A 52,013-nucleotide genomic window follows, 5' to 3' on the forward strand; every position below is an offset into this window, starting at 1 on the left:
GTGATAAAAGCTTGCAAATCTATAAAGCACTGATCGAGGCGCTGCTGCGCCCCCTGGTGGGTTAACTCATCGGAGGACTCGGTTGAGGTTCAGTCGACTTCCTGTCCTCGCGCCATTTAAGACCCGAGTCGCCTTGCAGACGTGGCGTTTAGTCCGCGGGCGTCCATCGCATGCTGCTCCCTGCCACATGAACAGGATGGCGCCGGATCTCTGCCCCGCGAAGGCCACAACCTGCCGCAATCCTTCACGGGGGAGAAGGAGGGGTGGGGGGTGGTGGTGGTGGGGGGGGGGTGACGCTGATCACAAAGGTTGCTGATCCCCAGCCCCCCCCACCCGCCGGGTGCCCTTTATACCAGCCCCATTTTCAATCACAGCCAGACAAGCTAAATCTACCGCGGCCAGAAAGTCCCGCGGATTTCACAGCGTGCTCCGTCTACCCCACTTCCTGTTTGCTTCTTGGCAGCGGGGGAGGGGTGGGGTGGGGGGGGGGGGGGGGGGCAGCGGTTGGTGGAGCGACTGCCGATACGGCGACGGGCGTGTGAACGGCGGAGCGAGCGACCCCGACCCGTCGCACCGAACACAACGGAAGAGTTACGCCGTCGCGCTGCAAAGGCCGCGGCGGAATGAAAAGGGGAGCATTGAAAACAAAAAATCGGCGTTGATTTAGAGCGGCGGGTTTTCAAAGTGTCTGTGTGTCTAGAATTGTTCAATGAAAGGGGGGGTCATCCTTTTCAGAGCGTTAATTTCTATTGAACGTTTTGTTGTCTAAAAAGCAAAAGAAAAATCTACGCTACAGACGTCGGACCGAACACGACAAAGGCTTGGAAGACGACTCGCCGTCGAAAAAACCCGGGACACGTTGAAATTATTGTTCAAGGACGCGGAGTTTAGACTCATTTCAAAGCATAAATTAGAACTTTATTTTATTATTACAATATTACAAAAAGAGTAGCACAACTCTCACGCTCTCGCCTCGTATCTGTCGTACAGAATGACACAAAAGAAAGGCTTGTGGACCTTCTTCCTTTTCACAGCAATAGTACAAGAAACGAAGAGGGGGAAAAAAAAATAAAATAAAAATAAATTTAAATAACAAGCAAATCAAGTATTATAAATAGTCACAACCGCAAACTTAAGCTTTGAAACTTGGGGAGGAAAATAAAATTAAAATAAAATAATAATGTTACAGCTCAGTAACTACACATTGCTAAAAATATATAATTACAAAATATTACTCCTTTTCTTGCTTTCCATAAAGAATCTCTAAGGAATTGCTCTGTCTATTCAACAAAACGTCATTAAAATAAACGAGATCGAACAGAAAGAGAAACCAAAAATTGCTGTTTCTGTGTATCCTTACCGACTTCTTTCTCCTCATTATTTGGGGTTTTTATTAAAACCATGCTCATTTTCAAAGGAAAGTCCAAGGACCAAACACTTAAGGCTTTTTAAGGGCTGTTAGGGAGTTAGGTGAACAAAACATGGGCATTATTGTGTTATTACACACACACGCACAGTCGCACACACATACACACACACACACACTCATCCAAAACTGTACCTACATTTAGCAGGCAACATTCACACACAATCATTAAACTTTAAAGTTACAGTAGTCTAGTAGGTAAGCCAGTGTACAATAAAATAAACAATGCATTTGCTGTTTCACTTTAAACTTCAAAAAAAAGAGAAAAAAACCAAAACATGGGTTTGCCTCTGAGCGATCTTGCAAGTGATCAATTTGGTCTTTTCAAGCAGACTTGAGAATCAGTAGCAACGACACATGAACTGGATTCACTTCAGTTCCCGTTGTGAGGAAGGAAAACCTCTGGCTGTTCAGATTCTACACGACAATATTAACACTTACGTACTTCTAACTCCAGGGCGCCGTCCTCGTGACTAAACCTATCCCTTTTTTCTTTTTTTTTTTTCCTGTCGCCGCAACGCAGACGGTCTCAACATTCAAGTAATACATTTGAAATGGATACAAAAAAAAAAAACAAAACAAAAAGATCTGAAAAAGGACACGAAACAGAAAATGGCACAACTTTGTAACAGTGTGTCCTTGTTAACCTGACTTTGGCCATTTTAAGGTAGGAGAGTTAATCTTTCATGACTTTTTCTGCACTAAACATTTCACAATCTAGTCGCCACACGGGGCACCGACAAACTTTTTTTTCTTTTTTTTAGTTTTTCCTTTTTTTTTTTTTTTTTAAATGTTCGTTAAAACACCTGAATTCATTGCAGCATTTGAAGCAGGACAGAGCGTCACCCATTCAGCAGACCTGCCCCCTGCTGAGACTTCACTATGTACAAACCTGATTACCTGCTTCTGACTGACCGAGAGGAGTACATCTTGATTAGTCCTATAATACAAATAAATAATTACATTAAAAAAAAACAAAAACGAATAATAATAATAATAATAATAATAATAATAAAACCTCTGTGTACATGTGCATACTGCAAGCTTTACCAGCTGTGTTTCTTTCCAGTGCCGCGTGGCTTTTGTACTAAAACAAGATGGTTGCTCTCTCTCCTGTCCTGAAGTGATTGTAGTTTATCTTGAAGCGTAGAAAGTCGTCAGTCCAATGAAACGAGTCAGAGCCCAAAAATTTCCTGACGCGATTCCGTTAAAAAATAAACGATGTTGCTGCTTTTCAGCAAGTTTTTTTTTCTTTCTTTCCTTCTTTCTTTTTTTTTTTTAAATCTCTTTTTTTTTCTTACATGCATAAGAAAAGTTTACCAACAGGTCTGAAGTAGAAATAACACAGGATCGGTTGAGATCCAGGCACGCAGACGAGTTTGATCGATGAAGATGAAGCAGGGGAATGACAGTACGGATCTGCACACACGTGCGCACACACACACACACACACACACACACACACACACACACACGTTACTTCAAAGTGCTGAACAAAAGCACCCGTTAATAAAACTTACAGTGGCAATTGATCACTTGCAAGATTACAAACAAACAAGGGGAAAACAAAACAAAACAAAAACAAACAAAAACAAACTACTGATCTTCATTAAATATATGAATTTTACCCTCTTTAACATTAGCAGTCACTTGTTTAAGTTATCAATTGACTTGTATTCTGTGTGTTTCCTTTCTTAAGACTAAACAAAGGGGGTTGATAACAGTTGTGGAGACAAGGCCATAGCTTATCTGTACCCTGGGTGCTGGATGAGAGCGGTTCGGCCGTCCCCGACCTCCGGACCTACCCTGTTCAGAGGAGGCCTGTGCATCTTGCCCATCAACCCTAGATTCTGATCGCGGAAGTAGGGCGTCTGGAAGTCCCCACCCATGTAATCTGCCGTTTGCATCAGATTAGTCTGGGCCGAGGAGGAGGAGGTGGAGGAGCTCGTTGCAAGCCTATAATGGGGGGCCCCGGGGGGCCCGCAGTCTAGCGTGGTGCACCCTCCCGGGCCCGCACCGAGGAATGGCATGGCTACGTCCTGAGAGCCGGAGCTGTCACTGTTGGGTGTGGGGAGGATGCTGCTGTTCCAAATGTGGGACTGGAAGTAGTGACCGTTGGTGTAGTGGGTCATGGGCCCCGGCATGCCGTTGTTGGCGTTGACCGGGGGGGAGGGGGTGGGCCTCTCGACAGGGGGCTTCAGTGAGTAAGGCTGACCCACGCACACCTCTGAGGGGTAGCCCATGCTCTTAAAGTGGAAGGCGGGGTCCCGGGAGGGCTGCTTGCAGAGGTGCGGCCCACCGTTCTGGATGTGTGGCACGTGGGCCAACTGATGCTGATTCCAAGCGCGCATCTTCTGCTGCTGCTGCGTGTCGTGCTGCAGCTGCAGCTGCTGCTGCGTCTGCTGTGCATGCAGATGCTGCTGCAGGTGGTGGTGGTGGTGCTGCTGCTGCTGCTTCAGATCAGTGTGGTTGGAAGGCAAGTGGTTCAGAGCAGCCACGCTGGGCGGAGGCTGGACTCCCATGAGGGCAGTGGCTTTCTCTTGGGCGCCCATGATGCAGTTGGGCGGGGGGAAGCCGGGGGTGGCGGGGTTACTGTGCATGGACACCCTGGAGCAGGCGCTGATGAGCAGGTTGCGGCTGATGGGGCTGGGGTTGGCGATTTGGCCCTCGCACATGGAGGTGGCCCCCGCGCCTTGGGCCCGAGCTTGGCAGAATTGGTTTATCTGGTGCACGATGGTGCTCAGGTCGGCCTGGTGGCCCTGGTGCAGCCCGGCGGCCATCGAGAGCGGAATGGTTGAGGTAGAGACAGTAACGTTGGGCGGCACCTCGCCGTCCGGCAGCTTTCTGCTCCCCTGCAGGCCGGATGGCGGCTGCTGCTGGAGGTGCTGCTGCTGCTGCTGGAGCATAACAGTGGGGGGGCCCTGTGGGTGGCCGAGAGCGGGGTGCTGAGACAGCGTCTGCAGTGCGGGGTGGCCCTGAGAGTGCTGGGCCATGGGGGGCGGGTGTCTGAGGCTCTGGGTGTGAGCCTGCTGCTGGGGGAGGGGCATCTGGAGAGTCTGGTCCTGCGACTGGAGGGTCAAGTTCTGCTGTGGTCGGGGGAGGTTGGGCAGAGGTGGGTGGTGGTTTAAAGTGCTGGTCGAAGCCACTTGGTAGGATCCGGCGGGCGGGTTCATAATGACTTCTGGATGCAAGCGGGCCCGGCTGCCGTCAAAATCCTTCAGGATGCCCTTGACCGTGGGCACCTTGACGATGGCGAGCAGGCCTGTCTTGGCACTGGCCTGAGACGAGGGGTAGGGGCTGTAGCGCTGGCCTGACGTATCCAGCCCGTTCACCGTGCGCCGCACGTGGTTTCGCTGGGGAACCTTGACGCTGTTGGGGAAGATCTTGATGGTGAGGGGGTTGTTGGCGACCTTCTTAGCATATGCGTCCAATTCTGCAGGGGTTGGAAACGGAGCGGATCTCATCCTTTGTGTGGTGTCCCCTGGGACGGCGAGTGAGGGGGGGGGGGGACAGATAAGAGGTGACGGAGGAGGCCAGGAGAGACGGAGTGGAGGAAGGGGAGCGGAGAGGGAGAGACAAAAGAGAAAGACAACTTAAGCCAGGCTGAAGTGTACATGGCAACAAAAGAGCACATCAATTGTAATCAGAGTAGCTGATGGGAACCTGATTTGGATGGCACTCTCATATTCCACAGAGTGGAAAACGCTGCGTTCAGGCTGCTGATGGAAGGGTGAGCGGGTGAGAGCGGTGAGCCCGTGCAACAGGTTGTAGATGTGGCTCAACATCGAGGCTTCATTTTCACCGGGATTCACCCCAAACTGTCTTTTTATTGACTAAAACACACAACTACATAATTACACCTGCTAACAGTTACTTGCTGGCAAAGTGATGCTGATAAAAAAAAAAGCGGTGCGTGTCAACTCGTAACACATGATGAACTATTTTATTTTGGGAAAATGCGACTGTGAAAAGGCCAGTCCCTATTAACAAGATCCTAAATTACCTTTCCCAAAAAGACAAAGGTGCAAGAGGTAAACCAAGATGGAGCTGAAAACAAGTATGAAGTATGAGAATTAAACTTTTTTACCCCTGCAATAATAATAATTTAAAAAAAAGAACTCCTATAAATTTTGCATTGAGGACAGCAGAGGAATACCAATTCCCACGGTGGTTTTCCAAAACCTGCCATCACCCGAGTCTGTCCTATATAACAAATCCAGCTTATACCTGACCTTCTTGTTTTTTTTTTCACAGCGTACTTTGCTACTTTTCGGCTGCGAAGAAAAAAAAAAAAAAAAAAAAAAAAAAAAACTCATCGCTCCAATCTCACGGGGACAAAAGGAAAAGATTTCCGATCTCATTCTCAGCAGAATTATTGCGGCCGACACATTCCCGGCTCGAAATCCAATTTAGTGGTATCGCCGGTGACTCCCGAGGTCAGGGGCTTTTAGAGGCCTTAATTGATGTAGCATCCGGGCAAAAGAATAAGTATGCATCCGAGGGTGGGCTGCGCCGCTTCGCCAGTGAATCACAAACCAAACAAAGAACAAGCGAGGCAGTGATGGTCCCCCGTGGCTGCTGTGGGGAGAAGGAGAAGAAGCAGAAGAAAAAAAGAAAAGAGAGAGAGCGAGAGAGATAGACGCGGAGAGCAGAGCTCCATGACGGCAGACAAGTAATCAGACACAGAAGCGGCGTCTGTGATCTGCGGGAACACCTCCCGGGCCTCGGCTCGCTCGCAGTCGTTACACCTGCTAAGCGCCGCGGCTAAATTTAACAATGTCGGGAGTGACAATCTCGACGTGATTACGCGTTTGTGCCGATGCGCGAGGGGCGGCTTTTCGGTCGCCCCGGCTTGTCTGCGACGCGCGACGGGATCACGCAGGTGCCGGGTGCAACGTGTCGCCATCCCGCAACGTTGAAATATTTCAAGCGGCGGCGACTTCCGGGCGGCGGCTTTTTGAAGAATGCGAGTCACTGTGAGAGGACGACGGCTCGACCTCCGTCACACCGTCCCGATCACCTGCCGGTCTGACCTACTTACCGCCGAATGACGTGAATGCAGGTGGTGGTGGAGGGGGGGGGGGGGGGGGGGGTTGGGAGTAGCCACTGGGTCAGACTGAACCCTTCTGCTCTGATCGGCTGTGAGGAACAGACGATAACGTTTCTGGGTCAAACAGACTGAGGGCTTGTTTAGGCAACTAGAAGTAGTTTAAAGCTCACGTATTTTAAAATCCATTTAATGACTATAGTTTGCCAGGTTTGATGGCAGCATCTGCCATATCTCTGCTCGGGTCTCAGTGTTTTGTTGTTTCCACTACTCAGAAATCTACGTTTTCTAATAAATTCTTACAATTTGTTTGGTGGATTGGAGCCTCTTGCTGGCCGGTTTTGGCCCTCGGGTCTTATGTTGAACAACCGTGGCCTATGCACTCTGAGTTATGTTTCCTTCAAATATTATTCTCAATTCAGTAATTCAGCCGTTGGAAACTTCAACTCTCACCAGCGGGTCAAACCGACCTGAACAACATCAGATGAAAATGACACGAGCGAGTTTGCAAAACGCATTCAAGTGATGATTTTTCTTTGACATGCTCATTATTTTTAAATCAAACCCCACAGAAAACTATGTTAGACTTTTAAATAACACATGCCAAGGTAAACAGAACCGCCAGTTATTTTTTGTTTTTCTGTCTGATGAGGCCAAAACCCCAAATGTATATTCGTCTAAATTCTCGTCTCAACACCCGAACAGACACAGATTACAGGATTGCACAGAGATGCAGGAATCTGCATCTTGCATTGCTTTAGTTTTTCAGATTGTCATTTGTGTTTAGATCTTGTTTTCATAAGTTAATGCTATTAAATAGCTTCCACTTCACATAATCGCAACATGAAAAAGACGTTAATGTTCGTCTGCGTGCGTCAAATATCAAACTATGTCCAAAATCCAGCAGAACTGCATCTGAAATCTTCCACTCTCACATATCGATGTAATGAAGACTGTTTAACGAGAGTAATAAAAAGCGATTAGGTTGTAGATATTGCATTTCCAATAAAAAAAAAAAAAAAGCAACATGAAGTCATGGAGACCCCGCGCTTCGCCTTTTACCACCCAAATGTTATCAGTTCATCTTCGAGTGTTGAGTGAACATGTTGGCCAAACTCAGAGTCCCTTCAGGCTTTTCTGGAGACGAGAATAGGACAGATGGATGAACAACCCGAAAACATAATGTTGCCAGGCGGAGGCAGGAAAAGATGTCTTCCTGCCTCTCTTCAATAGGACACATCAAATTCATTTCAACGTCAGTAAATCAAATGATTAAACTTGTCCGATTCGAGCAACGACACATGAACTGGGTGCAGCTCAGGTGGTTCCGACTGTTCCTGCACGCTGGCAGCTGCCCCCTGCTTTTCGAGCGAGCGGCAAGTTGAAACGTCCGGATCTCTGTGCTGAGGTCTGCGGTTTCCACGCCGCCTGCCGCCGTCTCGCGGCAGGCAGACGGGGACTCGTGGGACGAGGCGCGGAGCTGAACCGAGGCCGCTGACACGGCTGCACCGCGAGCCGTGCCAACTGGCTAATTAATTCCCGCTTTATTTGTGAACGGGGAGACAATGGGCAGCGATGTGCGGGGCCGGTGTGGGGCGGCACACGGGGGGGGGGGCTGTAACTAAGTGCTCAGGCTGCTGATGGCAGCCTCATTAATGCAGGGGTCCGGGCCAAGGAGCTGGAGCTTGACACCCACCATCACTGAGGCCTAATGTCTGTCGCTGAATAAATGCCAGGGTAAGCAAACACAGATAAATGAACACTTGCACACAAGTGCACAGACATGCCGGGGATAGGTTTCACCTGTCAAACACGGCAAATGATTAATGATTTTGGGGCGAAATGATGTTCCGCCGCGATGCAGAGAGAGCGGCTCGGTAAACATAAAGTTAACGCGGCCGTCGGTGGAGGACTTTTTGACACGGAGGATTCGACGTAATTAAACTACCCTTTAATAAACGCAGCTTATGAGATCGGCCTGGGAGATTCTGGCACGGTGTCTGTGGTCTGCAACTGTTGTCAAAGCCCTCATGTCAGTGGAGCTGCAGAAAAAAAGGGCTGTAAGTGGGTGGGAAGCGAGTACCATCATCTGTTGCAATGAATAAAACATCTTTTATCATTTCATGGGAGTGAAACCTTCTGGCTGGAAAAAAAAAAAAAAAAACTAGGATTGTGGATGGCCAGTGTGAATATCAGACAGAGATGTTCAACTTAGAATCCCATTTCCGTGTTTACAGCAGCTTCGCATACCGAGCTTACTGGGGGGGGGGTATAGAGAAAATAATGAATGATCCATTTATTGTACGTTCCTGCTTCAGTACGTTTGTGACAGTGGGCGTTTCCGCCAGCGTTTGGCTTCGCTGTAAGTCGGCGATCAAAAGGGGGCTCCACCGCATTTTTCATGACGATCGAGGGCAGGGGGGGGGGTCACAGATAAGGCCCGTGGGCCAAAAAAACAGCCCACAAGAGGCTCCGATCCGCCCAAACCACCGAGCGAATTGTCAACATGTCAAGAGTAGCAGACACGACACAATACTGCCACCCGAGCTGAGCTGAGACATCGGCGGCGCTGCCATGAACGCTCGCAAAATAGCACTAGCCTCAAAGTCACGCTGTCAGGGCGAGTTTGTAAAAACACCCACAATGCAACAGCAGTAGAAGTTTCACTGTATTTTGCACCAAAAATTGGCTTCATGTTGAGATTGTAATTATTTTCTATAGCAATATTTTAGTGTATAACCCTAACCCCACCACAAAAAAACAAAAAAAACTAGAAAATTTAAAGGCTACGATGGCACAATATTACCAGCCTGGTCCACTCAAGATGAAATTAGGCCGCATGTGAGAAGTGTGACAAGTGATAAATTAGCCGCCAAACACCAAAGCAGCACCTCAACTGGATTACACTGAATCCTCTTTGAGCCCTTTAATAGAAAAAAATAGTCCTTTTAACGATCAACTTTTTGGAGAAAAGGCCTGCGAGGACAGGAAGGACTGGAAACCAAACAAAAACACATAGAGGTCAACATCATAAGTGTTTGTGTATTCATCACCGGTTATACTCCGACGGCGGCATCATCATACATCAGAGGTTTAACAAATATTGTGCGGCGGTACATCAGGCAGATGGACGAGTGAAGGTAAGATGATTAAGATATATTAAAAATGGAATTCATGCAGTAATTCCCTTTGACTTAGTTTTTATTTTTTATTGTTTTTTTTTCATGTACCTTGCTTTAAAAACATTTTAGTATTATTTTGACACTTTAAAAGTATTTTATGTACTGCTGCAAGGACACACTTGGAAAAGACACTATTAATTCCAATGTGGTTCTCCTGACTAAATAAAGGCTAATAAATAAATACAAATTCACCAGGCTCACTTCAGCACTTCTTTTGGATGTTACCATTGTCTCAATAGCCAACTAATTCAAGATGATAACAATCTAAAAAAATAAATAAAGCGAATTTAGATTTTAAATTGAGCCGAGACAAAAAGGAGAGAGCAGATTTTCAGAAGCACGGAAAAAAAAAATTGTACACCGATGCCCGGGGACGCAATGAAAAGGCCTGATTTCTGAAGTGATGCTGAGTAATACAGCATAAAAAAAATAACACAACGTGCCTGTAACTGTGTATAAAGTTACTTCTCTGCCACTGGCACTCGTGTAATAAGTTTGATGCTTCAGTTATGAGGCTGGAGCAAAAAGTAAAAAAAGAAAAGTGACCGATTCATTAAATGGGAGCGAGGGATTATGCATTGTTACCAAAGCTGAGCCGGGCATTCTGGAGGGGGGGGGGGGGGGACAAAAAAAAAAGATGAAAGAAAAAGAAACCAATCAGAATAAAGTGTTTAACAGAACTGCGGTAAAATGTGTACTGAAATCTGTAAATTACAGTTCAGAGTACTTTTACCCCTTAACGGTGGATAAAATCGACCTCTCGCTGTTTACATCTGTTTAAGGCCCCTGGCAGCTGTTGATTATGTGTTCTAGTAAGCAAGTGTAGCTTATTAGCATTTCAACCTTAACCTGAAACCTGGATTAGTTGAGGAGCTTAAAGCATCAAGGGAGGGTTAATGAGGAATGTGAGTGAAGTTTGTAGGCGGCTGCTGGTGGCTTCGAGCATATCATCTCTCAGATCTCCAGCTAAGCACGTTCCCGTCGAGGGAGCGGGGGGGTGGGGGGGGGGGGGTGGAAGGGGCCAGTCTGGCCGCGCGCTAATTATCCCACCGCTCGCTAGCTGGTTGGAACACAAGTGCACAGTCAGCAGGCACTAATTAGGGTTTCTTTTATTCAAACTACTGTTTTTATTGAACAAGGTTTAAGCAGCGGGGCGCAGGGGCTCGCGCTGCTGGAAATTGCAATTTTCACACAGGAGCAGGAAATTAGGTCTGAAGCGTCGGCATCAAATTAGACATGTGAATCTGGCTTCCCACATGAAGCCGCCTCCTTACAATTTTGCAGACTTTTGAAGAGGGGCACCGCCATGCTGATAGAGGAAGGATAGCATAACCTTCAGAAAAAAATGGGAACTATTATAAGGGGTGGTGGGGGGGGGGCATGCTTTTGATCTCAGTGGGGACTGAATTGTGAAAACCAGCCAAGTGGCTCAGCCGCATTCACAGTTTGTTCTGCCTGTAAAGAAGTGAAGACCTCGGGCCACTTCCCGGTACTTGACTCATCCTTGCCTGGAGGATGAGCAGTTTCTCACAGTGACCCACTGTCTCTTAGCGTACCTGATCTATTCCTCCGACAGCCTTTACATTTCACCGCCGTCATCTGTTAGCAGTCACTCCCCGGTGATAAATGGAGCAGCTGCTCTGGCCTTGCCTCTGACAGCAACCTGCAAGCTCGTAACTTTAAACGACTCGCCTATGCACAAATTCACCCACAAGAGAAAGAGGCTGCGCGCAGCCTGCTTGATGATCCGGAGCTCTTGGTGAATACAGAGTGGAGGGGAAAAAGTGTCAAAGACGAGATTCTGTTACACAAGAGTCGGCATTAAAAGTGCCACCGAGTAGCTGAAAGGCTCGAGCTCAAGGATAGACGAATAGGAAAACAAATAGAAGCTAATTATGTAAACTCCCTATCTGGGCTTTTTTTTTTCTTTCTTTCTTTTTTTTTTGAGAGAGACTGTCAGTCGACTGAATAAAGATTTCAAGTGACATCTAGTCTATGAATTTCACCTAAAAGCAGTCGAGCCCATCTCTCACGGAGTCAGAGCTGTCAAATTATCTTCCGTGCCGGGTAAGTGATGGGGCTCTGGAGAGGCAGCGGGTCCGGTGGACGGAGCGGGGGGGGTGGAGGGTGGAGGGTGGAGGAGGCGGCGTAATGTTACCGGAGGGTTCGCTGGCCTGCTTTTGGCTGTGTGTGTGTGTGTGTGTGTGTGTGTGTGTGTGTGTGTGTGTGTGTGTGTGGCATCGCTGTGGGAAGCAATACTTCAAAACGTGACAACCACACAAACTGCGGAGGTGATCTACAGGTGCCGAATTCTGGACAGGGAGGGCGGCAACCTCAGAACCAACCCAATTCTCTCTCGCTCTTTTTTTTTTTTTTATATATTAATTTTTTTTATTCAGCTCACTTGATGAAATGATTTGGTTGAAATGAAATACAGCCCTGTGGCTTTTGATGTATCGCCGTGTCTGTTTGAAGAACAGATGAAAAGGAAAGGCGTTATGAGGGAACGATAAGGAGAGGGAGAATAAGAAAAAAAAAATGGATTGAAATTACACTTCTAGGAATGGCCGTGTGGTGGGAAGCACGCTCCATCACCTAAAATGGATTACAGTGCTGGACAGAAAAACAAATTGAACTCGGGCTGTGCCTCCTGCTCTGATGTGTCACATAAAGGACGAGCGGAGGAACAGACTAGCTGATGGCGGTACCATGTCACAAGCCTGCCTCGAGCGAGGCAACAGACGCTGGCACTTAGCAGACTCCCTCACGCTCGCTGATCTCCTGGGGGTTGGCTGATTACTGTGATTCTGAAATTACAGTCTTGATGAGCTGGAGCATTTTACAACACAAAAAAAAAGAAAGAAACTGCAGTAGAAATGGGTCAGGGCTGGGGCTGAGCTTCCACTCAGGGAGAAGGAGGCAGGAGGAGAAAGAAAAGCAGACATTTTATGACTGAATACGTAAAGCCGAGTCGCCTGAATGGGACGTAATCGACGTCTGGAAGGAGACTGATCTCTTTTTTTGGGGGGGGGCGTAGTAGAGAAAATGTATGACAAGTGGGAAGATGTGTGTGAGAGTATAAAGGGTCATCGTTAAGAATTGTTGATTTTACATTTGTGCAAAAATCCCCACTACACTCTACATAAGCAGACCCGAGCTCCCATTGGCTTTCCTCCAAACAGACTCTGGTACAAATTGATTAAGATACGCAGAATAAAGACGTCTTAACTGACCAAACACAGCATGCGACAGTCGTCTGAACGCCGGCCTCCTTTATCTGCGTGAGTCACGTAATCCCAGCTCCGACTCGTTTACACACTTTATAAGCTATTGTGAGCTTTCAGCTTGTAAGATACCATCCAAATAATCCCCGAGTGCATTAAGCTCAGCAAACACTGCCGCCGTGCAAGTTAGCGAAGTTCAGTTTTTTTGGTTGAATTAGGCAAATGCTTGGATTTATCATGCTTTGCAAAACCCCAAAATATCAGGTTTGAACCGGATTGTAAACCAGAACCTTGTTGGAGGGTAAAAGGTCGAATTGCTCTCATTTATCATGCAAAGACCATGAAAACACTTTGAAACCTCCAGAAGGGAAGTTGTGGCTCTTTTAGAGGTTGACAAGGCACTCATAAAATAATACCGATTATCTCTGAGTGCTGTAAACTTGCTGTAAACAAGCAACTGCACTGTTGTCCAGGACCACACACACTTAAAATGAGCATTAAAAATGAGAAATAGTTGTGATTCAAGCTGAAAGTGGCTCTTAAGATACGTCATATAGTTCAGAGGAAACGCTTAAAATACATGCCTATAAGCTGTGCCTATTTAATCTTTTTAGTTTTACCACGAGGTGTAATTAACATTTTTGCTTACTTGATAGAGAAATTAGCCCACAAGAGCATCTCTTATTTCCACATTTTGGTTATTTAGCCTACATGGAAAATGTGATTATAGATCATCTTAAGAGTCTTTTGCTGGATGGTGTCATAATAATTAATAGGAATCATTTCAGTCCTTCAAATGTTTGTTCTTTTTTAATCCACATGAATGCGAGCCATAGAAACGGCCATATCTGTTGGTCCAACGTCACAAAGCCAGAATTCAATTAAAATGTAAACCTTTTTCTTGTGCCTTATTTGGTCTCGGCTAAATAATCGACGCACACGTGAGAGCGGAGCGTCAGACAGCCACATGCCACTTCGGGGTTTAGAAGACAAAGTTCACTTGAATGACGACAACCCTGACTTATCATTCATTCATTCATTATGTACAAGTCCGCTCCGCTCTTACTCGCCGGCAGTCGCTTCGTCTCGAGCGCCGGCTCCCATTTGCGCTGCTGCCCTTCACACCCTAGAGTGTCCAAGTTTGTCAGCAGTCGAGTTGTAAAAGTTCAAACGCGTTGAATTCGCCGGCCCGGCAAATGACTAGACTGCTGATTAACCGGGGCAGCAGATTGCGTCTTAAATTCAGTCACATTACGAGATCATGAGGGCAAAGCCACTCAGTCGCAATCTGTCTGCGAGTCTGACAGTTACTGGCTCTCCCCGACGGTGAAACGTGTCGCACGGAGTCATACTGAATACACAAACGTGGCAGTGGTTGTGTTGTAGTGAGCACACACGGGACAACGCTCCTACGGCGGAAAAAAACAAGGTCCTGAGGGGTGACGGCGAGGGGGGGGGTGTTCATCAGCAGATTTATGGCACAGCTCATCTTAATTTCCCTTGAAGACAAGATCTGTGGTCCAGAAGCACAAAAAAAAATACTCCCTCTCGCTTTCTGGTTTTGACACGGAGTTGCAAAAGAGAGCCCGGCCAGGGTTGGCATGCGGATCTGACGCGGGGCGGCCAGCAGGAGCGTAACAGCTTGGTTTGTTGTGTGGGATGGTGGCGGCGGAATTATGGCGCGTGCGTGTGTGTGTGCGCGCGTGTGTGTCCCGAGATCGGTACTTACATTTCTGAAGTCCAGTGTTCATCTGCGTGTGGGGGAGAAGCTGCAGGGGGAGGTCACCTGGCCCTGGCAGACAGGCCAGCATTTCACACAGACACTAATGCAACATGGGACACACACTTCTCCTCACACTGCGGAGAGAAAGAAGGGAGAGAGAGAGAGAGAGAGAAGGGGAGAGGTCAGACATGACCGCGAGGCAGCACATGGTGCGTGGCGATACAGGGGCTGGGTCCCGGACTAATAGAACTTCGTGGAACGCTCCCCCCAGGGGCCACCGGGCCGAGGGAGACACAGTTACCTTTCAATTAGAAACCGATTCACACCTGAAGCATCAGGTAAGGTGACATTTGCTGCCAATAACAACTTCAATTAAACATCAAACAGCTGAAGTAAAACGGGGTAGACTGGGCCCCGAGGGACTGGCAGCTTTAAAATCAACCCCGGTCCCACCTCCTCCTCCTTCACCCTGCATGCTCGCCACCTAGTAGGACCCTTGCTTCCCCGTGCTTTACCTCGCCACCTCCACCGGACCATGGCAGAGGAAATTAATGACTCCTGTATACCCGAGAAGAACACTCCGGAGAGGCCGCCGTGCTGACAAGTTAGTGAGTCTCAGATCGATACTGCAGTCTCTCCAGACCTCAAAGAGGCCTTTATTTTGTGGACATTAAACAACGGGGCCGGCTCAAAACATGGCGAAAAAAAAAATAATGAATAAATGCCGCCACGGCTCCCATAAATGCCTGCCACTTTGTGCGGTAACGTGATGTAACGGAGAGGGAGAAAGCGTTAGCCACGCTCCACTTGGCTTACTGCTGTATTCAAAAACGCCACAGATGCTTGCTTAATCAGCACTGAAGAACAGTCAGGGAGCAAATTAAGTCTACAGAGTCCGTGCCCTCCCCGTTTTGCCGTGTGGCATCAGAGATCTGCAAGTGTGCGCAGACAAACAGCGTCTATGAGAGAGGCAATTACCCACAAAACAACCTTGGCATGCCTGTCTGCCGCAGGGTGATGGCTTAAAAGTGTCTTTCCCCCCCTGCGGGGAGCAGAGACAAGTGGAGGAAAGAGTGACAAAGCGGGAGAGAGAGAGAAAGGTGGAGAGAGAGAGAGACGGGTGGTGGAGTTTGGGGTGGCGGTGGTGGGGGGGCTGAACCTGATTTAAAAAGCAGGAGCTCAAAAAGGTCAGGATGACAGCTCATTTAAATCCTCCCAGAGAGAGAGAAGAAAAAACAAGCCTTAATGAAGCTGCCAGTTCGACACAGATACCTGAGGGCGTTGCACCTTGGGGTGTTGCAGGGGCATAGTGGCGTTGGGGGGGGTTGAGAATGTGTTACGGTGGGTGATGGCAGCTGCAGTCTTGAGACAGGTTAGGGGAATTTTTGGGGGGCATTTTCGTGCAGCGTCACCTTTTCTGCTCCCCAACCTCCCAACTCCTTGGCATCCTCCTCTCCTTTCCCCCCCCGTGCTTTCTGATTTACAGCCTGGACTGCCATATGGCAGCAATCCCTGCCCTCGATTCAGCATGTCACCATGCATTAACTTTAATTGGCCTGATATGTTATTCTTTTCCCTCTGGCCTTGGAAGGATTTTAGGTACACACTGCCTTGATGTCAGCAGGCAAGATTTCCAGCGCTCTCTCATTTATCAGAGGTGCCAAGATTTCACACAAAGATAACGGCAATCTCTTTAACAACAGGCAAGGTTTGGGGTGGAGGAAAATCAAATATCAGATGCAACAAGGGGCTTTGTGAGCGCTTTCAAAAGCAAAATGGTTGCAGGAGAGTGAAATGACGTGCGTGTGTGTGCGTGTGTGTTTGGCGTGGAGAAAAAAAAAAAGATATATTAAAACAAAAACGCCAGCATAAACTGTCAGTTCATTTGTTATAAGAACACGTACATCAACACACCACAGGCAAAAAGCAGCCAACAGGCCGCCCCCTTCCTGCCTCCCCCACAGCGCCCCTGAATGTCAGAAAACTGTGCAGTGGGGAGTGCAGCGGCAAAGGTCAGCCTATGGTAATGCCCGAGCTGACACTCTGCTTTACAGTGCAGAGCGGGGAAGGAGATGAAACCCGACAGACAGAAGCCTGACGTCTACCGACTTGCCCATCAGCGCCACTGCCACAGCGACTTCAAATATACATCACAAGCCAAATGCTGGCACTTTCAACAAAAGGCGCTCACACACCCCCACAGAGGCTTTTTCTCAAAAACAGACACTATTTGTATCAGAGGCCGGACGGCTGCACCTGACGGTCCACGCCAGACGAGGGGCTGAGCTGGGAAGAGTTGGAGGTGCCGCTGAGCAGGTCGTTATCGGCAGCTGATTATCTGGATCCAACGCAGGCCTCTTCAGAGTCTCACTTCCTTCTGACCACCAGGCGAGGCAGGAAGGGGGGGTGGGGGCTGAGGGTTCACCCTGATCTGGACCCGCTCGAGGAAAATAGGTATCAACCCCAAATGGCTTCAGTGGCCTTTGCGATACAGACACAAACCCCTCCTGTCAGGGGTGGAAACAGAGTTGCGTCTGTGGAGCCCCGGTGGAGCCAGCTGGGCCGGCCTGCGGAGCAGGGATCGGCTTGGTGGAGTTCAGCCAGGCGTCTCACACTATCACCCCCATGCAGACAGACACCACGGGGCTCCCAGCGTATTAGGGATGGGAGGAGGGAGGGGGGGGCGGATGGTATGTGTGTGACTCGGCAAGTCTCCATTAGCTACTTATAGAACCGTAATAAAAGTGTGTGAATAACTGTGTGGCTTTCATTATAGACAAATAAAGGCAAGCAGACAAAGCAGGACTTGAGCGTGTGATGCGCATGGCTTGTGTCATGTGTCAAACTGCTCCCATAAAAGCTGACCTATATTTTCCTTTTCATTCCTCTGTGGGGACGTAGAAAAAGAAATGCATCTGAAAGTAAAAAAAAAAAAAAAGAAAACTGCAAAGAAGAGGGAGAACAAGACAGACGGAAGCCATTTAGGAAATTGGACCAGTTGACTACATTTATGTGCCGAATGTTTTGATCAATATCCTCTCCATCAACTCTGATCTGCATTTTCAAGGAATTTAGGAAAGGCATCAGGCTAATTGCATCGGAAATCATCTAATAAAATATCCAGCAGCTGTAATGCAGGAGGAGAACAGCAAGAAATGCGCACCAAAAATAAGCTCATTAGGAGCAGACATGAACAATATTAGAGGAGAAAAACAATGAAGAGGCAAAAAAAAAAAAAAAAAAAAAAGAAGTGAGAAAGTACGTTTGGTTGCCGGATGAATATTAGTAGGTTTTCTATACCAATTATGAGCAAAAGCAATTAGGAGAACCAAGTCACCGTGTTGTACATGGTTTGTGCTAAGGGCTGAAGGAGAGGAGAGTAGAGGAAAAAGCAGGCTGCTGTTATTTTAATTGCATGTTTACCCCCAGGTTATGGGTCTGAAATAGAGCCAAGAAAGAAAGAAAAAAAAAATGTTGCAGTATAAATTCAATGCAACTTTGCTGTGTTGATTCTCTCAGGGACAGAGAGTGAAATTACTTTTCTTTGCAAGCCCGGCCTCTGAATAGGAGGTAAAGAAAGAAAAGGAGCAGGAAGATGAGAACGGCTCTTTACCCTTGAATACCAAGCCAGAGCATTCTGTCAAAAGAAAGGGGAAAAAAGCCTTGGCTCTTTAGTACGTTAGGAAGAAATAACACTTGGGTATGGCCTTCATTAGCTCATCAGGCTTCACAAACAACAGAGAGAGAGAAAAAGGATTTCTGTTGCTAGCACAGGGCCATGGGCATGTTGGTCTATGACAGGCTGGTTCGCGATTTCACACAAAGGATCTTGATGACTCCAGCACATCCCGAGGCGTTTGGTACGGACCGTTTGCTTTTTCAGTCAGCAGAGACCCCCTCGTCAACCCGGAGTGTTATCTCACACCAGAAGAGAAAAGGGTGAGAGAGTGGGAGATGGCCATGACGTTGAGCAGAGAGCAGAAAGAAAGAGAGGGAGACGGCGACAACTAAACCCAACCTGATTGCACACACAATTCCAGACTGTAAAATAGCGGTTTCCAAGTTGCAAGGAGCAGTGTGTCAGGCAAAAAAACTGTCAAGCAAGGAAACTGCTGCGGTAGTGTGGGAGCGAGGCAGACAGCGACTTGAAACCACTGCTCTTCGGATGGAGGGAGGGGTTTGCGAAACAACTGGGAGGAAGTATGAACGCTCAGTAACTAACTGATGAAAAAGTGACAGCTCCCCCCTCCCCCGAGGTGAGACGGTGGATAAGGAGCGCAGAGAAAACAGCATGCCCACGGAATGCCGTGGAGTCCACAATTGGATCGGTTAAATCTTTGCAAAGGTGCGGGACGTTGGGTTTCGCAATGAGAACACACGCGCTCAGAGCGGCCGTGTAGCACGGAACAAAGCAGAGTGCCCTTTCTGAAAAGTATGAGGAATCTTCTCATTGGACTGACCTCATTCCTCCTCCTCTTATCTTCTTGGCATTCGGGAGCTCGGAGCCGCTCGGGCGATGACCGCAGCTCCCTCACAGTCGAGGAGATGACAGTAATAGTGGTGAGATGAGGGTGTATGCAATGGTATCGGGCAGCCAGTGTCCCTGTCTGGCCGGGCTATCTCCGCCACAGCTATGTCATGGTCATTACCCGTCCGCTGCTTCAGCGCTGGGAGGAGAGGACAGCCAGCCAAGGTCCATTCTTCAACTTGGGGTCAGTTTCACTAACAGCCACTTAAGCCCGCTCGGCTTCCCCGAAGAGCCCTACAAACGTAGAAGGTAGAGCGAAGTGTGCTCAGTCATGTCAAGGCTGGCCAAGGTCAGGCGGGCAGACAGAGAGTGCTGGCAGCGCCGCAAGCGCGGCGTCAGGAATGCCAAAATGCCCGAGCCCCTGACTGTGCCGTTTGACAGACATGTTTACACCTGATAGAAAACGCAGTGTGGATGGCCTGCCAAAACAGAGGGGATCCAAAGTGAGGGGTGCCAGACTAGTTATTTATTTATCTGCTGCAAATCCATCGAGAGCGCAGCCAGAAGTTGGGCATGCCTCAGTGAGGAAAAATCCAGCCTACTCTCAGACATGACAGTCTTTAAACCACTTGAGGGTTAAGGGGGAGGGGGGGAATAAAGAAAAAAAGATCCGACATGCAGTAAAAGTAAAATAGAGTGAGAATCTCATGAAGCAGCTCCAGAGATTGGATTCGATTTACTCGCGCTCCTTATACGGCTTGCACGGGCTCTGATTAGCACATTAAATTATTCAAATTAATGTGAAGCTGTTCTAAAATCACTGGTGATAAGGTTCAGATAGTGGGCCAGTCCTTGCTCAGCAGTGCAATTAAAACCGTCTGATTTGAAAGTTGGTCTTGGAAGCAAATGGAAAACGGAGCCAGACTCTAAAGCTACAACAGAGAGCCTGTAGTTCAGCTAAATGTCAACATCATCAGGGCTTGGCACGTTTGCCATGTTCTCCATTTTAGTTTACAGTTTCAGCAGGCTGATAATTACCAATTTATACACATCTAAGTCACCAAAGTATGTACAAATCCCAGTTTGACGAAAACGCAGCGGCCAGGCTCGTCGAGAAGATCAAAAAGAGAACCAGAGGGCATTTCAGGTCTTCTGAGTCTTTGCACAAATTATTTTCTATTTTCAAGGAATTGTTAGTGTCCAAAATGACTGAGATATATATATATATATATAATTATTTTTATTTTTTTTTGCATTAATCCACAATCTATAATATTAATGTTGCTTCGTCGAATAAGTATTTCACAGTTTTTGACGATCAGCCTGCGACAACAGTTTAAAATATTCCTCCACATCAAAAGACAGTGAGCTGTCACTGGCCGGCTGCTGCTGTATGCAGCTATTCTGGACTGGTTACCGTCAGAGCTCTCAACCAGAGATGGCCCTCGCAAAGAACAACACTGCTCCTTTCATCTCGCCGGTGGTGCCCCCACGTCGGCGTTATCTTCGCATCACACCAGATAACAATGTGCCGAGTCACACGCTGCTGTGCCGCACACCAGGCTTTGGGGTTCGGTACCGGACGAGGATATCGTGGTTGGACAGAGATGCAGAGATTCAAGGTTATTTGAATCTTCTGGCTGTGTGTGTGTGCTAGTGTACATACAGTGATAGACATCAATCTGAGGGCGGACGGTTTTTCAGGTTTTCACGCTCTCGAAATGACATCGGAAGAACAATACTGACAAGAGAAAGCTAATTTGTTGTTGAACATTACCAAAATTGTACACTGAGCTCCTCCGAAAGCACGCTGCCGAGTAGATTAAGCATTTAGGCTTTAAGCATGAAGTGTTTTTAGCATCTAAAACTTTTAGCCCATCAGAGTTTAACAGCCGCATTTCAAAGCCCATTCAAACTACTCGACTGTGAGCGAGCCGGGCCTTTCTCCCTGGTTAGTGGGAAATAACTCTGGTTAGTGGGAAATAACTCAATGTGCGGGGAGCTAAAAGCGAGGCAGCATTGTTCCAGCTGGCGGAAAAAGAGGAAATGAAGATGGAGTGGTTTGATTTCATTTGTTAGCAGGTGCATCCATTTTGTGTTCTTCCCCCACACCCACCTCGCCTCGCTCAGTCAAAGCGCTTATCAGAAATTGGACACCCCGGTGACAAATTGAGCCTGCGATTAAAGGGAGAAAGAGGAAAGCTTTGTTAAGTGCTGCTGATTGGGATCCCAGGCTGCCCTCGCACATGTGAAGTGTGCGTTTGTGTGCGCTTGCGTGTACGCCTGGTACGGCGCCAGGAGCAGAGCTGACACCACCACCTCTTCTCCCATTTTCCCCACTCTCCAGGTGTTCCCACGGCGTACATTTCTGCTCCGAGTACTCGGCAAACAAAACCGAATCAATGCAGCTGTTCGCCCATCTCCCACTCTTGCACACGCACACGTACACATCTATATACAGTATGTGCATAGGAAACTATACACACAGACACACACACACACTGATATATGGTAGTGATTTTCCCCTGCAGGAATAATGACCTCCTCTGGTATTTCCAGTGCCTTCTTATTGACACATGCGCTGTGTTTAACAGAGAAAAAAGTTAAGTCTCTGTGTGTTTGTCCCACTCAGACCTATATTATTGACCCAGCATTAACCAGCCCTGGCCTGTTTGCAAGCGTTGGGCTGATTTAAGAGGGTGGGGGGCAGGAGGGAAGGGGGGGGTCACAGCGGATCTACTCGGCAGCACTGTGCGAGCGCTGACTCTCACAAATCATCCTAAAAGGGCTTAACGCACAAAAAAACAGCTTCCAGTGTTACACAGGCCTGCTGTGAGAGATTTATCCACTGTGCCATTATACTAACTGGCCTCTTTCCCATACGAGCTGTATATATACCAATGCACACACACAAAAGAAAGACTGTAATTAGACTTATGCCTGATCCAGCGCCGCCGGAGAATTACCTCAAACAATTCCGCGTCTTGCGGTTCCACATTAAAACCCCACGTTTCGTTTGCCGGACGTCTTCTTATTCAGCGCCGACACATTGCTGACACGCCACGGTTCTGACACCTTCGCTTTCTAAGTGCGACTTGTGACACAAACGTGTGAACTGCGCGAGAAATGCAGCAATTTACGGACTTCGAACGCTTTAATAACTCAATCATTTCTGAAAACTGACCTTTAAAAAAGACCGCTTGCGAATGCCTGGTTGTGCGTTTAACTCCGGTATGTGATCTACAGTTTAATTTCTTAATGCCGCTCTCAAAATGTACGGTGACGGGCATCGTTTTTCTATTTTATGGCAGCGCTGCGTCTCCGGGGTAAAACGGGAGAGCTGACGGGTCTGACGGTGACACTTGCGAGGCAAGAGACCATTCCAACGTGCCAAACCTAAAGCCTGCTGTTTGTGTTGTTGAGTACGGGCTAATCCAAGTGCATGTGGTGTCTGTAGAAGGTTGGTAAGGTCAGCTGCCTCCATGGCAGCTCTGACATTCAGTCTGGCCTCCAGCGAGACCAAAATGAGCCCTCCTCATATACGAGTGGAGAAAAAAAAAAAAAGAGCTATTTTCTTTTTCTTCTTTTCCCTGTACTGGCTGGACGGGGCTGTGTGAGATGGGCTCCTCTTGCCCCTGGCGACACACAAGACATTTGCGGTCTCGCCTCCGTCTCCTGCGTATACGCGAGCGCCTCTCCGACCCGAGCTGCGCTCCCAGCACACGGCAGCGGCGGCGGCTCGGGGGGGGAGCAGGCAGCCAAGGCGGTGACTCTGTGGAGAGTCGGGCAAACACTGGCTCGGCATGGCAAACATCTCACCTCTGTGTCTGCATGGGAACATCTGGCCCTCCCAGGCTGACAGGACCCTCCGTCTGTCTGCCTGTCTGCCTCGCACACACTCTGTATGTCGGTGTTGTCATGGCGCCCGAGTTTTCCCTCCCACACAGGTGCTGGACTCTTACGAACACTGCAACACCAAACCAAGAGAGCCAAAAGTCCACCGAAAGTAGGCTCAGCTCAGAATTTAGACTTCAGAAATATTAAAGCGATACGCGATGAGATTAAATAATGTCAAGATTTTCTATGGCAATACGTGCCTTGCTATTTTTTTTTAGGCACTGGTGTTAATCTAATTTGTAATATCTGACAGAAGAGTGCTCATTTGGATTAATTTCATATAAAAAGAGGACAAAAAAGTAAGAGAACAAAAATGCTTGAGCAAAAACTCCATACATAACCTACATAAAACCAATATAAACCAAGTATACAGATTTCTATTATATGAAACAGCTAAAAAGTTTTTTTTAATTTGAACGAGTTCACTGATGCCAGATCTTTATTCCTACACAAGATGTTTCACCGGGAATCATTTAATCAGAACTTGATGATGGTCTGATCCTTGTTTGAATATAATCCACCCAATAACATACGGATATGAGAGGTAAGATCCCTGAGCCCCCCACCCCCCACCCCCCGGCCTTGTGGCTCTATTGCATCATTTCCCCTCATACGGATCTCATGTGGCCGTCCAATGATTCAAGACTGATGAGGCATGCTCAAAGGTCTGTGCGATTGAACACGGCATTAATGCACCCAGCAGCAAATTTTTAGCCATCGACCCCCGGGTTCCCTGCAATAAGGACAGAGCCATCAATCAGGCCAAGATAGGCGACACCAGACACAGGCTGATGAAGTAGGGGACTTTGGAGCTAATGACAAATGGATCCCTCAGATATGGTCACAGTATACTATGACAATCCGCCGACAACACTTGACCTTTTGCAAAAAAAAAAAACAAACCCAAAAAACCTCCGCCGTTTCCTTTTTTCTGGCCGACACTCTGCAATGCAAATATGGAGAATTTGCAAACTGCCGCCGAGGTCAAGAAAGTGTGGTTATTGTGCGAAAACTCCAGAGGACCAGCTGAGAGCTCTGTCAGAGTCGCCGCTGAGGAGCACGGCCCTCCTCTCTTTTCTCACACTGAAGCTCTCGGAGTGACCTTCAGTGGGCCTGCTTGTCCTGCTAATTGGGGTCTGCAGAGAGCACAACAGCCCCCCCCCCCCCCAAACCCCCGGCACCGGAGGAGGGACTGTGGGCCAGAGGGAGTACAGATGGCAGAGGACCGTGCAGTCTGATAGGTGGGAAATGAACAAAAAAAAAAAAAAAACCTGGGACTTAAGCACTCAACTCTAAATTTGATCTCCTGCTCTTACATATAAATAAAGGACATACTGTACATTTCAAAGTCTGGATATCTCAATTAGCAAAGTGGCGTAAAAACATAAATAAATAATTAAAACATTACTCCACACCAATATGTCTGGTGCATGCTACATTTGTGAACGCTGTACTATAAGAGCAACCATTAACCGAAAAGAACAATTTAGGAAAATGTTTTCTTTTGTGGAAAAAAATTTGAAAAAAAAAAAAAAAAAAAGGAGAAACTTTTTTCTCAACAATATTGCATTGTGGCAATCTCATATTATGGAGGTCTGGGTGATGCCAACCTGCAATACTAGTCTACGTAACTCTTCACCAAGAGTCTCCTCGAAGCTACGCTTGTCATAAATTTCCTCAAATAATGGAAATGGAGTTAGAACGCATGATATCAATCCATCGCATCTTCAAATGTGTAAGCACAGAACGTCGAGTTCAATCCACACGTAAATTGAGAGAATACAGAAGCTCACAAAGCCAGTTTTTAATTGTAGCTCAATGCGAACCATCATACCTCACAGCTCTAAATGACTTCAAGAAAGGTTTTTGGAAACAAACTATTTAAAGTCTGCAAAAAGAAGAACTAAAGTTTTACAGCAACAACAGAAGCTAAAGAAGAGAGAGGATACACAGTTTAACTCTAGTTATTCTTTACCGCTGGGGGAAGAGACTGAAGTTTTCTCCTACTTGAATAGACTTCAACATCTTCATTGACGATTATTGATCAATCTGCTTGCTTGTTTTGCTCAACGGATTTTTGCTGCGCAGACGAATGCACAATGAGCTGCGGCTGAAACATCAGATTACAGTTTTTTGGCTGATTGGTGGTCTGTCCTTGCAGAAAAATCCGGATTTTTATAATCACAGATGGATCAATCCCTCCGTGTTGAGTCAACTCGGGGATCGTGTGTCGGAGCCGCGACCTGCTGGGTACGACAGTGAACCGCTTGTTTGTCCGCTGGAGAAGCCCTTCCTGATGCAACCCTTCAGTGGGATTTGAGCCCAACTCAACTAAACTCTGCAATATTCAATATTTCTCCGCCAAACCTAACGGGATGACCCAGAAGCCCTTATGATCCCCCTAAGGATGAAAAGCATAGTAGAGTACATCACATGCGACGGCAAGAAATGTCGATGCACGTGAGCTTGGCGAAGCTAGTTATCTTAGCGACCGGCGCCAATTACGCTGTGAATTGAAATGGCGAACGAGCATGATGATATTTGAAGAAGCACAGTCTTTCTCGGCGGGTCAGCAGGGTCGGCGCTCCGCTCGCAGGGAACGTGGAAATAACGGTGACACAGTTAATTTACTGCAGGCTCCGAGACTACGGCTGCAGCTGTGCACTTCGGCTTTTGCCGGCACATCATACCAGAGTAGCGCTTCCCATCAGTGATCAGCGAGCAGTAAAAACAAAATAGATTTTTAAAAAAAGGAAAATGTACATGAAGTCATCCTGTAAAAGCACGATACCAAAAGCTTTTATATTTAAAAAAAAAAAAAAAGACTCACTCAACTTTTCTTTTTTTTTGTTTGACAGGGGCGTTAAAGGGTAAAAGGATACTTTCATGAAGAATTAGCGGCCACACGGTGGACCCGGTAACCATTTTGAAGTAGGTCTGCGATAGCGCCGGTGAGAGGGAGAGAGCCTACGAGCGGGAACGGCCATGAATAGAAAGGTCTGCATTTAATTTGCTAATCCATCATTCCGATTGTACTCGGTAACAAAAGGGAAGGGAGAGTGGCGGGGCATTCAGAGGCAATGGAGCATGCTGAGGGGTGCGTGTGTGGTTCTTCATGGAGCCAGAGAGGCCGTGGCCCTTGGCCCTAAAAGCTCCGCCGGCGCTGGGAGGGGGGGGGGCTCTGATGAGCTCAACGCAGGCAAGACTAATCCCTTCATGTCCAAAGAATTGTTTAACTATGTTTGACTGATTAACCCAAACCCCTCGATTCCACTTACAATCTATTTGTTCAATCAAGTCCCCCTGCACTCATCGCTGCTGCAGCGTGTGGGTGGTGGTGGTGAGGCGGAGAAAGAAAAAAGGAGAGAAAGAATGAGAGAGAGAGAGACAGAGAGACAGAGAGAGGGAAAAAAAACAAAGCAGGATGCAAACAATCCATTTGGAGGAAGCGCACAGAAGTCAAAAGGACATCTTTTTTGTTCTACTTGCCAACTCTTTAAATGCATATAGCACATGAGTTCCTGTGAACCAGCTGTGTCTTACATTCAAAAGGTCATTGGAGCCTTTGCCTTAAGAGATTTCAAGTAGAAAGCCAGCAGTGGTGTGTGTTAGCATACCACTGTGACGTGCAGAGTTTTTTTTTTTTTTACTGGCTTCATGGGAAAAAGGAAATTTAAAGGCACCCTCCCCTGTGTAAAAAGGAAGAAAAAAAAAAAAAAGAGGTTGCCAGGAAGATTAACCCAGCTTCCTTTTATAGCCTCTGACAAGAGGTTAAATCACACATTACACTGCCTGAAATGTCTCCTAGTAATTAGATCAAGAATATTACTCTCTCTTCTTTCCCCCCTTGCAGACTGCAGCTGATCAAAGCCTAATGATGGTGTCAGTGCCATTGGCAGTGCTGGCTGGGTAAATCTCCCCATCGGGATGGCAATCTGTCAGAGCCGCGAGCCCCGCTAAACAGCACAGGACACGAGTACAATGGCGCTTGACACAAAGTAGACTAAATGAACCATATCCTTTAACAGCAAGCTTTCCATCCGCTGTGCACCATTAAAATCCAACTCTTTGTTTTGGGTCTGGGACTAAGTGTTTACATGTACACATCTGACTCGCATAGTGAGAATGATGTCGATGGAGGCATCTGTATGCAGTTTTTTTTTTTTGGGTCACCCCCACCGATCACAGCGAAAACCCGTCGACTGGCGGATCCGCTCTCGTCCCATGCCAGGGCAGATCTCAGCAGCACCTGGTCCCTTGATGGGGGTGACGAGGCTACCGGCTATTAATTACAGAAAGCTGACACGCAGAGAAGGCAAACCCTCGCAATTAGACCCTGGGACGTCACACACACACACACACACACACACACACACAGCAAGACGAATGCTTCACTGTCACACGGCAACATGACCTGCCTCAGGACTCTTTACACTTGAGTACTTTCAAGTATGCTTTTCAGAAGTGTGGCCCACCCTTCTTCCTTTGCTCCCACCCGACCCCCCCCCCCCCCCCCCCCTCCCTCCTCTATCTCAATCACATTCTGCGGATGTTACACTACTTCGGGGGATATTTTCTGACTAATGCAAAATGGTTGTGCGGTTGCATGATAAAAGTTGACATTTTCCTTTTCTAATCCAATGCTTCCTTTGTAAACAGCCTCGCCTTTTAATGCGCGCGCACACACACACACACACACACACACACACACACACACACACACACACACCACACACACACACACACACACACACACACACACACACTGCAAAACACATCGCACGTAATGGTCACCTTCATTATTTTGCTCTCGACGGCTGCAAACAAAAGGGGGAAATGGCAGGCGATATGCCAATCATTTATTGTTGAAAGATGGCTGACAAAGGAGGTCTTAAAAACCTGACGGCTTTTCTTTTCTGTGTCAGTCCCCGGCACTGCAAGCTTCTGGAAAAAAAAAAGGGGAGGGGGTGGAGACAAGAGACTCCTGCAAGAGGTCTGACCCCAATCTTAACCCCATACAGGTGGCAGAGCTCTGACACAGAAAGCGCCGGCGACATATTCCATTCTCTGGCCAGCTCTCAGAGATCGTTTAAACGAGCACAAAGACACCTCAATGCCGACAGCTTGTATTTTGCTGAAAAGCAACAAAAAAAAAAAAAAATATCCCCTTGAAAACATTCATGGTTGAAACCTCGTTCGCGGCGTGCGCTAAAAGCATCTGGTTAAGGGGTTTTTGAGAGACATTATGCTGGATGAAACTTTACAACTATGTGGCGACACAGTATTATGCAGCGAAGGCCGCTGCTCTTCAAGTGTCATCAGGAACGCAATAGTTGCGGTTCAAAGTTTAAATAGCAAGTTTTAAACCTCTTCATGAGCAAGAAAAAAACCAAAAACAAACAAACAAACAAACAAAAAAAGGAACATGCCTCCATTGTGCAAAGAGCGGCGTTCATAATTAAATGCCTGTAAAGAGAGCGGCGGTGTCAAGCGTGGCGTTGCCGCTCAGGAGGACGACGCGGCTCCTGTGCGATTGTTGCCCGGTCGAGTCGCGACTGCAGGGCTGAACTATGAACCGTGATTACAGCCCAAACATCCCCCCACAGAGTGACAACTGCATCTCTGCACATTCCAGGAAGCGCGGAACCAGCTGAAGACGGCAAATACACCGGAGGAGGAGGAGGAGACATAAACAACGCAAGCTAGTTTGAAAGCCGCGCCGATGTTTACTGTCTCACTAAGTGCATCTCATCCACCACAGCTTTCACAGCCGCGGTGGTATTTCAGCATGCAGAATGAAGGTGGGAGGGGTGGGGTGGGGTGGGGTGGGGTGGGGGGCTGCCGATGCCACAGGTCTGTGTACAGAGGGCTCAGTCACAGGCTGGAGAGACTGTTTGGACAATGTAGGTGTCAGACACACTGCCTGTCTGGAATAACGATTCAGTTCAGCTGCTACGAAACAGCCTCTGGTTCCTTCATCGAGAAGCTCCAAAATATTAACAAGAAGAGAAAAAAAAAAAACACGAACTTGACTGTTTATTCCAATGTAGCAGCTGAAAAAAAAACCTACACGGAATTTCTGCCGTTGTTTGAATTGCTATCAGGAAGAAAGGTCTGCATTTGCTTCAAACAGACACTGAATGACATGCCAGAGATTAGCCTCTGAAGGTCACAGTCTTCGCCTATCCTTTCAGCCGCTTTTCACAACAGAACCCCGGGCCCTTTTGAAAAACAGGAAGAATGTCATCTGGTTACTTTTCAAGGCACGGAGATACCATTCACTGTGGCCAACAATGGCTGCAAACAGGACCAGAGGGTTAGGAGGTTATAAAAGGACCCCATTCTAAAGCGTTGCTCTCCGCTCGCCGGAGCTGCTGCACGCACGCAGGGGAAGAAAAAAAAAAAAACACACACCCACACACACCGAGGCCTGGAGAAGTGGTAAAGGATGATAAAAAAACTGAGGAGGGTCATGGCAAAGTGCTGTGCACTGACCGCTCCCTCCCGCAGCACTGCCTCCATCCCTCCTCGGCTCTGATCTGAACGCTCGCGCCGAGCCTCAGAGCCTCCGACTGCTTTGTCAGGCCTTCAGAGGCGTTCGCTGCTCCGTCACTGTCACCCTGAAAGCCATCCTTCAGGTTACTGTGTGCCGGGAAAGATTACAAAGTGAGGGGGGGGGGGGGTGGAAATTGTTTTTCTTTTTTTGTATAACCGACAGCACACAAAGCCAAACAGTCAAGGCGGAGAGCATACGCTACCAACGACACAGAAGATGGAGGAAATTGAAGTTTGTTTTTTTTTTAATTGTGTCAACAAAACACATGGACTTGTGTTCAGTGATAAGATTTTTTTTTTTTTTTTTTTAAATAACCTGCAATTCAGGTGGTACAGCTCGTCACACACACACACAAAAAAGACAGAAATAAAAAGCATCCAGAGCTGAAATACTTCACCAATTTAGTCTCTAATGAACCCTCTGAAATAGTAAAAATAAAGCCCAATTAGCCGACAGCATTTTACATCTCCTCACTCTCTAATCCTCTCGTAGCTTAGCGTTATCTAATGTCTGCGCCAACTATGACACTTTGAGCCCGCGCTCCCTTTATCCCCTCTACTTGATATCCCCTACAGCTTTACTGGCGCTTTGTTGTGGCATTCTTTGTGACCCCCACAGACCGGGTCAGCCTCACGGCCTCTCCATTGGTGGCTAATGATGCCCCCGATATGTACAGTTGGCATGGGTATCGGAAAACTGCGGCAATAACCGCGGACATGCTAATGGCATCTATTAGGATTACTCCAAAGCGATATGGGAATTGCCTGGCAACCTCTTGTTACTGAGCGCCTGGTATTGCGGGTGCGGGAGGGTGGGGGGGTGGAGAGTGTCAGCGGAGGGTCAGTGATCTGATTGAGACGACCTTATCTCACGCCATGAACAGATAACAGTGTTTGCCCCGTTCTTCTGCTGCCCCTGTGAGATGGAGGTGGATAAACAGCCCTGTCATCTGCGGCGCCTCTGACAAGCCTGATCACACAGACGCCGTCCTCGACCGAGCCCCGCTCGTCCTGCTGCACCGGCGGCTGTTATTGCAGCGAATGTCACCGGGAGGCTTAGATTCTGCTATGATTACCCTCAGGGCGAAGACATAACAATTTCCAGAAAGCCCTTTGGTCCTGGGGTTGGTGACGTCACCGCCTGGCTTTTAGCCCTCAGGTAAGCCGATGACACAAACTTCCCAGCACGACCAGCGCTTTCTTTTCCTCTAATTGGACCTGCCGGTGCAAGCATGCAAAATCCACGCTCGCAAAAACACACAAAAAGGCAGCGAACAAAGACACAAAGTGTCCTAAAACTAGGCCTATCGCCGGCAGTCATTGTTGCACAAAATAAAACAACCCACATGAATCAGGCTAAATCCCATCTAGCAGCTGACCCGCAGCCTCGGCCCTGCAGCTTTCTTTCACAGAGGTATCCACGAGGAGCGTCGTGTCCTAAACACCTGATCTGGCTGTATCGCATATCCCCGGTCCTCCGCTCCCCGGCCCGACCCACGTCTGAACTCCACGCCGGGTCCCCTGACTCCGCCGGTCCGCGCAAGAGGGTCTACCGCACATCTGTTCCCAGTCTGAAAACACAAGTCGTTCCAGCTGAGGAAGACACCGGGTGGGCACGGCAGAAAGTTCTGTGGCGCGGTGGGTGGACGAGTGGGCGAGTGTGGGCCGCCAGCTGCGCCGGTGACCGGAGGGACCCGGGAGGTGGATGCCGGCTGGCTGATTGTCAGTACCTGGGAAAATCTCTGCCACGCCGGCTCCCCAGGCAGGGAGGGGGCAGTGAAAAGGGCATCCTCATTTAGCAAATGGATGATATTCCATGAATGCCGCTCATCTGAAATGATCGGGTGACGAAAATAAAAACCCGCTATAGCACATTAAAAAAAAAATCCACTGGAAACACCTGCCAGGGATTTAACATACACAGGCCCCTGCTGGAATATGAAAGGGACAAATTTGTTGCACTGGGGAGAGCAAACGGTTACACATATCCAATTCAAGTACCATCTCTAAAACGCTACATCAAATCACTGGCTTTGAATAAACCAAAATGAGCATCAGCCAAGTGGCTCATTCCAGCACGGAAAATCATCGCATCAAAAATATGTTGGTTAGCCGAGTGATTTCACAGTCAACAATCACAGAATCAGGACTGTTACTAATCAATGTATTTTAATGAGCTCCCTGTGAATCCCAACAACAGCTGAAACATAAAAGCTGCTCAAGTTCTCTGGTTCACTCTTTATACCTTCTGATCTGTTATTCATAGTCTTGTTCTGAAGTCTGTGAGAAATAAAGCAGAGCTTTGATGTTATCCTCTTATTACCGTAGTCTGAAACGAGCGCAACGTCGAGAATCAGACGGTTCGGCTGTAATGTGGAAAAACCTCCCGACAACACAAAGCATCGGGGGGCTTTAGTTAAAGGGGGCTTGCAGAAACCGATTCTGCTCCGTGAGGCCCGATCGTCACTCGGCGATCTCCTCGCCAGACGTACGTCTGATTCGGTGGGAATGCTAGCCTGAAAACCGTGCGGATGTGCACTGCATTCACCGTGTACGCTGCGGGCCACGTACAGCTCGATAATATCTTAAGTCTAACGAAATGGTGACGCAAGAACTTAAATAACTCTAAAGTTTGCCTTTGTTTTACTGCACATTATTCAAGTTGTGACATCTTGCTTCTATCAGCGTTCATGTTTTATTTTAATCAACCATCGCAGTATGACTTCAATGCTAACATGATTTCAAAGAGGTACCTTCAACTGCTGCTAATGTCTGCAACACTTTCTTTAACACAGACAGCCACAGTGAATAAATTAGAAACTGTTATTCCTTTTTGGAAAAATGTAGGTTTGCTTTGTAAGTTCGACACTTCGCAAAGTCGTCCCACGGACCGGAACGGACACTCCGATGGGCCAGTTCTGGCCAGCCGGCCACGCGTTCCACACCGCCGGTCGAGAGGCAACGGTACGCCGAGAGGCTACGTCAACCAAGATGCCACGCGAGTATTTTAGAGGAAATCACCTCCCCTCTGCCCACACTGAGGATCAATATGTCCAAGATGTATTTAGTCAGTGGCGGGCCGAGTGAAAGAAAACTGAAGCAGGGCAAAGTTGCTTTTCTGTCCGTCTGTCCTCGGCGAAGGCTGAGGATTTGTGTGACAGGTCAAAGAGTCAGCACATGACTCACGGGCAAGGGGAGGGGAGACGCTCTGAAAAAGCCAGGCACAGATCTAATTAACACATACGTTCAAGTGGCGTTTCAATTTGGTGGAACGCTGTAATCTTCTCCGACGCTGACCAGCATGACACGAGCAAATGAACCAGGTGCTCCCCCCCGGGACTTATCTGCAGCTTTTATAACTAAGAACAAACACGAGCCACCGCCAGACTTAAACAGTAACGGCATGCACGTGTGCAAGCGCACGGTGATTTCACAGCTATGGTGTCAAGCTTCCGGCCACATCACGAGCACATCGGGGAAAAAAAGGGATCGCCCGCCTTTGAAACCTTTTCAATCTCGCCCGTCGAGGTATCCTGTCAAGCCGCTGCCATTAGAGGTGAACTGCTTATTACAAATGAGGAGAGGCCTTACAGTAATGTCTTGCTAAAACCTAATTAATCTTCATTGTGCTGACAAACGTAGCACCCCAATGCAAAGAGGGTTTCTTCTCCTCGATAATTGCACAAAAGTCTCGGGGCCCGAGTTTCCCAGACAACAAGGGCTGAAATTTAATTATCTGCTCTTTGGAAAATGTAGAGGAAGAAAGCTACATTGCAAAACTGCACTTTCGGGCAAGTGATGTCAGGCTCTTGCCTGAGTAAGCACAGAGAAACTAAACAGTCACACCTTTATCATAGTGAGAAGAAAGAGGAAAAAAAAAAAAAAAACATTTCACAGTTTTATCCTCTTACCATGTGCAGGAGGGGGAACAGGTAACTCCCATAGCTTTTACTGCAGGGTGCTTTTTTTTTAATAAAAGATCCGTCAAGCTCCATGACATTATAGAGCGATTGCTACAATAAAGACTGGCTGGGAGCGGGCAGAGACAAAACGGACAGGCTGTGGCAGCATTAACATTCCGCCGTGTAAAGATCAGGCTGAGGAGGAGGAGGAGAGGGGGGGGGGGACATCGATAGGATCCCATTAGTTAAGTGCGCCCTTAGGATACCCGAAATTTGATCAGAGATGGACCTTTTCCTTCCAGACATGAGCCATTAAAAAATAGAAAAAATTATATAAAAAAAAAAAAAAAAAGGGCGCTCTACTCCTGCTCTGGATCCACTCCTCCTGCACCTCCTCCCCGGTGGTCGAGGGTGTGCGGCAGGATCAGGATCAGGACGAGCCCGGTGACGTCAACCTTTTGTTATCACCTTTAACACTTGCTGCCGCAGGTGGAAACACTTTTCCTCCTCCGAGAGGAGGAGGAGGAGGAGGAGAGGAGGCGCTGTCTGCAGGCGCACACAACATCTGCACAGCCACTGGAGGCGACGACCTACTAATAATCACATATATATATATATATATATAAAACAGGCAAACTTAACCACAGCTTTTTTAATAAGTGTTAAACGCACACTCCCTTCATGCTCAACTTAATCTATTACCAGATCACTCCAGAAACTTGCAATATTACCTGAAACTATCCACAGATGATCCGACTCATTATCCGACAGAGGGAAACTATCTTTAGTGGCTCCTCTCTGGGTGTCACAATGTAAAAATATTGGAAGCAGAAAAAAAAAAAAGGAGCTAACCACTTCCATCCAGTTCAGTTCACACCAGAATCTGAGCCCGCGTTGACAAAAAGCGGTCGCTCGCGACGAGTGCATCTGATTCTGGAGCGGATATCCAGGCGAGCAGAGAGACACCGGAGCCGCCGTGAGGCTGCATCCCGGCAGCCTGGAGCGCCAGCTGACCGCTCAGCCTCCCGGCTAGCTAACCTAGCCTTCCAGACTGGAACATACACAGTCCCATTGTTGCCTCCTCCACCTTCCCCCGTTGCTCTTCCCCGCCGCGGTTTCACGGGATGCCACGCGACGGGCCGGGCGGCGGGCGCAATATGAAGACGCGGCTACTTACTCTCCGTTCACATCTGCGAAAGGCATCGTTTTTTAGTGCGTCGCCATGGTTTAAAACGGACAGATTTTCTCCCGTTGCCCTGCGCTGCCGAATCACTGCTGCTGTCTGCGGCAGCAACTTCCGGCGCATGCGCAGTGCCGGGGCCGTGCCAGACTGCGCAGGACGCGCGGAGCGTTAAAGGGACAGGCACGAGCGCAGCTCATTGGCTCGTGCGCGAAATAGTTCTGCGCGATGTTTTAACGAGCGGACGAACTACGGAAGTGTATTCCATTCGCGTGAAAAAATAAAAATCGACTCTGTTTTTCTAAATTAATGACAAAATTATCTCATAATTATGAGAAAAAAGATTATAAAAAAATTATAATTATCTCATAATTCTGAGATAATTATCTCATAAATTCAGAAAAACAGACGAATTTTCTAAGTATATATTCTGTATTTTAGTTCCGTATATTTATTTTTTGATGACTTTTTACTTTTACATTTGAACTCGAATATGTGAACATATTACTTCTTAAATTTCTAAATCGAATAACGGTTCACTGCTGAGACTTCCTGTTCCTCTTCAAAAATGTTTTATTTAGAATTATCATTATTTAGAAGCCCCTGTGCTTTAACCTTTACCACAGGCTTTTATATTTCTTGCATCATACTCATCATAATGAAACAAAATGGTAAATCCTGTGGTTATATATTTCTGGTCTGCTCTGCTGGTCAAGTGTGCCCCAAATCACGGAAACAGATAAATGGATTTCTTTCTCAATAATCTTTTGTTAAGTCCATTAATAATCAAACTGCACATACCTTACTAATAGATAAACATCATATATCAGTGTAAAGGTGTGATTATTGTCCTTTGAAAACCATTTTGCTTGTTTTTGGAGGTATAATGAATCTTTGGAGCAATGAAGTACCGAGACTTCACTCATCTGTTTTATTGATTATGTTAATGAAACGTACTGTCTGTTGCCGAACTCCAAAATACCAAATACTTGCCATCGATTCATGTAATTTTTTTTTTTATTTGTTTAGTGAGGTTTTGTCTTGTGTGTGGAAGATTGGATCATCCAATCAATAGCACTTTTCGTGTAAATACAAAGTGTTTTTCTCTCAATGAGAACAAACAGTAAACCTTTTCTCACACACACTCACACACACACAGGTAATGGTAATAATGACTCGTACCTCAAAAAGCAAACCATTTGTATATCACCAGGGGAGCGGCGGGAGTTCTCACTCTTTCTCAGAGTCTAATGGAAAATCTGCAGGATGTGAAAAGCACCGAAAGATAAGCTCGCAATCTTCTCGTGATGTTGTCATGGAGCGGGTCTAATCTGTATTCTATATACATACACACACTTTTAGTTTCACCCCCAAAAACTGCTTTAAAAAAAGCCTTTCGTGGAAGTATCCACCGTGTGCAACGACACGGACGCCAGCTGACCTGAGCTGCGTTTTGCATCTTTGTCCTCTACACACACTTGATATAAATGAATCTTGTTGCAGAAAGATGAAATTCTTGGTCAATAGTGTCACATGCTCTGTGATTTGATGAAAGGTTCTATTTGCGCGGCCTGATGTGTAGAGCTCCCTAATCAAAGACTTATATTTCTGTGACAACTAAAATAAATTACTCCATTACAATCGCCCACCTGCCCTCTCCCCCTGGTATTGATACCTTTTTATTACCAGAGAGAGACAGATGGACGACAGTGAAGATTGTGGGAAGAGATAGGACGTGTCCTCGTGGCCACGCAATGTCGTGTCACGTTAGAAAACAGCACTAAAGTAATCAAATCAGACGATTAGAGGGGGAAATTACGCACGTCCAGCTCCGCAAACAGTGTCTGAGAGGAAGCGTTTGTGAAGGATAACGCCATGGCCGGAGCTCCAGTACAGACTGGTCTTATTACAATACTTCAGCCAATTTGGGCCTTGCAAGCTTTCACTTCCCCCATCGGCAAGTGAAAGAAGGGAGAATTTGGTCTGAAAGCCCAATCACACACAGCGCGCCGAGTTCAGCAGGTGGGGAAGTAGCAGCAGCAGGCTCCATCAGGCAATAATACAAAGTTAATGATGCAGAATGGTGTCTTTCTCCATACCGAAGAAGATGTCAATACAGGATGTTTAAGAACGCTGTTCCTAATTACGCTTTTTAAATTCACCACTGACGTGATTGATGATTTCAAAGGGAGGCATTATTGATCCACTTCACAGACAAGTCCCATCGATTGCAAGTCTAGAATGAATAAAAGTTTTTTTTTTCCTCTGCCCCCCCCCCCCCACCCCCCTTTATCTCCCCCACTGAGAGGGAGATTGTACAATCAGAGCATCAGTGTGACCTATATGGGTAGTTTGGGAGCTAAATCACCTCTTTAAAAAAAAAAAAAAAAAAAAAAAAGTAGCCTGAGCAAGGACGAACCTAGCGGTGATTGCTGAATCGAGGGACCTTGGGGGACCTTCGGGGACGTCACATGAAATGTAACAGTTAAATCTCACCGCCATCTCATTTATCACACGTGGGAATTCATCCATCCGTTCATTAATCTGTGGGATCCTTTACAAATAGCCTGTCTGTGTTGGAGTTCTCAGCATGATAAAGTTCAGGAGCGGCTGGTTTATAGACAGTCAGCCGGCTGCGCGCCGTCCCGCCTCTCACTGCAATCAGCGGTGATGGAGTGATGGATGCACTGAAACACTGACAGATTGTTTTTTTGTTGTTGTTTTTTTTTTCCCACCTCCACCTCTGCTCCCTGTTGACACGCCCCATGGCTTGTGCTTATAATTCCATGAACCTTGTTATTTCTCATGAGGAGCGAGGTCTTCTTATTAGTGCAGACGCTGCCAGTTACCGCATGTCTAATCCCGGCCAGTAAATCAGCAAGAGAGATCGCCGGGGCCAAAAAAAAAAAAAAAAAAGGCTTGGTGCGGCAGTCTGTCACTGACTCCACCTGGTTCGAAAATAAAGAAATAAATAAAGAAAAATCTGCATGTTCAGGAAGATTTGACCTCCTCCATATCAATGCAATGTGCTCTATTTGAATTACAGAAAACAAGATTGATTAGGGCCCTGGATTGCGGCAGTGAAGAGAGGTTTTCCATCACACCACGTTGAATCTCATTGGCAAGTGCACTTCAAATAGCAAAGTGGGCTACAGCTTATGATTAAATGGTCTGCAGGCGAAGCCTTTTTGTCTTTTTTTTTTTAGAGAGAGAGAGGGAGAGAGAGAGTCAGAGAGAGGGGTGAGAGAGAGCGCTCTTTCTGAAGGCCAAAGTTAATGCAGTCATAGAAGGAACTCTGATACACTCCCACGTGAAGTGGCCATGTGAGGAAAGCCCGGAGGGAGAAGAGGCCTTGAATGAATTTAAGAGAGAGAGAGGGAGAAAGAGAGAGATAGAGAGAAAGTTCAAACATTGCTGATCCTCAAATATCCTTTTGGTTTCTGGTTCAATTGGAATTTGGCTGTAAGTGTCTACTAAAAGCTCCAATTTTAATTTTTTGTGTGCGTGTTTTTTTTGTGTTGCCCCCTCCATTGCCGCTGAGCTTTTTAGAGTTGGATGATGACAGATTGTGAGCTACCTGATATCCTTCATCATCCTCCCCCAGTGGAGGTGTTTGTTCCACCCCGAGCGGGTCCTGGAGGACTAACAAACAGCAGCCGTGTGTGTGATGGACTACGGGGAGACATCTGCTCTGCGTGGCTCCGCCACTCGGGGGGTGAAAACAACATGTTACAGCCATCTATCAATATACAAACGCTGTCCTTTTCAGTCCGGCGATTGACCTCACAGACTCCACGCTTATCAAGTCATCGTGAATTAACACCGAGGACCCGCAGACAGTGCGGCACGCGGTGTTTTTAACCCCCCCCCCCCCTTTTTTTTTTTGTTGTTGTTGTTGTTGTTGGCGTATTGCTTTAAGCGCCGACGCTCAATATATCCTCGGCAACATTGTCACAACTGCGCTCTGAGCGCCCTCGGGGATGAAGCTCTGTTCTGTGTACTCAAGGGACAAGCGGGGAAGGAGAAGTCTGCGCGGAGCAATCTGATTTGTGGTTATAGGCGCAGCATCCCTCAACAAAGTAATCTAGAGAATATCACCCCTGCCAAAAGACTCTTTTGAGCACTGTCATCCATTTTAAACTGCAAGTTGCTCATGTCAGCAGATGTGTTTGTGCATTGTGATGAGCTGATTTGGGACCGCTGCCGGCTGATTCCCAGTCTCCGGATGTCTTACCTGCCGTACACAGGTGGCTCCCTCACCGGGACCCCGGCGTGTCCTCTGGGGAGCCGCGCAGGGTTTTGCTGCGAAAATGACGCATGCATATGGCGTTATGAAGTCACTCTGTGTTTTACTGTAAATGTTAAATTACCTTGGTAGTTATTCTTGCACGTCACAATGATTCCAGGACAGCTCACGTGAATGATTGCCGCTCCGTACGCTCTCACAGCTCCACTAAATAAGATTATCTTCCATCTCCTTCTGTTTTTTGTTTTTTTTGTTTTGTTCTTTGTATCTGTGGCGTGCAGCTCTTATGCCATCATTCTGTGTTCACTCCGACCCTGATCTGTCATTTTTGATTCAGGCAGTGACACTTATTCAATTATTCTGCTGGTGCAGTTTTTCTTAAGTCATTGGAAATGTAAATCAATACCACCGTGCGTATGGGAACCGTGCAAGTGCTGTAAATCAAGTCACGAGCTGCTTGTGACAAAACATCTCAAACAGGGATGGTATCTGGATCTAAAAGCTCCGAGGTATGTCCACACTAAAGAGAGCTTCTTTAAATATATATATATGGTGGATCTGAGATTTCATTTGAGATTTTGGTTTGCAGCTCTTTGACTTTGGAACAACTCCCCATTGCACGTCACACATGCATTGTCTTATTCTCTTTATTAAATCAAGTCTTGGCTTTTAACACTGTTTATGAGAATGTATTTAATGTTATTTGCCTTTAAAAGTTTTTTGTTTTATTGTGTTATGTACTTTGTGTACAGCACTTTGGCTCCCCGTAGTTGTTTGAAAGTGCTTTATAAATAAAGACGGATTGGATTGTGGGGCTGCACTGTAGTGCTCTTTGTTAGTGCTTTTGTCTCATAGCAAGAATATCATAGGCTGAAATATTTGTTCTGTGTGGAGTTTGCATGTTCTGTGCATGTTAATTGGTGACCCTAAATCAAAAATACACATTAGGTTGAAAAAAAACATGTTCTCAAAGAACTGTTTGGGTTTTTAGTGGAATAACTACCACCGCAAACCTGTGGTGAAAATGCTTTTATCAAGCAATGCACAATGTTTTCAAGTTTATTGGAAGCGGTTTGATTTCCAGAAGAAGGACAATGCTTTAGTTATAGTCTTGTGCTTAAATACATGACGGATATACTTGTAGAATATGACGCATACAGGCCCCCAAGCTCTTCAGGAAGAGGTTATTGTTCCCCGAGTCAGAAGAAATAAGATGAATCTGCTTTTAGTTCCTCTGCTCCTGACAAACTTCCTGCTCAGGCCTTAAAACACTATTATTTGCTCAGAATTTACAATAAGCAATTGATTTTACTTGTTCTATTGCCTTTATCATAATGAAGCTTTTACCGTACTCTAGTTCTTCTTCTTTTTATGCCTTTCTTAACTGCAATGTTTTAATGTATTGCCTTTATTTCCATTGAAAGCACTGTGGATTGCTTTTTGTGTCTGACTGCTGCACTATGAATACATTTTCCTTAATTTGCCATATTTCTCACAAATATACTGAACATACAGCAACATTTATATTGAATCCACAGCTGGTAAGCAGTGATGTGCAGCACCCAGGGAGAAGTTGAGGGTCTTGCTTAAGGACCCACAGTTGAGGGATTTAAACCGGTGAACCTTGGGTCCACTTCTCTATCCTTTGGGCTGCCACTGCCACATGATTCACAAACTGCATGTTTCCAACTGAATGACCCAAGAACTAAATTCATAAAGTTTAAATAAATTCTTAAAGAAATGCATCACCTTTAGGTGTGACATCCTCTGTAAGGTGCAGGATGCCTGCAGGTGCAGTTACCACAGGAGTCGATAGGGGGCAGTGTAGTTTACACACGCCCTCCTCTTGGACGCTCTTCAAACCGGAAACGGTTTCTCGTTGGTCAAAACAATATGGTGCCGCCCTGCTGTCAATGTGAGAGTAAAGCAGCGCCTGGGAATTTGCGTGATAAAAGCAGTTTTAGCAGGTAAAACGGGCAGAAGCAGCCGGTTCGCGGGGCTCCATGGCTCTCCGAGCGTGCGCTCGGTTCCTCCGAGACTCCTCCGGCGTGTCCCGGCGACTCGCAGTGTCCGCCCCGCAGGAAAGTGCGTCACGGCTCCTCGCCGCGGGTCAGTTGCTAACAAAAGCTTCCTCCAATCATGCTTATTAAGGTTTAATTCACCCTTTTTCTGTAACGCTGAGGTTTACTGACCTGTCACCTGTGCGCATTGGAAACTGTAGTTTCGAGGCGAACAGAGGCGTCCTGGCTCGTGACCGTTTATCAGTAAAACTCCTGCTGTTGTTCAACTCCAATAAACTAATCGCCGAATTTGATCTGTCAGGGGTTTATCTTTGTCTAGAACTTCCTGTTTCCATCCATCCATCTTCCGTGTACCTCTTAATCCCCGCTTACCGAGTCAAAAGTCACAATAGAATAGAAGCAACACCCAAGACAGCCATTCCCTTAATCGTTGCTCACACATAATAAATAGACAATAAAGTTAAATATCAAATAAGACAGGATACAATGGCTTTGTATACCCAGATTACCCCCTGCCCAGGCCATCAGTCCATCACAAGGGAAACACGGTGAGACACAATCACCAGAGGAAACTACAGTACCCAGAAAATAAACAACCACTGGAATAATATGGATTGGATTGGATCCAAGAGGGTTCTCACACTGAGGCGAAGGGTTCTACCTCCTTCTTCGATCTATGATGAAGAAACAGATGTGCTGCACATCTGAGACAAGAGCTGTGCCCTCCAAGTCAGTTTAAAATGATTGTTCATATACTTACAATTAGTGGAAACTGTATGTCGTTTTTTTAATTGTAGGCCTTGACGTCTCTGCTAAGTCGTGTTTATCCTCTTGAAAGAAAGAAAAAACAATCAGACTGTACTGGGTGAAATATCTGTGATTGTGGTCAGGTTTACAAACAGTTTTTTTCAGTTTTTCATGAATGTAATAGTGATTGGGCTGTACAGTGGTGTTGTGGTCGGTGCTCTCATTAAAATTTTATATTTCCAGGTATTTAGTTTAACTGCCTTATAAAAAAATGAACAGTGTTTCTGTTTGTGGTTATTTCTCATATGCTAAGGTATTGTTGTTTTTTATCTCTTTGTTCTCGTACCGAGGTACTACAGGAAAGCGTAATACTTCCTTTTTAGTTTTAAATGTAATTATTGAGACTCATTAAAATTCAAAGCCTCATGTAAAAAAAAAAAACTGCAACAATGTGTGATCTGATTTAAGAAGATTTTAAAATAGACGTTTATTAATATCCATCCTTTCTTGCACTCAGTATTGGTTCAGGACGTCTTGTGCGATTGTGGTGTGGAATGAAGGCTGAGAATTTGTAGAAAGTAAAAACTCTTATTAGCAAAACAAAGTTGTGAGGAGTTATGTAGATTGCTGTGTGCATCTGGACTGCATCAAACATACCTGTAGATATAAGCGTAGCCTCTGTCAGCACAGCAATGGATCCGATGTAAAAGACTCTGAACACCACATTGTTTGAGCGCTTTGCTGGGGGAGCTGGCAGGAGTGTATGGTTGGCTTCATCCATCTTCTACACCCCTACATTAATAGATTTCCAACACTGCTTCATACTGTCCAGGGTTGTGTGGCGTTGGAGGCGCGGACGGTTCACCGGTCTGTCGTATGAAAAACACAGAAGAAATCACTCACATTCACCCTCGCAGACACTCTGAGTCACAGTTTAACATTAAACATGCTTTGGGACGAAACCGGACTAACTTCAAACCTGCACAAACCCCAAAACAGCCTTGAAACCAGGGACGTTCTCACTGTGGCGAACAAATGCTAACTGCAACACCTGCGCAAGCATTTCTTTAGGTGTCTGTCAAATCCTGCTCTGCTTCAAAGATATAAGAACAGCGAAGTTCATTTGCATCCATAAAAAAGCTCTGAAATATGTTGTAACCCCCCCCCCCCCCACACACACATACACACCCTATATGCTTTGCAAAGCTCATTTTGAAATAAATCTAAATGTTTCATCATTCTCGCTGGCAGGTATTCTCGCCGTTACATTCACTGACATCACAAGTGTGAAAGCATGATGACTGGAAACCGTTATTTTTGTCAGTCCCGCGAAATGGTAACAAAAAATTTCACATTAAAAACATTACAGTGTCCCATCATGTTGTTGTGGTGATAAACAGCACAGGGTAGGGTTAAATTCTGTTGAGTAGAAGACTATAAAAAACGAATTTATACGTATATATATATATATATATATATTTTTTTTAGAGGAAGCATCTGAATGCATCATTACACGGTGTCATGTTCCCAGCCAAAGACGCATAATGCGCCAGTTCCCGTGCCGCCCCTGCAGGCTGATGGAGGTGTTGATGTCTTTACAGGAAATGTCGCCTGCGGCCGAGGAGGGAGGAGCGGATTTATCGTCACTCCCGCTCGTTTTATTACATCAGAGGCGTTTCTCAGCAGACTGATGAAAGGCAAAGCAGCCGAGGCAGACGGCGGCGCTCAGCGCCTCCCGGCCTCCGTTCCGGCAGACAGCGGTAACTCCCAAATACACACCTCCAAAATCCACACCTTGGGGGAAAAAAAAAAGTTTTTTTTTAATTGAATTACTACTTTTTTTGGTCCTTCCAGGCGAGCATCTGTCTTTATTACTGAAGCATCCAGATCAGCCTGACGACGCAAAGATTTTAAAAGTGGCCATAATCGGGGCTCCGAACGCCGGAAAATCTACATTGTCCAACCAGCTCCTCGGCAGGAAGGTATTGCTCTCTATTCATAATATGTCTATGTGATTAGGAGGGACGTCCAATTTGTGAAATCAACAATCTTTTTTTTTTTTTTTTTATAAAGGTCTTTGCAGTGTCCAAGAAAGTGCACACGACACGATCCCGGGCCCTCGGCGTCCTGACAGAAAACAACACACAGATAGTGCGCATTTCTCACACGTCTCATCACTTCATACGTTGACAAAGAAACATAATAAGTGTGTGTATGTGCTGTTTGTAGATTCTACTGGACACTCCTGGTCTGACCACCCCTTCAAAGGTCAAAAGGTGCCTTTTCTCATGTCGGGTCTCTTATTTTTTGTCTTGGTTTGTCGTCTTGATTGTTGTATAAATTGAACGGTTCCTGTGTTTTCACAGACACCAGCTGGAAAAGTCTTTACTGGTGGATCCGTGGAACACTGTCAAAGAAGCTGATATGAGTACGTTGCGGTGTTTTGAGACGATTCAACACAAAGAACTGAGTCGTTTCTTTAAAAAAAAAAAAAAAAAAAAAAAACGGCCTGTCTGTCTCCAGTGGTGGTGATGGTGGACGTGGCCGACAGGTGGATGTGCAGCAGGCTGGACTTCGAGGTGCTGAAGTGCCTCGCCCAGCACCCCAACATCCCCGCAGTCCTCGTCCTCAACAAGGTGTCATTTCTCTTGAGTATCACGTAAACAACGGCGCCAATGACTTCGCCCCCAGGCGCTCATTTGGACGGTTCGCTGGGGGAATCGTCACGTTCTTCCATTCGCCTCGCAGGTGGACCTGGTGAACGCCAAGGACCGGCTGCTGGACGCCACGGCACTGCTGACGTGCGGCGTGGTCAACGGGAACAAGCTCCGGATCAGGCCAGTGATCAAGCCGCCGTGGGCCGAGAGGAGGCCCGAGAGGGATTCGGAGCCGCCGGCCGGCGACGCGGTGGCCGAGGACGGCGCCGGGTGGGACTCGGCGCTAAGCAAGGAGCAGCTGGCGGCGCTGAGGAGCCAGCAGGGCTGGCCTCACTTTAAGGACGTCTTCATGATGTCCTGTAAGGATAGAAGCGACACCGACTCGCTCAAGGTGCCAAAACCACTGGGAGGAAATCGAGAAGGGTCTTTGTGGGAGTTTCAGTCTGATGGTTTTTCTTTTTCCCCCCGTAGAGCTACTTCCTGCAGGCTGCCAAGCCGGGCCAGTGGCAGTACCACAGCGAGGTCCTGACCGACCAGAGTCCAGAGGACGTCTGCAACAGCATCATCAGGGAGAAGCTTCTGGAGTATCTGCCCCAGGAAGTGCCCTACTCCATGACGCAGGTGACCGACGCGGCGACGCTCTGGAGTCAGGAGAAACTGACCGAACTGACTGAGCCCACACAGACTCTGCTTTTATGTCGTTTGCGAGCTCATATTCTGAGATTTAACAAGACGACAGCATCTTATGACTTTCTGTACACACACACACACACACACAAATAACACGATATCTCTACTTTCAGTCTATCGAGCTGTGGCAGGATGGAGAGAACGGCGAACTGGACATTTCTGTAAAACTTTACACCAAGAAGCCCTCTCACATGGTAAGCTCGCTCCCGCCCACACCCGTGTGAGTTTTCTATCATTGATGTCTCGTAAGAGGGACTGTTTCCTGAGATCCAAACACGCTGTTGTCTCGCTGGTTGTTATTTATTTTGGTGCACTTTATTAAATTACTTGTCTCTGTCGATGCCCGCCATCACTCGGTGAGGACAAACTCTCGTCTGTGTGCAGGATCCAGGGTCGCCTCAAAGATATAACGGCTTCTGTTCATTACACATACGTTCAAATACCTTTTTTTTATATTGAATTCTTTATTATTTTAGCTCTCAAGTCATGAAAATCAATCATCAAGTATCTTGAAATTAGAGCGATTTCAAGTTTTTGTTGTGAGTGTCTTACTCACAATGCACTTTTAATTAACGTGACCGTATCAGACAAATAAGTCCACAGAGGAATGATGTTCAGCTAAAAAAAAAATGTAAAAGATGTGGCCTCGGATATTTTTTCCCAGTGACGTCACGAGGTCAAATCTGCACGAGGTTTTTAGTGAATCCGAATCGCTGCAGCTAAAACGCCCAGTGATGGAATGAAAAACAGAGAATAGAGTGTTTTTCCTTCTTTCATATGCAATATCTGGTACCGTTGTCTTAGTCTCACTGTGGCCGCCATTTGTTTCCTTCCACGTGTGACTTGATCCTACTGGCTGCACTTGTGAGTCCGGACTTGTTTTGTTTTTTTTGTTTTTTTTCCGGGACACATCAGCAGGAGTGCGACGCTCCCCCTCTCTCTCAGTGACACCTGTAGCCTCCCTGATGGCTTCGGAAGTTATTCTCCCCCTCCACATACGTCCAGATTGCCCTCTGCCGTGTGTTTTCACCTCATCAATGTTTGAGCAGCCTCTCTCCCGCCCATGCATATTTGATGACGAAGAGTATTTGAAGCCACATCTTTTGGGTGCTAAAATGCTTCGCGGCCACTGACCTCCGGGAGGAAGTTCCCCGTGCCGCCGCCGCACTTCAGATTTCACCTTCAGTACAGGAAAAGAGATGTAGCAGATGTACAGCTCACATGGACGGCCACAGTCCTGCACCTTGAATACAAGCTGGAGCGGAAGAGAAAAAAAAAAATGCACTAAAGTTTGAAAGTTTAATATGTCCTGCAGATAAAAACGGAGGCGCAGACTTTTTTTTTTACTGAATCAATCACTGATCTCAGACCATGCATATCTAAAATGATTCCTGTACATATTCACCATATTTAAACAACAAAAATATATATTTGTTTCTACCAAATGTAGTTATAAAAATAGTTATTTCATGAAAGTGCACTACAGGCACTCAAACGCTACAACTCTTCAGTGTTTATTCTCTTTTTACTGTCAAGCCTTCACACAAAATGTCATTGTTTTCTATACTATAACTCATTATGTCACATGCATGTGACATTTATTTCTTAGTGTCTTAAAATCACATGTGTAATCGACAAATAAAACCCAACAAAAGACTCAAATATTAGCTGAAATATACCCATAAGTCCACATACTTGTGTCATTTATATCAACAGCAACATTTTCCTCTGTCGTCACACATATTGAACACGATTAAGACGCATTTCAACATCTTAAACAATTAAAATATTTGCTGTTTTATCTGCTAGTACAATACAGTTTTGCCTGAGACCTCCCAGGTCTTTGTTAAAGTCCAAATAGATCATCAGTTTGGAGGTTAAAACATTTAAAAACGATTTAAAATTAAATTAAACAAGGTTCATGATGTAAAGGTTTATTTGTATGAAGTGGCAGACAAAAGTACTAACCAGCGATGCATCAAGTGTCCCTAACCTGCAATACCACTACATACCAAAAGGTGGTGTCGTGAGTCACTGAAGCGTCTTGTCCAAAGTGTCCAAACTCAAGGTTCACAGGCCAAGACTGTCTCATCACAGGGTTCAGGCAAGTTTGATATAAAAAAGCGTATTAAAAGGTTTTTAGAATGCAAGTGTACTTTTTTTTTTTTTTACAGTCCATTGTTTAGATTTTTACAGGTGATGCACTTTGTATAAAATCTACTCTAAACACTTCACACTTCCTGAAACACTGCAGCCCCAGATGACAAATTAGAAGCTTTTACTGGGGAAAAAAAACTACTTAATTCATTATTTCTCTGCGAGTTTTCCCCTCCATGTTTGACACCTTCGCTCTAAAATCAGCTCAAATTGTGGCATAACCAGACGAATTAATGAGCGTTGCTGTGTCTTTCCGCTGTCACTTCTGTAGAAAATGGTGATCGGCTCAGAAGGAAGGACGATATCGCGGATAGCCCAGGAGGCGGGCGAAGACCTGAGCAGAGTCTACCTGAGGGCCGTGCGCCTGAGACTCTCCGCCAAGCTCAAGAAGTGATGGACGTCTCTGACTCTCGTATTTTTTATTTTTTTTATTTTTTGAGCTCAAGTCAGTCACAGGATTTCACCCCCACCAGCCTCCCGGAAACAAAAGCTGCTAAAAATCCTGACTGTTTCATCAGCTGCTTAAACGCACCGGCGGCGTCCTTTCACACAAGCCCAGGAGACATTATTAAACACGTTTATTTAAAGAGAGTTGTGATGTGGGGAGGTGTGAGAGGAGCTTCGCGTGAGATGTTTGACTGTTAAATGTCCCATAAAAGTGCAGGATGATTACGTATTTTTTTGTGTCTTGTTTTTTTTTTTAATTCAAAAACACCGTCGTGTATTTTAGGATTTTAGGACACGGACCGTTAACACTGCCCTTCCCGTCACAACGGGTGTTTTCCCGACACGAGTTTGACGGCGTGCTTCGTGGTCTGGCGAGCCGTGAAAAAGGCCGGCGGTTTATCTTTGGCTCTCAGCGCTCTTTACTTGGCGAGCGCGGCGCGCAAACACGGCGCTGCAGATAAACCGGAGTGGGACCTGCAACAGTCGCGTGTGTGTGTGTGTGTGTGTGTTCACTCAAATGTCCCTGATGCACTGTCCAACCCCCCCCCCCCCCCCCCCCCCCCCCCCCCACTCCCGCCACTCCTCACATCACTTTAGCCTTTGAAGTGTGGCCATCCATCCCTGCGATGATCACTTTTTTTTTATTCTGCTTGCTTTCTTCTTCTTTTCTCCCTCTATCCGACTCCATGTGCCCCCCCCCCCCCCCCCCCCCTTTCCCTCTTCCTCTTCCTCCCTCTGCTTTTTTGGCTCTTATAAAGCCCTGCTCTGCCCCCGAGGGCTGAATTGTCTCCCTAATGGATGGCAAAATGGAGCACTAACCTGATGCTAAAATGGGTCAGATAATGGTGATTAGATTCATTCCTGCTGCCTGTGAGTTAACTCGACGGTTACTCTATCCGGGGCATCTTGATGAATAACCAGCTAGTGGCCTGAAGCGAGGGGGAGGAGGAGGGAGGAGGATGGGGGGGGGTGGAGGCCTTGAATGTCTCACAGAAGCTGTGTCAGCCCCTCCAGCTCTCGACGACTGCTGCTTCCCAGTGATTAGACGAGCCGGTTGCGCGGCACAGATCTCCCCCCAGACAAGCCCAACTGCAGCCCGCAAACCTCAAAGCTGATGCGCATCAGCCGCGGCATTAAAGTAATCCCCTGAACACACAGTGTCTGTAATGAAAAGTCACGTTTTTTTTTTTTTTTAACTCCCCCTCCTCCCCGAATAAAACAACGGGGGCACTTAAGGAGATTTAAGCTTTTATTTTAGATGCAGCTGAGAAGTGGAATATAAAAATGGAAGGAAAAAAAAGAAAACATAAAAGCTCTTCACACATCGGCCACCGACGTTTTCCTCCGCGGTCTCTCGGCGACAGCGAGCGAAGGCCGGGGAACCCTTACCATTACTAAAACTCAGTAATGGTAACGGTTTGACGGCCTCCCTCTTGAGGAGTGTCCGGCCTTTCGGCGTCCCGGCGTCCCCCGGTGCGGAGGTGGAATGAAACCCTGGATAGTACATCATCTATACTGTAGTGTCTCTTTAATAAACTTACAGTATAAGATGATATCCTGTCCAGGGCACAAGACTGAACCGTGAGCTGCTCCGCCATCGCCGAGATCTGGGATCTGGAATCTGGAAGCCAATGAGAGAAACAGAAACGGTCAAACCAGTGGACGTGTCGCTGTCAAAATGTTGGACAACGTCCCTCGATGTCTCCGGCCTGTTGATGTACCTCTCTCTCTCTCTCTCTCTCTCTCTCTCTCTCTCTCTCTCTCTCAATATTACATCAAAACAAAGTGGTTCAATTTAAAAATAAAGCATCTTAATTTGCGGGGACGTTAAAGGAGTTGACATGTCTTCTGGACTCACCTCTTTGGCAGCGGTTGGTCTTCTGTCCACATCTGGGTCACGGCCTCCTGACTGCTCTGCCCGCGGGGCTCCGACACTTTAAGGACCCCCACACCCCCCCCCCCCCCCCCCCCCCCCCCATCCCCCCTGGGCTCATTAGCATACTGTGATGGCATCTGGGGTGGACCAGACGGCTTTTTTTTTTTTTTTTTGTCCTTATCTGGTCCTAACCTGATTGCCCCTGTCCAGCAGTGCCCCCCCCCCCCCCCCCCACACACACACACACCCTTACTACACCCAGCTGGACTTCTCAGAAAAGTTGCACAACAATCCTGTAGGGTTGCGGCTCGGAAGACGATAATAGGCTTTTTAAATTAATTTCTAAAAGTATTTGCTTCATCGACAAAAACATGTCGGCGAACATGGATCACGCCAAGTAGTCGTTATTGTCGTCGTGGCGATACGGTGAAATGATTCATTTAAAGCATTTAAAAAGTGTAAAAATATCAAATATAGCATACAAAAGTACGACGCCGCAAGCAAAAAAAAAAAGAGTTCAAAAAAATAAAAACCCAACCCTTTGGCAGTATTAAAATAAAAAAAAAAGTTAAAAAGACAAAATTGAACACACCAACTCTATAAACCACAAAAACTTTATTTCAAAGAGTGCGCTTGGTTTTTTTGTGTGGTTTTTTTAACCTCCCTTTTATTTCATATTCTTTTGTGTCTGTTTTGAGGTCAACAGCAGGCCTTCATTCCTCTGAAGTTATTCAATTTAAAACTGCCCTTCACATGCCAGTGTATTTCTTTTTATCTGTCTGTATCGGTTTATATTTTCTCTTTATAACACTTTGCTGGTGTATTTTTTTGCGGTCACGGCCCCAAACTGTGATCAAATGTAGTATTTCCATTTCATACATTGAACAACAAAAAAAAAAAAATAGCTTTATGGTTTCGAAGGTGAAATTTAAACGTGTCGCTCCCGGACTTCAGAGGGCAAAGTATTTGTTTTAATAAAAAAAAAAAATCAAAAGGCTCCTTTCAGTCATTTGTGACGTTGAAAGCGTATTGAGCTGATATCCAGCAGCTTCCTGGTCTCGCTTCCCAAAAGTTCTTCCAATTTAGAGAGCGTGGTTCGTAAGTATGACCTTTTCCCGGTCACACCCAGTTAATTAAAAGATCCCAGCCGTCAGCCAAAACAGCCCGTCTGCGCCATCTATTAAAAAGTGTGGAACTTTATCTCACAATGTGGCCATAAATCCATTTGCTCGCCATCTCCTCAATCCTCCGTATCTGCTGGTGCTTTGGATTTATGTGCGATGGCTTCGCGGATTGGAATTTAATACTACGATATGTCAGCTGATGTCATGTTATCTGACTTATTAAATGCAGTGTATTTCTTCTTCATGCGCTCAGCCAGATGGCAGGATATGCAGAGCCGATATGATTTTTTTTTTTTTTTTCTTTCTTTCTTATTAGATGTGTCACATAAGACGCCCGCACATCAAATTCACAGCTTGGAATTACGACCGGCCCGCAATGGAGCAGGTTAGCTGCAGGGGTTTGTCTTTTCTTTTTTTTCTTTTTCCTGACAGCCTGTCAACATCCCAGAAGGAATTGACTGTTGTGGAAGAGAACAGGGGTCCTGATGAGGGTTTGACCCCCCCCCCCCCCACCTCATTACAGAAGCCTGAAACACATTCTTGACAGAAGAAGATTAAAGAAACATTTAAGTAGAAAAGTATTTTAAAAAGACCCAGGCTCTCTAAAGTGGACAGAGACTCATAAAGGTTGGGCCTGGATTTTAATTACTTTGGACATTAAATTCAAATTAGAATAACATTCTAAACTTGATTTGAGTCTTTTAACTCCACCTGGACGTAAAACACCTCAGACTTTAAATGAAGACGTTGATCCTTTATTGTAAACTTTGGACTTATTTTCTTGATTTGCTATTCCAGAACTGAATTCTCCAAATGAAAACCAGACTTTTAAACCAAAACAAAAACATATTGGATGTATTAAACCACACCCGGATGACGTCTCGTATAAATGAAATTGAATTCTTTACACCAGACCTGGAGCTCTAAAACTCCACCACAACGACGGACCAAAAAACAAAAAACAAACTAATTATTTGTAAAATTTTGAAGTCATGTAAACCGGGTTGTGAAGTGGTGAGCAGGACACAGGGACACACAGCGGGGCGTCTTCTTTCTCGGGTGAAGCGGCACTGACGGATGCACCTGCGCCAACACGAGTCATTAATACAGAAATATTCACAGTGCGCTCGCATATTCGCTGCATCGCTATTTTAAGGTCAAATTCATTCATCACAGTTATGCGGCGTTGCACACCTACAGGAGGAACAACTGCCGAGCTTCTAACACCCCCACCCCCCCCTCCACCCCAACAAAGAGCCAGCGATGAAGCTGGGAGGTGACGTGCTCTTCTGCATCGGGTCTGGGCGGGAGGACACTGGGGGAAGGCGGTTGCCATGGCGACGCTTTTAAAGCACACCCCAGTCATGGGTGTTGGCTCGAGTTCTGGGTGTGAGAGTTCCTCCTGTGGGCACAGATAAAGATGGAGGTGGGATTATCAGTGTGG

General features: G+C 46.6%; 2 protein-coding genes across 2 annotated transcripts; one reads left to right on the top strand and one right to left on the bottom strand.

The window, feature by feature from the left end:
- Positions 1-3,034: 3,034 nt before the first annotated feature.
- Positions 3,035-34,720, bottom strand: fam222ba (family with sequence similarity 222 member Ba). The gene is made up of 3 exons (XM_080508393.1): positions 34,602-34,720; positions 14,609-14,736; positions 3,035-4,907 (listed from the first exon to the last, which is right to left on the bottom strand). The coding sequence occupies exons 2-3, from the start codon at positions 14,688-14,690 to the stop codon at positions 3,172-3,174; spliced, it is 1,818 nt and encodes a 605-aa protein (XP_080364519.1). The 5' UTR covers positions 14,691-14,736; positions 34,602-34,720; the 3' UTR covers positions 3,035-3,171.
- A 6,031-nt stretch (positions 34,721-40,751) lies between these two features.
- On the top strand, positions 40,752-47,780 carry eral1 (Era-like 12S mitochondrial rRNA chaperone 1). The gene is made up of 11 exons (XM_080508348.1): positions 40,752-40,959; positions 43,220-43,378; positions 43,473-43,600; positions 43,692-43,769; positions 43,848-43,894; positions 43,985-44,046; positions 44,142-44,254; positions 44,367-44,666; positions 44,747-44,896; positions 45,079-45,159; positions 47,394-47,780. Exons 1-11 carry the CDS (start codon positions 40,854-40,856, stop codon positions 47,514-47,516), a joined length of 1,347 nt encoding a protein of 448 aa, XP_080364474.1. The 5' UTR covers positions 40,752-40,853; the 3' UTR covers positions 47,517-47,780.
- The last annotated feature ends 4,233 nt before the right edge of the window (positions 47,781-52,013 follow it).

Source organism: Blennius ocellaris (genome assembly GCF_963422515.1).
Source record: "Blennius ocellaris genome assembly, chromosome: 14".
Taxonomy (NCBI): Eukaryota; Metazoa; Chordata; class Actinopteri; order Blenniiformes; family Blenniidae; genus Blennius; species Blennius ocellaris.

Bases quoted from the DNA above. Each gene is read 5' to 3' on its own strand.
- eral1 (XM_080508348.1), top strand. From the start codon at position 40,854: ATGGCTCTCCGAGCGTGCGCTCGGTTCCTCCGAGACTCCTCCGGCGTG. The intron at 44,255-44,366 runs GTGTCATTTCTC...TTCGCCTCGCAG, and splicing joins CAGTCCTCGTCCTCAACAAG to GTGGACCTGGTGAACGCCAA. The intron at 45,160-47,393 runs GTAAGCTCGCTC...TCACTTCTGTAG, and splicing joins CCAAGAAGCCCTCTCACATG to AAAATGGTGATCGGCTCAGA.
- fam222ba (XM_080508393.1), bottom strand. From the start codon at position 14,690: ATGCTGGCCTGTCTGCCAGGGCCAGGTGACCTCCCCCTGCAGCTTCTC. The intron at 4,908-14,608 runs GTAAGTACCGAT...TCGCCGTCCCAG, and splicing joins GAACACTGGACTTCAGAAAT to GGGACACCACACAAAGGATG.